Source organism: Saccostrea cucullata, unplaced genomic scaffold (assembly GCF_032062105.1).
Source record: "Saccostrea cucullata isolate Sc308-1 unplaced genomic scaffold, CSIRO_AGI_Scuc_v1 ctg9625, whole genome shotgun sequence".
Taxonomy (NCBI): domain Eukaryota; kingdom Metazoa; phylum Mollusca; class Bivalvia; order Ostreida; family Ostreidae; genus Saccostrea; species Saccostrea cuccullata.
In genome coordinates, this window is record NW_026939596.1 from 73 (window position 1) to 72,161 (window position 72,089).

Sequence of the window (72,089 nt, forward strand, 5' to 3'; positions counted from 1 at the left end):
AACCGTCAGTCAGCATTTGACTCAATGATAAAATGTATTTGCTAGAATTCTAGTGTTCAATATCTTAGTGTTTTATTGAACGCTTACTTTGCATTGCGTTTATGAATATACCCAAAACATTCAGAATACGAGCGTTCAATATCAAATGCCCCATTGTAAACAATAAATGTCGTCTAGCCAACATCTCGGAGGCAGATTTATGATAGATAGTGACTTCTGGGAAAAAAGGTTTTTTGTCAAGCAAAAGTAAAATTATCAATTCATAATTTAGTACTTATTAGCCTCAATACCCCAATAAGCAGACCATAACGCTACAAGGTAGTATCATTAAATTTTGCGATGGTGAACACTTGCAGGACAGACATTGATTTAAATATCACTACCTGAAATTTATTTTTCATTTGAGTTATTTAGTTGAAATTATTTATATAAAGCGATGAGAGATGTTTAAGTTATATATATAGTAAATTAAGGATTTATTGAACTTGTATTGGTGAATATTGGCACGAGTTGGCTGTACAAATGCAAGAGCTTGCGAGTTCCCTTTCTACTGAAGAAAATCTTGAAAAGCATGTGTCAAATTTGAAGAATTTAAAAATACAAAATATCTAAAATAAATTTGAACTCCATATCTATATTGGATTTCGAAACTTCATGTTTCATTAATTCATTCATAAACTTTCTTATAAACATAGGTACATAGCGGTTCCAATAAATGCTCAACAAATTCTCTTTGTTTACTCCTCACTAAGATATTATTATCTTAGCAGTAGTCATAGAAACATTTTTTTTTAAAATCAACAGCTAAAAAACTTATGACTTTTCAACTTCATACATCACCATTTGATCAATCCCCACCAAAGATTAATGAGCGGAGTTTTTGATATCATTGGCATCTGTTTTTTCAATAAAAATGAAACTCGTAAACTTTATTAACTTGGTCATTTGCAGAATTATTTTGTTTAAAACATTCTGATTATTTACAGAAATAATCTGAAGTTCACATTCAAAAGTTGCTTGGGTTTCTGATAGACAATACGTAAATAGAAGACGACACTCTCTGCGGACTTCAATTCGACATATAGATATATCGACGACGTTTATTTTTGATAAACAATGGTACCGTCCATTCCTATGTCGATACAAAATATTGACTTCTGATCTTTAAAAAGGTTAGTTATTTCATATTTCTCACATGAAAGAAGACAACACATGCTGTGACGTTCAACTCCGCATTTAGATATATCGACGACCAATTGTCAATTAATAATAGCTACTTCCATGCTTATGTCAATACAAGATATCCTAATGAGCTTGAGATAAAAGATACCATAAAGTCTGATACAATTCTTTTATAGTTGGATATTATTATTGAAAAAGACGTTTATGATAATCTAACAGCCAAGCTCTATGATAAACATGATGACTTTAATTTTACAGTCGTCAATTTCCCTTAATTATGCATCAATATACCTTCATTACCAGCGTATAGAGTTTATATATCTCAGTTGATTCGATACACAAGAGCATGCTCTACGTATGAACAATATCTAAAACGAGGTAAATTATAGACAAGCAAGTTGATGCAAGAAGAATATCAGCAGTCTCGTTAAAGTCATAATTTGGTAACTTTTATGATCGATACAATAACCTTGTCAACATATACAATTTATCATTGAGTCAAATACCATGTGACGTTTTTCATACTTATTGATAGTCCATTATTTTAAACACTAAATTGACGACGGATTTTTCCCATTATTTCCTGATCGTGACAAGGAGCACACGGAGGGTGTGATCGGTCGGCAGGGGATGCTCACTCCTCCATAGCATCTGATCCCACCCATGTTTTGGAGGTCAGTATTTGTTTTACTACTAATTGTATTGTTTATGGAAATCTTGATCTTAAACTGTTCCATATATCCTAATATTAAATTTAATAGATCAAACATATGCTGTTCTCCGAAATGTCGAGTATGTAAACAAAAGTAATGAAAGGTAGGAATGAATTATTATTGAGAACTTAAGATAATTTTTTAAGAAGTTATAGGGGTTGATGTAAGCTCAGAAATACAAGGATTTTTTTTCATGGAGGTGGGGGGGGCATCAAATCTAAAAGATATTAAGTCTCATAATTTCAAAAATAGATAAATAAACAAGTAATAAGAATTTCAAATAAATAATTTAAATAAATTTATTACAAGGGATATGCCATTTTATCGGTATATGGGTATATTGTAATTTTTATTGGGTACATGTAATACGTTATGTGATACGGAGACCTAAATGCTGATATTTAAGTACACATCATAAAGTCCAGAAATTATTCATTTATTTGTTAAACGTATCAAATAAGAATTAAAGAGAGACTAAAAAATTGTAAAAGGTGAAAAGAACGGCTTCTTTCCATCCAAATATGATTAATTTTATTATATAAAAATTTCAAAATAGTGAAATTTTGTTTTTCAAGCATATTTTTAAGAAAAAAATTGTCATCTAGAACCATTGTAAAAATTGCTTGTAAAAATATCATGATATTATCGTGATATTTTTGGAACAAATCGTGATGTTCAATTTTATGCGATACCCATCCCGGCCATCCCTATATAAATAACCCCAAACTTCAAAACCTTTTTTCAGGGGATGGGATGGTTATTTTTATAAGGTATATAACTTCTTGACATTTGAGATTCATGGAAATTGCATACTGGTAGAACCTCTTTACTCTAAAAATCTCAGAGAGAGGGACTCAGCCCGACATATCTTCCTTTATAGTAATGTATACAGCTGTATGCATGGGACATTCATTTGAAATACGTTTTATATATATATAGTTAAGTAAAACCTGAACGACGTCTTCAAAGTCAGATCCCCCATTGCTTTTATTTGAAACGTTAAAGATATAAAATAAAAAAAAAATCATAAAATCCACTGAATATGCCATGGAATCCCGAAAAATACATAAATTATTATCTTGAAAATTACGCCAAAATAAAATCATCGCCGCTAGCCAAGGGTTTCCGATCCAAAATCTACTCTCTTATAAAATCAAATAAATGCTTAGATTATCGTCCCATTTCCTCCTCTAAAAATGTCTCTTACGTTTTGTTTATTTTTTTCTTATCCTTATACTATAAGCATAAAATCAATCTTGGATTTTTCTTAATTATCCGCTGTCTCTACGTAAACATAAATAAAACCATAAATGAAAAATACATGTATATATACTGAACGCATAAATATTTATAGCCGGGACGATATTTTGCGATAATTGATTCATAACAAGTAATCTTAGACTTGAGTGTCTTGCTGAATTTTGTAAATAAAAATGAAAACTAAAAAAAAAAAAACGTGAAAAACATGTGGGGTGGGGACGGTTAGTCCTCTAGATTTTCTTCATACCTTCGATTTTTCAGACAAACTTAACACAAATCTGCGTTTTCAACGGGGAAGCGTCTGCATTTCCGAGAGGGGGGACAAGGTCACTTTTATTCTGCAAATTCAGGGGAGAATCCGTGCATAAAGAACAAAAAAAGAAAAGAAACTGTAAGAAATCAACACATGAAGAAAATATAAAGAAAGAAAATAAAGGACTGATTGTTAGTTTAAAATTCTCTTGCGAGAATTTTCACTAATTTAAACGTAAAGAGGAACATGTCTATCAACTGTTTTATGGGTATTGAATTATTATGATGCTGGTCATTTGAAAGCAGGTAGACATGAGTTTTCTTTTTTAAAATATGTCTAATTTTGTTGTCTCTGATCTGTATACCGGATCGATATTAACGACGTCATGTACCGTGACGTTGGGATATTTTATGACTTCGTTCTAAAAATACTACATTTTTCAATATACATGTAAATGCAATTGTCTACAATTAAATTACGAGAAATAGAACCCAAAAGGTTTGAATTTTTTCACAAAGGTTTTTTTTAAATGAATTATATTTTAAAATACCAAAGGAGAAACAAATTCGTCTGCACGATTTAAAAGTTTATGATATTTTTAAAAATCAAAACCTTGTCTCTAACCGAGCCTAAAAAAACTACGTTTTCTCGATGTAATTCAATACGATGATATCGAAAATGTTACTACAGCAATGACATCTTTTGACTTCAATTACAAAAAAAAAAAACGGTGCAGATGATTTTATAAAATTTTCAGAGAATGGAAATCAGGGGTAGAGAAATCATATAATTAATTTTCTTAGTATGTTTTCGGACACTTTTAAAAGACCTGCAAACCTGCGACCTATGTTAACTATAAAGAAAGTTATATTAATGGTTACCTAAAAGAGGTCTATGATAAACGTGATGACCTTTTTCAATTGTCAACTTCCCTTACTTATGCAGCAACATACCTTTGTCATCTGCATATGGTGTTTATGTCTCTCAGTTGATTCCATATGCAAGAACATGCTCTACTTATCAACAATTTCTTAAACGAGGTAGATCATTGATCAATAAGTTAATGAAACAAAAACATCAACAATCTCGTTTAAAGTCCTGTTTTCGGAAGTTCTATAGTCAACACAATGACCTTGTCAGCAAATATTGTTCGCAAATATAATCATAAAGTCAAATGTTGATTGACTTTTTTATACTGATTGTCAGTTTTTTTTTTACACGCAGGGTTGTCAAAGGAACACACAGTAGGTGTGACTGGTGCGCGGAAATGTTCACTCCATCATGGCATTTAATCCAATATCTGATGTACGAGGGCCATTCAAAAAATACGTGGACTATGTTCCTTATTGTCAAATTACTATTAGAAAGTGATAGATGAACACATTATCGTAAATAAAAACATTTATTTTGTCGAAGTGTGATGTTTTATTCCATTTGATTAAATAGAACTCAAGGTAGCCAATTTTTAAAACAGCATCTTTTGTTACCATGGAGCATGGTAAATCAACGTTGTAACCTCAAAAACAACACCGGGAATCTTTTTCAAAATTACTCTGCTTTTTAATTTCATACACGTTTTGTAGCGTCTTCTCTATCTCTAAAAACGTATCTATAACACTAAATGGTAATTTCCATTCCTATGTCGATACGATATATCCTGGTGAGCTTGAGATAAAAGATACCACAGAGTCTGTCACTTCTGTTTAATACTGGATATTTTACTTGAAAAAGACGCTTATGGTAATTTAACAACCAAACTATATGGTAAACGTGATGACTTTTTCTATCTTCAACTTCCCTTACTTATGCAGCAATATACCTTCATCACCTGCATATGGAGTATATATATCTCAGTTGATTCGATACGCAAGAGCATGCTCTACGTATGAACAATATCTAAAACGAGGTTAATTATTGACAAGCAATTTGATGAACCAAGAATAACAGTAGTCTCGTTTAAAGTCATCATTTCGTAAGTTCTATGGTTGATACAATGACCTTGTAAGCAAATACAATTTATCATTGATTGTATCTTATCAAATGCTGACTGACGTTTTTCATACCAATTGTTAGTCCATTATTTATACACTGAAAAGATTTTTTCCGTTATTTCATAATCATGACAACGAGCACAATGTGATTTTTAGTGATTACAGGATTTTATATAAGTTTAATGTCACGTTTTTTAAAATTTTTAAGCAGGTCCATATAGTTTAGAAACTGATATCTTTTAAACAGGGCGATATATTACATTATCTGATAGCATCTTAAGTAAAACAGCAAGACATAATTTAAACATGTAATTTAAATTTCAATTCAGCGCCATTTATAAGAAGTATGGCTTTAGATACTATAAAGTGAAAATTAGTAAAATCTCCAATTTTTACAATACTCCGTGACCCCATTTTTGCTCTTTTAAATTTTCGATAACTTTTATTAATATGAAGATATATTCCCATTTTTTACTCAAATTATTCGAATTTGTAGTTAAAATATATGTTCCAAGTTTGGATGTAATATGACGTTAAATAAAAAAAAATAGGGCAAAAGTCTACGAATTTTTTGAATGAACCTCGTATTTGGGATTTCTTGTTCGCCTATTTTATAATGTTTAAGGAACTTTTGAGCCCGAATTATGTTTCTTACCTTTGCATATTTCATAGTATACTTAATCATAAGGTAGGAAACAATGAAAAAAAAAAACTAATGCTATTCCTACTTGCTTCTTCGACTGATATTAGAGAGAGAGAGGCATTTTATTTCAAGAGAGAGAGATTAGTTCACAATTTAAATGTCTTGGGAAATACACTTTTAAACAAAATTTTCAAAAGTACAGATATTTAAAAGTAATGTGTGATGAGTTTCAGTGAAATTTATAATTGAGTGAAAAACGTAAACTTCAAAAGATTAATTTTATAACCAGACAATTTCTTTTTAGTGATAAATTTTTTATAAGTTTACATGTACTTTTAAAAATTTCAAAGGTAAATTAAGCTTCTCGAAGGGAAATGTTTATTTGAAGTATAAAAAGCACAGCGACAGTTACAGAGGACAAAGAATAAAAGAATATTCAACGTGCTATTGTCCGAGTTGAATATAAGAAGGACGCTAAACATTTTTAAAGAGAAGAAGAAAAAAAAGATACATGGTATCTGACATCTGAGACAATGCCTTCGATTAGTCCTGAAGTTGAAGCTGATAAAGAAGGTAAGGTGATTATTATTAATTTAACGAGTACACAAACGCACACGCAAGAGAGAGAGAGAGAGAGAGAGAGAGAGAGAGAGTTTTGTTATAATACTGTATACGATTTTTGTTTCATGAGTGGAGTATGATTTATTTTATCTAAAAAGGTCATAAAATACATTATACATGTAGAGTATTATAAGCTGGTTGAGAGTGGTTTCAGTTTGTTGCAAACCTCAACTTATTTTAGCTGTTAGGTTGTAGTCCTATAAAATATCAATTATAAATAAATGTCTTAATAACAGGGCTTGCATTCATATTCTGTAAGAGGACCCTGTCCTTATTAGAAATTTACTATATCCCCCCCTCCCCCCGAATATAGGTAAAAGTTTCCAAACGACAATAAGATTTAATTTTCCAATGAATTACGCTTAAAAAGATAAAAAAAAATTGAATTAAAAGACTCATACAGATGTGAATAGACAGTATTGAAATTTAAAAGTCTATTCAAACGATAAAAATACAATTCAGGAGCAGGGCCAACACGGACCTCAAAAACTCAAAAACGTCATCATAGGTAGGATCAAAATTTCTCCAAAATATAGTTGAAATCAATGATAACCATTTTCAGTCATAATCGCTTAGTTATGCCGTTTTAAAATAGCGCCTATTATTATGCGCCCGGATCGATAGATAGGCGTATATTGTTTTTGTCCTGTCTGAGGACCCTGTCCTTGTTTGTTTGTTTGTATATTTGTCCCCAAATTTAACCTTTGTCAAAAGTTTTGAACCATGAAAGGTAGAAACTTCATATTTTTGCATACTTTACTAATTAGGTGCTTTCAAAAAAATATCAATGACCTTGTGACCTTGAATGTGACCGATTTGCTAAAAATACCTTTTCTGTCTGCAAACTTAAACCTTTGCCATAACATTTGAACCTTGAAACATAGAGACTTCATATTTAGTATGCACACTACACAAACTTTGATATGAAAACAATTCATGACCTGGTGACCAACCTATATGCTAAAAATAGCTTTTTTACCTTTCAATAACTTTTGAACCATAAAAGAAGAGACTTCATATTTGGTGTGCAAACTCCACTAAAAGGTCTTTCAAATGACAAAGGTCAATGACCTTGTGACCTTGAAACCTATTTAGTATGCTAGAAATAAAAATCACAAAACATTTTGTTTTTAGTTATAAACGTCCCATTTTAAGATATGATTTTTTTTAAAGACTAAAATCTTGTGCATAAGACACGCTGAATTTCATTTCATTTATCAGGTATATGATATACGCTCTTATTTTTTCTTAACATATTTTCTAAATTAGGAGTGATGGATAACAAAAGTGGAATGAGAAAACAAAAGATTTTGTCAGTGGTTCTTGGAGTGCTGTTGTCGGCAACTCTTATTACGTTGATAGCGATTCTTGTCATACATCTGAAAGGTAAGATGTTTATAGGTATATTAAGATAACACTTAAAGACAGTATGTAAAAATAATTATAAAAATGAAGTACATGTACATCCAAACCAAAGTACTAAACCTTGGATATGACGAATTTCAGTACAAAGGAATTTCTGTACTAGTGTTCAACATTCCGAAGAATACTTAGAATTATAACAGTTTTTTGTGCTTATTATCTCTGATATTGTAGTAAAATTTAATATACTTATTTATATATAAGCAACATGCACCATACATAACACAGCTGGTTTATGGACGCCCTAATTTTATATAAATATAGATCTAGGCTCAGCTGGACTTTTTTTTAAAGAACTTACGTCGGTCATTTGTTTTGTGTAGGATTCAGCTATATTCATAATTATGAATAACCGAAAACACGCACTAGGGATTCAATTAATAGAACGAAACTCTATGAACCTTTGCATCAATCCTCGTATGTAGGTAGTTTGTTAAATACCCAGAAGCAGAGAATATTTTATATTTTTTAATGCATTTTCATTATGAAATAATAGAGCCCCATCCTCACATTAGACCCCCCACCTTTTGGACAAGAGTTTCATAATTTTTAAAGAGGGACCCTTCTTCCTCATACCTATGTTTATTCTTTTAGTTCTTGGCTATTTCTTCTCCACGCTAGTGATTTCCATTCTTTTAGTTCTTGGCTATTTCTTCACCACGCAAGTGATTTCCATTCTTTTAATTTTTGAATATCTCTTCTCTACGCTAACGATTTCCATTCTTTTAGCTCTTGGCTATTTCTTCTCCACGCTAGTGATTTCCATTTCTATAGTTCTTGGCTATTTCTTCTCCACGCTAGTGATTTCGTTTCTTTTCTGTTTTTGGCTATCTCTTCTCCACACTAGTGATTTGCAGCACATATAAGGTTACATAAAAGGGGCGTAGCCTAATAATTTAGGGAAAACTTAACTATGACTTCATACAAAACCAACAATCCTTAAACATACCGCACAATTAGGCGATTCGCTATATTAATCCGTAGGTAACCTTCAAACTATATTAAAACTTACTTCAGAATGCTGTTTTGTGTTTGTGAATCCCACTCAACAGGTTATCAACAAGTCACTGATCGCTATCCACTTGTCGATATGATGTCATTTCGTAAATCTTGACGCAGGTATGCAGTGAGAGGCATATAAAGTGGTATTTTCTCAAATAAAATTGTATTCTATAATTAAGGATGTACAACACACCTATCCCAGATATTGCTATCGTTTAATTTTCGTTATTTTTGTATAATTAGTACATGAGTATATCTACTGCATGTATGCACTTTTTGGACAAAATCGTTAGAGTTGTTTTTGGACCGGAAATTCCAAAAGTTACCCCCTTTTAGTTGTTTACAAAGAGAGAAAATTTTTAATCAATGAACTACTTAAACCTTAAATTTTCAAAAAAGCCAGGTTAGATATAACTGTCAAATTTCATTGACTTATTCATTTAACCATTTTAAACAAAAACATAGTCATCTTTTTGATAAACATATAAAAAAAAATTGAAAGAACATAAACTGAAAAACTATGAATTATCTAAGCCTTGAAAATTGTGTATTTTATCAAATTAAAAATTTTTTTTGTAAAAAAAAACCCTGTCCGTTAGGTAGTGTTAGTAAAAATAATCTTCAAAATTTTTTGTATAATTTTTGTACGACCAGTTTTGATTTTGTGGAAAATTACCAATCCACCTTTCTCAATAAATCACGTTCCCGCACGTCTTTTAGACATGGTCGATCACTTTGCTATGAATCTAAAAATACACTTTTAAAAACAATTAAATTTGAATATTTCTTTTCCTAAAAAATACACTTACTTGCATATTTGAAAGTTCCCATATGTAAAGCGTATTTAAGGGAGCCGACTATAGTTTTTTGTGTGAAAACTACAATCGGGAAATTCTTTATTTGTATACCATATATAAATTACATTAACTTCAATATACACTCAAAGTTTAGGGGAAATCTATGGTTCAGGTATTTTTTAAGGGACCGTCTCAAAATACATGTAAATTTACTTTAGGATTATATAGTAAAATGCCAATGTTTAGCACATTAAAGCAAATTATACAAATACTACAATAGACATTTTGTTCAAACTATAATATTTGATGAGTAATATTATTTTATACAATATTTGTAAGAGACACAAAATTCTACCACAGGGGGCATCTCAAAATGCAAAAAATTAGCAAATTCTCCTATTTTCATATGACATGAAACCTGGATACGAATTCAAGTTATGTTGAATATGTTGAAATTTAATTTTATTTCTTTAATTTTATTTATCAAAAAAAATGGTGTATGTTCAACTTTCCTGTGATATAAATGGAATAATTATAATTTCTTTCATATCATTATTTCAAACGAGACCGTATGTGGCCGTGGGGATACATCGACATTTTCATACATGTACATCCCTCAGGATATTGTACGCATTCTGTTAATGTCTCTGCTTCTGAAGTTAAAATGAAATTTTCGTATTCGTCAGCATTAACTTCAAAATATAAAACATTTAACTCTCCATCTATTTTAATTTATATCAAATCACACGTTGATATTTTTAAAAATCTTACAGGCTACGTTTTGTTTTGATTCGATGAAATGCGAGCCTACATTGTTGATAGTGACAGAAAGTAAAACGACTTGCTGCAATAGGATATTCATAAATTCAGATAATTTCAGTACTAGTAAACAATTCTTTTCAATTCTATACTTACACTGTGTGTATGAGGTCTATAGTATTCAATTCTCAGATTTATCAGGTCTTGCTGTAAATGTATCTGATTCCGTGTGTGCGGAAAACCGTGAATAAAGGGAGGAAAACAAACATCTCCTACATTTTCAGAGTTGTTCCTCTTTGATCAGTAAGGGTCTGAGAACAACATCGATTTTACATTGTAAAAAGTTCTTTGTTTGTTTATTGTAGTTTTATTTAATTAAAGAAGAAAAAACAATATTTATATATATCGTAAATGCACAAATTATAATAAAGACCATTATAGACAAGTACATAATGAAAATTTCAGCAATGTAAAATAAAATTTTCAGAACAAAAGAAAAATGCTGCGCTTTGATCAAGAATACAATTTATAGTATATGAAATGAAATAAACATTATGGGATTATGATATTTTATGTCTTGCTTTTTACAGAGTTGAATCGGGTTACAATGTTATTTTAAAAAAACTTATGGATTGAGTATGGTATTCATAATCACAGCCAAGCCTCATATCCTATTTTTCTTTTATGATTAATATACATAGGAATCGTTTTAATCGTCATTTTGACGCTTTATTTTTGACGTTAAATTTTACGTCACATCAAACGTTCAATTGAAATCGCAAGAGTTATCTCCCCAAGTGTGTTGTGCGTCTTTAAATAAAGTATTATTTGTAGATATTTTTAGCAACATTGATTCAAATGTCTTCTTCACGATTTTATCAATCTCCTATTTAATTGATACTGTCGAATATTTGTATGTACATGTAAGTACATCACAGGGTAATGTGAGGGTCTTAATAAACACAATGCATCATATTAAGCTTTTACAAGTCAACTCTAGAGGTATTAATGTATCTGATAAGTGCTGCAATCCTGAGGAAATCTTGAAAATAATTTGATTATATCAATATTTCATGCCACTGACCCGCAAAAATACACATTTGATCATACAAATATGATTTTATAAATGAAATTGTAGAATCTTGAGAGGATTGCAGAATTTTTCGAAACTACAATGCGCGTTGAAAATATTTATAAACTAAATTTAGAATTTTAACTTGGTTATGACTTTGCACTCATAAAATTATAGATGACCTCAGTACTGCAAATAAATGTGCTAAAATCACGTGACTGCCGTATCACGTGACAAATTTAAATGTAAAATATTATCGTCCTCCATATGTCATTATTAACCTTAACTTCAATTATCTGATATAAATAATGAACTAAAAATCATTGCCATCCTGATGAAAACATATATTACAAAAATGTCGATATTTCCATTGTGCACCTTAGCTGTATTGCATTTCAATTCTTTTCTGTTCTTCACACTAGAGATTACCATTCTTCTCTGTTTTTGACTTTCGTGTTGCTTTTGACAAGCTTTACTTTATTTTTCCTTATATATAGATATAATAAACATTTACCACATTAAGGGTTACCTTTCAAATCATATGATCAATGATCTTTAACAGTAACTTAATTAAGCTAAAATCCGTATGCATGTTGACTGAATGAGATATTTAGATATCAAACAGTAAGGAATCGCAGCAGAACATAGTAGATGTCAAATTGAGGATTTGTGCCTGTTAACGTTAGGATCAATTACACATTTTAAACAAACCACATCTTCGAAACTAGAGTGTTCCAAGAAATGCATTTGCCGCTGTTTTTAGCTTCTTTAAAGGTGCCTATACACAGTTTCAACCAAAAGGTTTCATACCATTATTTATTTTTAAATATACTCAACTAATGTATTTCTAATGATCAGCATTTTTTTTTATATTTCAGTTTTCGAGTTACAAGACAGACTTAGAGCTCCAAACATTTGTTATGTAAACAAGGCCCGCGCCGTGTTTTTGGTTACATAGGTTAAACATACTCTTGTGTGTTCGTCAATGCAGATTTATTTTAATAATGAAGTTAATTTTAAATACAATAAGATATTTTCAAACGATTTGCCGAATCTCGTTTTGTTATAAATATAATACATGTATTATCTTAATGTAAACAAAAACAAGGTACAAGCCTTGTTTTCAAAATTCTCAGTCCTGTAGCTCTTTGAAAATCAACAAATGATGTTCAAATATGCCCCTTTTAAGATGTAACTAAATTTACGAGTGGTCAGCTATTTTTAAGCTACTGTAATATCCAGTAGTTCTTGCACAAAAAAATCCAACATGATAGTTCCTTTATGCATAAATAAATGCAGGATACACGCACGATAGGATAAACGCAAAACACGATAAACGCAAAACATGATACACGCAAAACACGATAAACGTAAAACACGATAGACCTGATAAACGATCTTCACGATAGGATAAACGCAAAACCTGATAGGATTGTTTCAAAATGCGGAACGTTTTCTGACAAGACGAATTTTTTTTAATTACTGCAATAATTTGATTTTAATACTTGCAAAGCTTCAAATCTAAATTATAAAGTACATTTAATCAGTATAATAAAAAGAATTGAGATCAATGGTGAATGTACAAAAGTTTTTTATTTATGTATATTTTTGACAATGCTTTAATGGATTATTATGCAATGGAGGCTGTATTTTTTTTAAATTTCTACTCAATGGTGTGGATTTACGATTACATGTGTAAATGTTGAAATTCTCATCTTAAGGTTGAACTATGACTCCTTTCATTTTCGATATTTTAACAAACATGTAATTTTTGCACAAAATCCCTTATTATATTCCGTTTCTTACGGATATTATTATAAATTTATGAAACTCTATCAATAGAATTATTATTTTAACAAAAAATATACATTTGTATATAATAAATTTATCTACAAGTACGAGATTATTTCACGGAAGAAATTTACGCAATAATTTAATTTTTTTGTATTTAATGTCTAAAGCTTGCAATCTGCGGTGTATCCGAAGATCGCAATTAATTATTAGAATCTTAGAGAAAATAATACATGTAGAAGACCGGCCGAAAGAAAGTTCCAAAGAAACGGGCTTTAAAGAACTATATAGTTCAAGAAATTTAATTTCCTGAGAAGAAATCTAAATGATTGTTAATATAATGGCGCTCTGCATTAATACATGTAAACTGTGTCAACAGAATATGAATCTGCTACAACTGCACGTTTACGCTAAGCTCTCACTTATGTACAGTACATGTAAACATTTATATGTCAGATACTTAAAAGCTCGTATTAATTAACGAATATTGAATGATAAAATACTTTTTTCTTCATAATACAAAACACAAAATGTTATTAACAAATATTAAACGGGTGAAATGCGACTTTTCCGACTAATTTATTATAAATCATTGCTGTTAAACTTAATGTTTCTAATGCAAATAAATTATTAAACCCTGAAAATTATTTAGGACTTACCCGGAAATCTCATATACGGCATATTCGAAGGGCGGGATGTTGAAAGTCCGTTACCAATTTAAAATTATATAAACATGATCAAACTAAATAGCTAAAAATAATAATGACTTCTTAAATAAAGTTATATACAGTCTGTATAGGTATGGAATAAAATCGATTAATACTATAAATTGATTGGGTGCAATACATTTACTAGTACTCGTCTTGCATGGTCACGGCGGAATCAGACTTCTTCTTTTATTATTATAGTAAAATACCCTAGAAAAAAATCATGCTAGCAAATTTTCAGAGTTTAGAATGTATCTAGGATCAAAGAAATTGTTTCCTAGAATTAATTCTGTCTGTAACCCGATGAAAACCCGGTGATCCGAAAGGAAGCCCAGTGATCCGAAAGTCGAAGTACCGTATGTGCAGTATTTTTTTTAAGTTCATTTAAAGATATTATTGACATAAACATTAATTATGGAAACATCGTACAAATAAAATAAATCAGCGGATTGAGTTAAGAAACTTTGTTTTATTAAATTGATTTATATGATTTTTTTTATTTAGATTCAAGCAATTTTTTTTTTAATCCATAAATTGTACAATTATTTAATTGATTTAGAAAAATCGTTTATGAGAGAACATGTAAATCACACAAGGTAAGATTAGAATCCCGAAAATAGATACTGTTTGACACAAGGTGAGAGAGCAGTTCAGATATGTTGAAGGTGATCACACACGGGCCGAGCTGTCATTTAGGGGGGTGAAAAACAAAATATCATGCTCACCATAAACTACGCCACGAGATTCAATGAAAGGTGCTATGGATTCAGAAACTTAAGATCGACGATCCTCAGTCGGATCAAAACGACGCGTGATTGAATGATATGAACTTTTTAATTGAGTAATAAATAGTTGGGAGTTTAGTTATTCAAGTGCTTTTTTTTTTGTACCTATGTGCTGTTATTAGTATACATGTATAAATCTAGCTGACAATTTGAAGTACCTATAAGTCAACAAATAAGTTCATTTAAAAACATTTTGTTTCTTCAGTCGATCCATGTGAAAAACATGATTGTCAGATGGGTAGCTGTGTGATTGAGGCGTCCATTGCAAGAGGGTACATGTGCAGTTGTTCCAATGGTTTTACAGGGGAAGATTGCGATGGTAAAGTCTTTATTTTCAAATAATTCAGCTTATTCTAAAAGGAAAATAACCAGAAAATCCATTTACTCTCATCAATAATAATAAAACGTTAAATAGTTTAAAGATACATTGAGCACTTCACTACAACGTCGTCAGGTGACGTCTGTACATCTGTATATAAAAAGGGAAATATATCGAGATAGCAATAACTATTCAAGCTCCAAAGTCCGTAAACAATACACATTTGGAGCTGAACAAAAACAGACCTTAGTGAAATCAGGTGCAATGGAGGAGTGAGTCTCCTCTGCCGACCGGTCAAATCCTTGTCATGATAGAAAACTGCCCTTACAATTTTATGAAAAACAGTCAGTCTGCATTTGACTTAACAATGAATTTTATTTGCTGACAAGTTCATTAGACCATAGAGCCTAAAAAATGACAGCTTTAATCGAGACTGTTGAAGTTCTTGTTTCAGAAACTCGTATGATTTGACAGCGTATACATGCAACTTCGCCACATATGATCTACACATGATACACAGATGTGAATCATATGAAAATCTCTTCATATGATTTGCAAAAAGCATTTTCCCAAGCGTCAAGTGCTTTAGCTTCTGCAACAATTGTTTAAATAATAAAATTGTCATTGCCGTGTGTCATTACAGGGTTGTACATGGTTAATATTTCCACAATTATAAGTAGCTCTACGGTGATCCCCAAATGAAATCCACACGTACATAGGTTCATCTGAGAAAGATATTTGCAAATGTAAATATTCATACATAAAAACAGAAATAAATCCTGGGAATATCAATAAATCAAAGATGTTAAAATAGAAAAATGATTGAAAACTATTGTACTGTGAAATCACAAATTTTCGTTGTTTTCGAGGTATGACGAGACCCACGAATTTATGTCCACCATGAAACATAAAATATTACATACATAAAGAGCTCATTAATTTTAATCCACGAAATCAAATCCCCACAAACAAAGAGACTTTCCTCAAACAAAGAAAATTTCACCCCACGAACATAAATGATTTTACAGTAATAGGCCTACCAAAGACAAAATTGTATGTGAAGCGGACGAGTGCATATTAATCTTGAGAGATACCAGATTTTGTATAAAATTAAGAATTTTAATAACAGAAAAATGCATGTCAAATTAGAGAGAAATTAATGAGTTTAGTGTGAGCAACTAAATGGTAGAGTGTCCCTTATCAAGCAGCTGTTATCTATATCCTTTGATACTGTGGCAAATGGGTCATCTTGTTGGATTAAAAATAGCTCTTGTTGGTTAGTTTTAAAATGAATTTGATGAAAAGTAATTAAAACTTTTTTGATATTGCATAACAAACAAATCTGGTATTGTATGATAATATTAATCTAAAAACTAATTTTATGTGGGTGAGGGTGGAATCAACATGTCTTTTTGTCCAAATGAATTTGATATTAAATTTTTTTTTTATATTATATCTAAAAAAATCATGGAGTATTTTTTTATGTTTTCAAAATGATTGATGGTAAATTGTATAGATCCATTCATCTCTTGGTTGTGATGAGTAAACAAGCAGCCTGTCAAAATTAATTAATGAGTTTAATGTAGAAAGGCTAGCTGTCTCAATCATTTCTTTATCTAGCATTTCTGATTAGGCAGTCTAATGTGAATCCTTTGGGAAATAGACAAAAGAAAGTTTGGTCAATTTATAGCATATGTCATTTGATGGCCAGACTTATATATATATATATATATATATATATATATATATATATATATATATATATATATATATATATATATATATATATATATATATATATATATATATATATATATATATATATATATATATATATATCATTTGCAAATGTTTTCCTTTATATAACACTACTGAAAGCAGTGCGTATCTATAACTGTATAAATACAGGTACGGGGTCAAGAGGTCATAAATGTGCGTAAAGATAAACGTTCGACGTAATTTCTCTGTGACGTCATAAAGGGTCGACGCACGTTCAGTGGATTACATACATGACGTTGGGTTTGAAAAATAACGCATTTCACACTTTCAAAGTCACAATCAGGCAAATATAAAGTATGAATAAGTCACAAATGTAAATATAAGTAATAAGGCATCATTTTAAAACATCTATCGGGCTATAAATACGGGTCGGTACGAGATTAAATTCATCATAAAGCCCTTCGGGCTTTATGGAATTTAATCTCGTGACCGACCCGTATTTATATCCCGATAGATGTTTAAAAATGATACCTTATTTCTTATATATATATATATATATATATATATATATATATATATATATATATATATATATATATATATATATTATACATACACCACTGTAAAAAAAATATGAATAAATTAATAAAGAAAAATGGCGGCTATGAAACGTTTTGCATACGTAGTTCCGTGGTTAAGTTAAATTACTTGTAACGATATTTTATGTTGATTGTTATTGAATTAAAACTTGATATTTTCATTATATGTATATATTCTCTTCAGATCAAGTTACTGTTATTATGATAAATTTAATATATACCCCCTTCATGCCCTTATAACTAGCTAAATATAGCAGAATAAATTTTTAGAGCTCAATTGTATAATATTTATCCATAAAACAAAGCATAATAATAAGAGACTTTTTAACGCGCAAGAAAAATAACGTCATGTTTTTGCGTACTACGTCATCAGTTTCAGAGAGTGGTGATACGGATTCAGAAAACCACAGTGTGGTGATTCGGAAAATCGGATCAAACTCTGTAAACTTAACAGTAACAAAACAAGGAAATTGATGGGTATATAATAAATATATATTATTATAACAGTAACTTGATCCGAAGGGTCGTATCACGTCGAGTTGACAGGCGCGGATCATCAGATCTAACGAGACGCGAAGCGTCGAGTTTGATCTGATGATCCGCGCCTGTCAACGAGACGTGATACGGCTCTTCGGATCAAGTTACTGTTCTAATGATAAATTTATTATATACCCCCTCATAACTAGCAAAATATAGCAAAAGAAAACTTTAGAGATCAATTGCATAACATTTATCCATAAAACAAATCATAAAAACAAGGGACCTTTTAACGCGCAAGAAAAATAACGTCATATTTTTGCGTACTACGTCATCAGTTTCAGAGAGTGGTGATATGGATTCAGAAAACAGCACGTTGGTGATCCGGAAAATCGGATCACGACGTCACGTGATAGCGTAAATTCAACAGTAAAATTGGGTGATATACATTAGGTATATAATAAAATTATATACAAATTCGTTGCAATATGTCTTTTACAGAAGCAGGAACTCTCTCTCTTATAACTTTAAAATCTCCATTTTGGAGCTTGTCACGAACATTGGGGTTTCCTAAAAACTTACTACGAATATTTCTTTTCTTAAAAAAATGGGCGTGTCTTTATGTTATAATTGACGTTCAAAACATGACTCAGAACGTTTCTTCCAAACGGAAAATTTTACCACTTCAATGCGCTTCATTGTAGCTCTGTTTTTTTTACTGTATACCCACGAGAAATTTACATCATAATTATGTTGGCGAATAAATATTCAAACTAGATCGAAAATCAAATATATCTATAACCAAAAAAAAAAAATATTCTACTTTATTTAGAAAATATACTGCATTTCACTTTGATTAGTTGCTGAATTATAATTTCACTTGTGACTGTATTATATCAGAATTTTAGGATCCAATCTCTAAATTACCATATATTTTCCAAAACTTTAATTTCATTATCTTTGTATGTTTTCTCCATTTGATGTAGGTCTGATCCACAAGAATTGCTATGAAAAACTGAAAAATAATCCCAGTCTGGAAGGGAAAAATGGTGTCTATGATATTTTCGTCGACTCTAAAATAACTTCAGTTTATTGTGACATGACTACAGACGGGGGCGGTTGGACGGTGAGTATTATTTGCCATCTGATATCAAAGAAGCAAATTTAAATGACTTCCTTAATCATCACTGAATTACATATTCATATTATTTTGAAAATATGGAAAGGAACCTTTATACGATATAATTGCACAATGTAAAGTGTTCACTTTAATCAACTGAGTGGCGCAATGTTTAGAGCGTTCGCTCGTTGTCCGTGTGGCGCAGTAATTAGAGCGTCTGTTCTAGAGTTGCGGAGAAAGGAGTCGATCCTTACGTCGCGGATTAAATCCAACTGTGGGACGTGGAGACCGGTCTCACGGCTGAGACCGTATAAACTGAGGTCCCGTGTATATGTTAGTAATTTTTCCCGAGTACCTTGAATGGTGAGGGAAAAGTTTAACAACATACTTAGTACATGCTTCACGCGAGAAATTAATCCCTTTGTGTCTCTGTCTATTTAATTACAAATCTTTGTGTGTTTCTTATTATTTAATCATGCAAGATAACGATAGTTTGACCCTGACTGGTGCCATTTTATACAGGCCGAGATGTGAAAATTATATCCATGGGGTAATATCTACCTGTCAGTGACTGTCTGCAATGAGTAGTTTTCAAACACAATACAGATTCATTTCTATGGATTCAAAATTCTCTGTATGATAATAATCGTGTTATTTTAATGGATTTAAGACAGGAACAATTTTTAGTTTTTATACTTGTACACTACTTGAGCAATATGGGACGGTTCCTGCGTATTTGAACTTCTTAAAAAAAAAGTCATATTTAGACTTTTTGCTGTGTCCCAATTAGTCCAAATCTGTTTCGAAGAATAAATTGAATAGTGAGTAAAATTTTATTCTTCTAAGTTCTCGATGCGACAATTCTGATTAAAGTAACAATGTAAATGATAAATCCTTAATATTCAATCAATAGACATTTCTTAAATTTCTCTTTAACTATTTTTTCCATGTTTTAATTTTGGCTAAAATTGAATAATTCAGAAGGAAGGACAAGGGAAGAGAAAGAGATCTTTCTGCCTGTGCTAAGAGGGTGTTGCAGTTGTTTTGTTATTTTCCCTAAATGTGTAGCAGATTAAAAGAAGAATTTTGATGTTGCAGAAACTCATATTATTTTTTTTCAAATGCATCAATACATAAAGCACAACGAGAAACAGAATTTGAACGCTGCGTATTGACTTCCAATTTGCCGTTAAATGATGTGAAAATAAGTATTACGTCAAAATATATCAGATTTTCCTTTTTTTGAATAGGGAATCCCCATTGTTCTGAAAAAGTGCCTCCTTGAAACAAAATAATTTTGATATATACACAAAGAGGCAGGAATTTTCTTCAAAACTGTCATTTCCGATTTTTGTTTCAGAGAGGCACATTTTTGAAAAACGCAAAAATTGAATAAGAAATATTCTACAAACGAAATGCGAAGTGTGTACGTTAAATAATATTTTTGATTTGTTTTGAACATATTTTATTGTATAATTTATACAATGGGATTGGCTACAAGTTCTTGCAACTTAAAAAAACCTCTCCCTGTAATATATACAATAATTTAAATTAGTGATTGCCAAAATAACAATTTAAGGTGTAAAGTTATACATATACATGGTAAATACAAAATATTTCAAGTTAATACAAAATATTTCAAGTTAAGACACTTACTAAAGATTCAGAGTTCTTACAATATGTAGATATGTAGATGTAAATATGTAGATGTAAATAATATTGAAAAACCATCGTCTCAAAAATGGTCTAGTAGATATGCTGGTTGGTTACCAACTTGTACATTTTCCAGAGCATGGGTTCGAGTCCTAAAATGGATCATTTTTGCATATATATTTTTCTTCTAATTTTTTTTCTATATGTAACGGTAGTGCGATGAAATTATATATTTTTTTAAAAAAGAGAATGTCAAGAAGTTAATTAAGTAATATTTCCATTTCTATTTTTTTTCTATGATAACTGTTTGAAAGTTGGGGGAATTTATTTCTTGATAATTCTGCCGGAATGTAAATTAGGCAGGTCGATAGGTCAGCAGCTAAGGAGACCTTGTACGCATGCAAATCTCGTGCGCATCTGTCATAGTGTGTGACGCTAAGGAGGCCAAATATGCATGTAAATCTCGTGCGGCTGCCTTTGTGTTTGACATCAATGTGCGAGGACTATTGAAATTGGCATGGAAGTCTTCGTGTAAGTTAAATCTATTAGTTTACATTTTCAATGTCTAAGTCTACAATTTTATTTCACATTGACATGGAAATATAAAGAATCACTGTCTAGTTTTGAGAGTATGCCAGGGACATTAACAATAGTAGGAACCATGGAATAATTTTAGCATAACGGGCTTCACCCGTTATGCAAATTATCCCATATTCCCCACTTTTGTTGATGCCCTGGCATATTCTCAAAACTAGACAGTGATTCCTTAAATAACTATGTGCAGGATAAAATTGTTTTCCTTGATATGCTGTGACTTAAACTTTATTTAGTTTTATCAAGGGAAATAAAGTTACTATAATGTTTAAATGATTTATTTTTTTACACAGTGTATACATGTACTTATTGCAATTTTGAATTATTATGATCTCTTAGTTAGTAGCCAAGATTTGATTTGAAACAAATGAAATGTCTTGGATGTACCACCATAGTGTGATTATGTGACGCAGTTTTATTTCTAGAAAAATATTTTCGCACGATGTCTACTGTATATCTTTCAAAATGCTGCTTTATTCATTGTGCTTTTTGTTGTTCCAAACTCTTTCATGCAAAATAACGAACTTAGTGTTTTGCTTTATCAAGCAGGAAATACCCGCCGTAAACATAGTCTTCTACGTAGCTGTATCTATTTAAAGACATAACGAGGGTATTTAAATGCCCTTCTCGATATATAGGGAATAATCGCGAGTTTCTGCAACACCCTCTTTATATATCTTATTTTGTAGATTTTTTTGTCTATGTAACACATGAAGTCCATATTCATTGTCTGGTAACCTTGCCTTGTGTCCATGATTGTAATTACCTATCATTGGTAATGATTTGCTCAATAATTATACACACTGGCAGAGTCACCCAACCATGAAGCTTGGGCTTGGGGTGTACCAAGTGATTTTGTAGCAGCAAAAACCCTTTGTTCGAGGTGTAAAACATGTACTAAGTCTTAGTAGGCGCTGGCACGAAAAAGATCCCTAACTGCTTAAGGGTCATAGGTGCCGAGTATTGGTCAAAATTTGACGCCCTCCGCAAGTGGTTGTGCCTCCATATTTTTGAATTCTATCTAAGGAATTGTCGATTTTGTTAAAAAAGAATTTAATTGGTTAAAACAAATTTTCAAGAATTCGTTATAACGAATGAAATTTATTTTAACAGATATCTTAAATCCCTTATGAGGAATTCCAGAAATAAAAAATAAAAATTAATTTCGTTTGAACGGATTCTAAAATTTTTTTATAACCAACTAAATACGTTATTACAATTACAGATTTGTTGAATTGGTTATAACAAATTCATAAATACTTTTCTGTAGCCCCCAATATTCGAATTTGATGAAACGATTTTAATTCCTTATGAAAAATATTATAATTTGTTTTAACGAATTTAAATCGTTATTACAAATTTTAGAATTCGTTTTAACAAATTTAATCTATGATTTCCTTTATTCAAATCGTTATAACGAATTCAACAAATTTGTTATAATAAAATAAACGATATAACGAATTTAAAAAAAAATGTTATGACGAATTCAATTCGTTCTAAAAATTTCTACAATTCGTTATATTGAATTCAAAATTATTATTTAAAGGTCCTAAACAGGCTGGTGTATGCAAATCGAGTAACGCGCGTTATGAAAATTTGTTTGAACACACCGTCGCAGTTATTAGACTAAATCTTTCAAAAATTGATGACGCATTGCTTATATTTACATTTTTTTAACTCTCAACTTTCAAAAAAAAAAATCTAAAGAACTTTTGGACAACTTGAAATCAAAAGATTTTATACACAACAATTCCCCACTACAAATAAAAATCCAGGCTTTTTGATGCCATTGACAGCTGCTTCTTCAATAAAAATGGAACTCGTAAATTAACTTACCTCGTCATTGGTCATTTGCAAAATTATTTTGTTAAAAAAGATTCTGATTGCACACATAAGTACTCTGAAGTTGACATCAAGAAGATGTTTGAGTTTCTGATTAACAATATCTATGTGGTTTTTGGAGACCAGGTATTCCAACAATCTATTGGAATTCCCATGGGTACAAATTGCGCTCCGTTATAAGCAGACTTATTTTTATATTCATATCAAGCAGAATTTATGCAAAATCTTATGCGTGAAAAGAAGAAAACACTTGCTGTGGACTTCAACTCGACATTTAGACGACGTATCGTCAATTAATAATGATAATTTCCATTCCTACGTCGATGCGGTATATCCCAGTGAGCTTGAGATAAAAGATACCACAGAGTCCGACACTTCTGCTTCATATTTGGATATTTTACTTGAAAAAGACACTAATGATAATCTAACAACCAAGCTATATGATAAACGTGATGACTTTAACTTTTCTATCGTCAACTTCCCTTACTTATGCAGCATATATACCTTCATAACCTGCATACGGAGTATATATATCTCAGTTGATTCGATACGCAAGAGCATGCTCTACGTATGAACAATTTCTTAAACGAGGTAAATTATTGACAAGCAAGTTGATGAAACAAGAATATCAGCAGTCTCGTTTAAAGTCATCATTTCGTAAGTTCTATGGTCGATACAATGACCTTGTCAGCAAATACAATTTATCATTGAGTCAAATGCTGACTGACGTTTTTCATACCAATTGTTAGTCCATTATTTATACACTGAATTGACGACAGATTTTTTCCGTTATTTCCTGATCATGACAACGAGCACATGGCGGGTGTGACCGGTCGGCAGGGGATGCTCACTCCTCCATGGTACCTGATCCCACCTCTCATGTTTCGGAGGTCCGTGTTTGCTCTGCTTTGATTTTGTATATTGTTTAATGGACTTTGAGATTGAATACTGATCGTTATCTCCATATCCTTCTTTCACTGCAAATGAGATGTATAATTTAAACAACTATGTATTATTCTTCGTGTATACTTCAGTTAATGAAAGAGCCAAGTTGAACGTAACAACTTCTTTTCAATGTGAGCGTGATTTATTTTGATTTTTTTTTTTCGCTTATTACGTTGCACGTCCTCGGCGTTTAGCGATTGTGATGTCAACTAAAACGCATTCCTGTCCGTGTTGTGCTGTTTTCAATGCAATAAATTACCATTCATTTTATATGCAGAAAACACTATATCTTTAAAAAATAACAAATTATTGCTTATACAGTGAAACCTGTTTAATCTGACGTGCACTGGGAGACAAATTTTGTGTCGGAATAGACAGGGTGTCGGATTAAACAGTGTTAAATACAAGGTAAATACTAAAATGGAATTAGAAGTTTAACGTCGGAATTCACAGTGTGTCGGATTATTAAGGTGTCGGATTAGACAGTTTCTACTGTATTAATTTTTTTTTATCTTTCTACGTAACTGCAAATGAAACCTTTGTATTATTCTTATTCGCGTAAGCTACAGGTAATATGGATCATCCAACGTAAGAGCTTCTGGACAATTTGAGCGTGATTTTTTTTATTTTTGCTTATGACGTTGGACTTCCTCGGCGTTCAACGACTGTGACGTCAAAATAAAACGCATGCTTTAACCTTTTTACCCCCTGTCCGTGTTATGGTGTTTTGAATTCAATAAATTTCCAATCACTTTCTATGCAAAAAAATATGTAATGTGAATATTGTCGAGTATGTTAACATCAATTCATTCTTCTCCATGTCTCTTTTATCTGTAAAGAAAAGAAAATATTAAATGAATGGAATAAGGGAAAACACATAAATTTTTTCCTGAACATTATTATCATTCACATATTAATCCTGGTTGATTCCCTATAGAACTTAAATAAAAATGCTAAATAACTTGAATCCTTTCAAGTAGACATAATCCCGATCTTTTAAACTTTTAAATTTTTCACTATAAGAAGGATGTGGAGATAACCAACAGAATTCAACATCGAAGTCCATAAACAATACAAAATAGGAACAGTTTAGTGCTTTGTTTAGCGAGGGAATGTATATAATTAATTTTACCGTGTTAATTTGAACAGGTAAGGCATGTTTAACATGCATCGAGATGGCATGTTAAATCACCTTTTCGAAAGGGCATACACTAAATAGATACAGTAGAAAATGTCTAATCCGACACCTAAATAATCCGACACACTGTGAATTCCGAAGTTAAACTTCTAATTCCATTTTAGTATTTACCTTGTATTTAACACTGTTTAATCCGACACCCTGTCTATTCCGACACAAAAATTGTCTCCCAGTGCACGTCAGATTAAACAGGTTTCACTGTATTAGCCATTTTTTTTTTACTATAAATAAAAGATGGTCTGCTTAACTTAAAAAGTACTGCTGCTTTCTTTAAATTGAGAGTGTGACTTAATGAGGACATAATATAATAGGTAAAGGTCAGACATATTTCGACATGGGCATACTAACTTTAAATTTTAAAAATCAAATTCTTTTTAAAGCAGCTGCATTTTCCAGAAAGTACAAAATATGCAGAAATTAATGGTGACGTAATTTTTTTTAATTTTAATTTTAAATGTGGGTATGCCCTTTGCAATATTGAAATTTGTTTATGACCTCCATTCAGTACAAATACTATGCATTTATCACGTGATTGCCCAATGATGGGACCAAACTTAATTCAGTACAGAGTGGGGTATACTATGTCATTTCAGTAAATGTTTAAGTAATGTAATAATCTAAGGCTCATGGGCCACATCGCTCATATGAGTAACTTTGGTGATGCTGTTATTTACCATATTTCTTCCCCTTTAATGTCTATTGTGACCTTCCGAACTCCCCCTCCTCACACAACATCACATTTTAATAATTTAGAATCTACACTACCCCAGGATGCTTCCACATACATGTAAGTTTCAGCTTTTCTGGCACAGAGGTTCTTGAGAAGAAGATTTTTAAAGTTTTTCCTACATGTATATATTTCTATGTAAAACTTTGATTCCCTTCTGTTGCCTCGCTCAAGTCCCGGGGGTCATGATTTTAACAATTTAACTCTACTTTACCCAAGGATGCTTCCACATACGTTTCAGCTTTTCTGGCACAGCGGTTCTTGAGAAGATGACTTTTAAACGTTTTTTCCCTATATATTTCTATGTAAAAAATTGATTCCCTAATGTGGCAACGCCCAACCCTCGGCGTCATGATTTTAACAAATTTAATCTACTCTACCCAAGGTTGCTTCCAGATACGTTTCAGCTTTTCTGGCACAGTGGTTTTAAGAAGAGGATGTTTAAAGTTTTTTTCCTACATATTTCTATGTAAAAAAATAATTTTCTATGTAAATTTGATACCCTATTGTGGCCCCGCTCAACCCCCGGGGTCATGATTTTAACAATTTATAATATACTCTACCCAGGGATGTTTCCACATAAGTTTCAGCTTTTCTGACCCAGTGGTTCTTGAGAAGATGACTTTTAAACGTTTTTTCCTATATATTTCTATGTAAAAAATTGATTCCCTAATGTGGCAACGCCCAACCCCCGGGGTCATGATTTTAATAATTTTTAATCTGCTCTAGCCAAGGTTGCTTCCAGATACGTTTCAGCTTTTCTGGCACAGAGGTTCTTGAGAAGAAGATTTTTAAAACTTAATTTTCCTATATATTTCTATGTAGAACTTTGATTTCCTATTGTGACCACACCCAACCCCGTGGGTCATGATTTTAATAATTTAAAATCTACACTACGTAAGAATGCTTCTACATAAGTTTCAGCTTTTAAGGCACAATGGTTCTTGAGAAAAAGATTTTTTAATGACCCAAGCCTATTTTTGTCTTTCTTGATTATTCCCCATTGTGAGAGGTCTTGGCATCTTTTTTCACAATATAAACTTCCCTTCACCTATAAATGCTTTGTACGAAATTCAGTTAAAATTGACCCTGTGGTTCTTGAGAAGAAGGCAAAAATGTGAAAATTAAACAGACGAACGGACAGACAGACGGACATACAGACAGACGGACAAAATGTGATCAGAAAAGCTCACTTGAGCCTTCGACTCAGGTGAGCTAATAAAACGGCCTTATAAAAATCAATTAAGTTGTAAAAAGTCCAGTTTTTTTGCACGTCTATATTCAATTGATTTCTTTATAGTAGGCCTTTAGAGTCCTGCGTAATACTATCCGCTCAAAAGTTATGACCAAAGTAAAAGTTTTTTAACAGTGGGTCAAACTAGAAGTTCAAGATCAAATATTTTGATTTATACCCATTGAAAGGTCTTGTCACAGTAAATACACAAGTGAATTGTGAAAGCCCTAGCACTAACTGTTCAAAAGTTATGGCCAAAATTCAAGTTTTGAAAGTTTATTGAAAGTGGCTCATACTTCAAGTTCAAGTCAAAGGGCTAAATTTGGTGTACCAGTAGAAGGGTTTCGTTACAATGTATACCCAGGTCTATGAAATATGAAAACCATACTTCACCCATTAAAATGACATTGCAAGTGTGAAGTTTTTGAAGACAGACACACGGGGTAAAAACTTTATATATGTATGACATACCCCCAGACTCTGATTTACAGGGTCATAAAACTTATTCCTCATTGTCATGAACTTAGTCATTTTGCTTTCAACATAGGAGCATTATATAGAGTTTCAATGAATCAATGCATTTTCAGTATATGATCAATTAAGCTGTGCCTTTACATCTGGCTTCGGGGCCACCAACCTATAAAAATCTCAGCTCAAAACTCAGCCCCAAATCTCAGAATTCTGCCTCACCTGAGATTTTCAAAAAACGCCGTGCCACCAACATTTCGGAGATTGGTCTCACGTAAGCTGAGATTTGAGAAAAATCTTAGATATATTTCCGTTGTCATATGCGGCCTTTTTCGAAAAATGCAAGGATTTGTTGAATCGATGATTGAATTTACCTTTTATACAGTTGTTCATCCATTATTTAGGTGTAGATCGCAGAAAAAACACATCCCCCACTTCCTTTTTTGCTGTTTTGCGTGATTTAACAGAGAGGATTCCAATACGACATGTGCGACAATAAATGTTTATCTAACCCTTATAAATATATTTCTACACAGGTTAAACATAAAAAAATATCAAAACTTTGTAGTCTTGGCTCGTCTGTCGACATAAACACACAAAAACATACCCGAGGCGTCACTTCCGCCATCGTGACGTTACGTGAAGCAGGTAGGCGGATCAAGGCTATATTTCCCTAAGCTATTGATAATAAAACAGTGTTGTTTTCTTGTTTTGTTTTTTGTAAGCTATTTAATTCCTCATATAAAAAAAATTGTTTAAACTATAGGGACTTCATGTATTTGGAATAAAAGTGAGTGATATTTTTCTAGCAGATCGAAAATAAATAAATGATTTTTTTTTATAAATAAATTATTTAAAATATTTTAAAAAACCCTCGAAATATAGCTTAATTTCCCTCAGACTGTAATAAATTTTGGGAGTGTTCCAAGGTTGTGAATTAGTGCGATAAGATGAACAGCGACAGGGTAAGAAGTGCATGCTCAAGGTTTTAAAGTTTTTTTAAAGATATTTTTTAACGTAGGGCCTAGGCCTATTGTAGGGGAATATTCAGTTTCTGGCCCTCTCCCCTTGCAGGTTGAAAAAAGGAAGTCGGCTAAATTTTGAATTAAGCGCATGTTAATGGTAGAAGCAAACTAACACATCCCATTAATTTTTCTATGATCCTCCATGACAATTTAAATGATCTCCGAAAGAATTTTTATTATTTTTTTATAAAAAAAAAAATAATGATAAACAACGAATATTGCCAACTTCACCAATAATCATTGTTACATTGAAAACCCAACTCAATCTGGCGTAATTGAGTGGCCTAATGATCATAGGAAACTGATTAATCTTGTATACGTGTACAAGTTTCAGTGAATTTTCAAAATTTTTTTTAAAAACACGCGAACGATAATTTTTTTATTTAAAAAACTTTCCATCTGTGCAGTTCATTGTGATTTATACATGTATCTCAGAATGGTCACAAATCAAGTTTATTCTTATAAATAAAATAAACGCGAACAATCAAGGATTGCTCATGTCAGGCACGTAGCAACTGGGGGGGGGGGGCGCTTTTTTCAGACATAACTTTTACTATTGAACATTATTCATTCAAAGGCCAGCCTCCCCCACTTTTAGCAACAGAAAAGTGAAATAAGGGTAATGTAGTATTGTATTTAGAAAAATTGGTATCGGAAAAGTTGACCCCCGCAAAAAAAGACCCCCCCCCCCCCAAATGAAATATGATTTTCGTGTTAAGGCTATTTCCTTTTTTTTTTTTTTTTTTTTTTTTTGCTTGTCAAGTTTTTTCAGGTAGGTTAAATTTCTTTTCTGTGGCTGCCCCCCCCCCCTCCCGATTTCAAAAATGATGCTACATGTATGTCACTGCATGTTGTTGTTATAAAGTCGATCTACATGTAAATATAATAGATTTATTTAAGAAGCAAATTAGTCAACGATATCATTCATGGAGGTGATTTACATATTTATCTCAAAGGAATATAAATATTTGTAAAATATAAATCTAATAAGATTTCATTTTATATTTCATAATTTATATTTAGGCTAATAAATACATGTCGTAAAATACACTGTATAACTATATACCGCAGAAAAACAAAAGATGTGGCCGCATAGGCTTGAAATCTTATCTAGTCATATTTCCTCTCCTTTAGTTTACATGAACATTGTGAATTACATCTAATTTTGCCCTATGTCACAAATAGCACGTTAAATATGAATTTGATAAATTAATTCTTGTATATAAATAAAGATATACTTGTTTTATAGTGTGTCACTATAGAATACCATTAATCACTTTCTTTTTTTAATTTCATGATATCATGTGTGGCGATATTAACATGACCCCCCCCCCCCCCCCTTACAAAATGGAAATTAACTATCTTTTTGAACTTGTACGTTAATTTCGTGTATTTGTGGATTTAATTGTGCACTGTCCTAACATTTGCGATCATTTTACCTTAAAAGAATTCTTTGAGATTTTATTTGAGACTGGTATCCATCAATCTCAAAATTTTCTGAGAAATCTCAGATTTTTTTCTCACATGAGTTGGGAAAAACGTTGGTGGCACACCTCTTTGAGAAAAATCTCATACTTGAGAAAAAATCTCAGATTTGGGAAAAAAGTCAAAAGATAAGACTGAGTTTGAGAAAATATATGTTTGGTGGCACAGTTCGGTAAGAAAAACTCAGGTTTTCTGAGAAATCTCAGATTTGGGAAAATCTCAGGGTTGGTGGCCCCGAAGCCTGGATCCACCTACCCTGGGGCTATATGAATTTTATAATTTTAGTAGGACTCGATGCTCGTTACAATCTTGCAAATTCAACAATTTGCTATTTAAAGAAAACGAGTTTGAATAATTTGGGTCCCCCCCCTTAAGCTTGGGGGGGAGGGGGGGGCTGTAAATGTTCAAACGTTACCAGACAGCACACAGTGTACGTCGATGGACAAAAACTGGCTATGAAGACCATAGCAAGTTTATCGTCATCCAAGACATCAAACTATTTCCCAAGATGCAGTCGAGGGAAATAGTTTGCTGTCGAGGGAGATCATGAACAAGCTATTGTCCGAATAGTCAGTAAATAGGTGTATTATTTATTATACTGAAGCTGACTTTACTAATATGTTACGTCTGATCTGGATAAAACAAGAAGAGCTCCGAAATGAAAAATTGAACTTACCCTCTGCATAAATCTTTCAGTATTCACTCAGTACGTGTATTACTTTTATACAAAGATATACAACAACATTCTATTTATTACAGCCAGCCGTGCATGCTCTGGACACAGTATTTTATTGTCCCGTCACTACTGAACAATACATCAATATACACTAGACAAAAATGCTAATGCACCACCAAATGAAAGTAATACTTTACTTTTCAAAACTTTTTTTATGATGCATTTTATATATTACTATGCTACTTTATCAAAAAATAAATCATGAAAATAATTGATAAATAACTACAATGTTAATTGAAGTGTGACCATTTCATAGAAAACATGAAAATGTTAACCATACTGGTTGGAGGGATAATTCTCTATTTTTTTTTTTGTTCTTTATGTTTGTACTAGTTAGAAAACCTGAAAAACTATATTGTATGCAACATTTGATCTTAGAAGGGCGTGAAAAAACAGACAGTATGGTGTCTGTAGGGGGCTCTGTGGGAAAGATTTGAAAAAAAAAGCAATAAAATTTTATAAGGATGAAAAAAGGCAGACTTCTGAAAATAAACTGCTACACCGTTTTTGTCCTCAAAGATAGTTATTTCCTTTACATGTGGGGTCCTCGAAAACATGAATATTGGGCGAGGCATAAGCCGATTTCAATATGTTTTTTTTCCGAGGACCCCACATATTTCCGTATTACCTCTCTAAGCGTCTACATAATGAATTTTTCCTGTCGAAGATTTCTTAACCCTCTTACTGCTAGAACTGTGTTTTGTGCCTTGATACGCCAGAACTTTTGCTTACAAGAATCAGAATATGACTTTAATGATGAGCAAAAATATAAAGATAAATTTTGATTGTAATTCTTTTACAAAATATTATTTATCTCAGATAAGTGCATATAAAAAAACATCAAGTATGTATTAAATAAATTTTATTGTGGCGAAAATTGGACACTGCTGTTTATCCAGAGACACAAATTATGAAAAGCTATTGGTGTCTCTGGCAACACAACAAAGCAAATATTACATATTAAATATTCAAACTCAGATTCAAAGTTCAAAGGTCAAAGTTCACAAACACCATATCAGAAAGATCGAGGTAAAAGCCTTGAGGTGCAGAGGTCAAGCACTTATTTATGTATATCTAAATCCAAAGTTTACTTTTCAACTTTCATGAGTTACATGACTGCATATAAGGATAGTTACTTAGTGCCGCTCGTTTACGCACATCTCACAGCTGGAAAGAAACGGACAGCCATACCAGATTCTATAAACTCCTTTATTGTTTAATGTTTGCGATTAGAGGAAAATTATTGGCTCCTGTAAATGATGCATGACTTGCTCTTGGAATGAATCACTTCCATATAAATGGCTGTTCCTCACATCACTTTCGCATGAAATATCTTGAAAGTCCAGATAGTTATGAGTCCATCGAGATACTAGTGGTTCAATCCCCTTGGCAATGGCTGTTCCCTAAGATCTTGGTTTCATCCCGTAAGTCCTGTCATGTTGAGCTTGATAATCACTGTAAGTCTGAAAGCATTAAAAACCAGAAAAGCAGTATCTATTCTAAATGGGTGAGGTGGGTGGGTGTTTCAAATTAATAATACACAATAACAAGCTGGAAAATTTTTACCGTACCAAGATGATGCTGGAATAAAAAAAAGAAGAAATTGCATCCAAAGCGCCCTCAGGTGTTTTTATTAAAAGGGGGGATAATCAACTAAAATATTTGACAAGAACAATAATCACTAGGAATAAGTACTGAGATTTAGGTAACGCACTTAAATATGCACTTCCTTCGATAAAAGCAGCTAATTCAGAGTGAATTAGGTTTGAATAATAGCGAACACAGGGACATTTCAATTCTCTAAGCTCCTTTGCTAGTATTACGTCATAGTCATAAAAAAATCGCATAATATAGCTAATTTTAGTGAAAATTTCATGAAGTAATAATTCCAATCTCATAAGCATATTCGATAATCAAGTGGTTATAAGCCACAGGCACAAATTTCTACATTTCGATAAAAATAGAAAGCCTGAACTAATATCTAATGTAAACAATATGGCCGACAATATATGTTGTCGTATGTTGTCTTATGTTGTCGTATGAAAATATATGTTGTCGTAATTTGTTGGTGAAAATGCTTTGTTGGTAATAAAGGCTTTTTTTCATTAAAACAATTTTATTCGCACTTTTATTTGGTTTGTGAGTAAAATGTCAAGCGTTTACACATCGAAAAAATTCTCAAAAAGAACGTTCAGTCCTATAAAAGAGTATTAAAAATAGGAACGTTTTTTAAAATGAGAAATTGTTTGGGTTGTTGTTGTTTTTTACTTTTACGCTGTTTAAAACTACTCATAAATGCTGTTTCTACTTATAAATATCACATTCGGAGGAGAGAAAGAGTAGTTAAAAAAAAGTATTTTTAAATTATAAATTCAACACAATGCAAATCAGCCCAAGTATGTGCTCAAAAAATTGAAATAGGTTTTTAATAAATGCATGGTTTTTTTTTTACGTTCTGGGATATAAACTTTATTTCTAAGGTAACTCTTAGGTTTTTTGCCATTCCTTTTTTTAAATTTTTAAATTAATAAGATTTAAGTCCAAATATTAATTCAAAAAAGAAATAATAATAATAATAAAAAACAATACAAAAATCTCTAGCAAACAACATCAAACTCATCAAGTTATTTGCATTCTCGTTTTTTATGAGATACGAATTCAAGACATTAGATCTAGGACATTTTTCACGCATGTGTCGCCTGCTTTTAACTTAATTTCAGATGTACTAAATCTGGCCAGCTTAGTGTATTTAATTCTACTAGCATATAGTTTAGGCAAAAAAAAAAATCCACGGATAGTAGGACTGCATTAGAATCTGATAATCAGAAAACAAATCCACAACCCCCCAAAGCTGAAATTGATATTAATGAAATTTGTGACCGGTCAGCAGGGGATGTTCACTTTTCCATGGCACCTGATCCCATCTATGATATTTCGGAGGTCCGGTTTGCTCTGCTCCTATTTTTTTTTTTTTGTTTAATGGACTTTCAGATTGAATACTGCTCGTTATCTCCATATCTTTCTTTCTTAGTATTAAATAAATTTACTAAATACATGTAATTAGTTATGATAAGCAAGAGTGTCTCTTCCAAAATTGTGAATTTTTTGGCCCCAGGGTTGGGGGGTTCTGGTGTTAGAGCGGGGCTACATTGATTATATAGTGAAATGCATTAATTCTTTGGAAATCTTCTTCACTGCTTCTGGGTATTAAATAAACTACGTGTACATGTAACTAAGTACATAGTTATGCTGTGCAAGAGTGCCTCTTTCAGAAATTGTGATTTTTTTTCGCCCCAGTGTCAGTGGTTCTGGTGTAAGGGCTGGGCTACATTGATTATATAGTGAAAATGCATTAGTTCTTTGGAAATCATCTTCCTGATTCTGGGTATTAAAAAATCTTCTCTGCTCCTAGGTAGTATGCAGATGAACTACCTATATAGTTATGATGGGCAAGGGCCCTTCTTCCAGAACTCCAAGGCCCCTGGGTCAGGGGTACTATAGAGGGGGGATCTACTTACATTCTGGAAATGATTTGTTTGAAAACTTTTTTGATAAGCAAGGGTGCCTTTTCAAAAATTGTGCAATGTGTGGACCTTGGGTCAGGGGTTCATATGTGGTAGGTGCACAATTTTTTTATTGTTGAATATTACTGATTAGTTGAAATGAAGTTTTTGTCCCCCTACCCTTCCTATATATGGATATTAAGTAACCAAACTAAGCAATTGCTAATTGTACGCACTTTTTAAACTCACATAATTTTTCGCACAAATTATGGTCACATTGTTATAATACAAAATTGGGTAACGTGAAGATAAAATATATTTTAAAAGTGATTTTAAACTTAATTTTGGTCTTATTCCATTACTTTTAACTTTTAACATAATTCACACCTAATAATTGGTTGGATTCTTATATGCTCTCGGATTATAGACCATTGCAGTTCCTAATTGTTTTTTTAAAATGATTTCTCGTCAAATGCAACCGTCTTTGTGTCCGCTTAATTAAAAAAACATACCTTTGCCTTGCCTTAATACAGAAACAATGCAGTTCATGTAACTTCTGTGTCTTTGTCCATTAATATGACACTAAAGTGCAAGATAATAGAAGTATTTCTTATCTGTTTGACTGCTTTCCATGTTAAAAAGAGGGATATTTTCTAGGCAACTTTCTGAAATCTAACATCATGAAAGATACCTTCCAACACAAAATTTCAAGTTTTCGACCAAAAATATAAAAGAACTTTCTTTTCAAATGCAACAATTTACTGTGTGGAAATAAACAATGCTTTGATGTGATTTCTTTATGCAGTTTTGTCTTTTTTCGCCGCTGCATTTCGACAAAACCAAGACAAGTATGGAAAATGTGCAAAGTACTGAAAAACTCTTATTTGTAAAAAGTCAATTTAAACAGTTCAACTAAAAAGCATCAAGGAAAGCTCGATTAATTAATTGTAAATACCTATTAATATACTATAGCAGAATCATACACATGTAACATCATACAGTTTATAAACAAATTCCCATTTAAAATATCAAGTTTTAGAATTAAAATAATGATTTTAGAGAATGTACACCTTTAACATGAAATATTTGATAATGTAACGTTAATGTATCGAACTGAAACTTGATTATTTTTAGTTTTATTGCAAGAAAAATGTGACCTTAATTTGTGCGAAAAACCATGTAAGCTTAAAAAGTGCGTTGAGCATTTTACAGAATAAATATTGTTTAAATCAAAGTGCGTTGAGCTGTATAATTATGATTAGCAATGGGGCCTCCTTCAAAAAATTGTGAATGCCATATCATCTAGCTTAAAACATGAACCGAATTCAGTCATTTCAAAGTTGTTGTATGATGCTGAGGTGACCTATAAGGCATATGGACCTCTTATTTTGTAATGTAGAAGAATTGAAATGCATTCATTTCTTCACCCTATATTTATAGTCCTGCTGGACACGTTATTACAGGTGACATAAATATAATTAATAATGAGGACCTTAGATCACTTATTTTAAAAGGTCCTAAATATAGGGAACCCAAACTTTCAACTGGCGTCGGATTAACATAAATATCATGGATTTTTTTGAAAATTACGCCAGACGAAGGGCCAGATATGAAAAAGACGTTGACATCTTGTCAGAATGGATTAAATGTATCAGATCCATGTTAAAGTCACGTTTCAAAATAATTGGATAGATTACATGATCAGAACGTACTGCTTCCTGCCGAAAAAGCAGCTAACAATATTGTCTTCGTTTGTAAGGCTCATTATATAAAGATATGATATTATCTAGAAGAACTTGGATTAAATTCTACAAGTGGTAATCCTACTTATACTCATACTTCCCTTTCCAAGGAAGAAATTCTTCAAAATAATGTGTCAATTTTGAATAGAGCCAAAATGAATTAAACTACCTTATATATATATATATATATATTGGAGTCTGAAACTTCATAAGAATCCTTACAAAGTTACATTGCGGGTTCCAGTATATGTTCACCCAAACCTCTTTCTTTACTCCTCACTAAGATATTGACAGTAGTGAGGGAAAACTTCAAGAGTAATGTGCAACTATATATTTCAGAAGTGGTGTGAATCAGATGTGAATACTAAAAAATTCTTAAGAACTTTTGGACAATTTGAAATCACATTTTTACAAAAATCAACAGCTTAAAAACTTACGACTTTTCAACTTTATACACAACAATTCCCCATGACAAATTAAAATCCAGGCTTTTTGATATCATTGACAGCTGCTTCTTCAATAAAAGTAAAATAAAATAAAAATGAAACTCGTTAATTTACTTACCTGGTCACTGGTCATTTGCAAAATTATTTTGTTAAGACAGATTCTGTTTGCAAAAACAAGTACTCTGAAGTTGACATCAAGAAGATGCTTGAGTTTCTGATTAACAATACCTATGTGGTCTTTGGTGACCAGGTCTTCATACAATCTATTGGAATTCCCATGGGTACCAATTGCGCTCCGTTATTAACAGACCTATTTTTGTATTCATATGAAGAAAATGTATGCAAAATCTTATGATTGAAAAGAAGAAAACATTTGAAGCTTTGAACTTCAACACGACTTTCAGAGATATCAACGACGTTTTGTCAAATAACAATGGTAATTTCCATTCCTAGGTCGATACAATATATCCAGGAGAGCTTAAGATTAAAGACACGACAGAGTCTTACACATCTGTTTCATACTTGGATATTTTACTTGAAAAAGACATTAATGGTAATCTAACAACCAAGCTATATGATAAACTTGATGACTTTAACTTTTCTATCGTCAACTTTCCTTACTTATGCACAATATACCTTCATTACCTAAATATACGGAGTGTATATATCTCAGTTGATTCTTTACGCAAGAGCAAATTATTGACAAGAAAGTTGATGAAATAAGAATACCAACAGTCTCGTTTAAAGTCATCATTTCGTAAGTTCTACGGTCGATACAATGACCATGTCAGCAAATACAATTTATCATTGAGTGGAATAATGACTGGCGTTTTTCATACCATAATTGTTAATCCATTATTTATACACTGAATTGACAACGAATTTTTCCGTTATTTCCTGATCATGACAAGGAGCACCCGGCGGATTTGACCGGTCAGCAGGGGCTGCTCACCCCTCAAAGGCACCTAATCCCACCTCTGATGTTTCGGAGGTCGGCGTTTGCTCTGCTCTTATTTTCTATTGTTTTATGGACTTCAAGATTGAATACTGTCCGTTATCTCCATATCTTTCTTCGTTGCATTTTTATGATAGATATTACCGAAAATTTTCTATAAAAATTAAAAAATGCTTAACACACCTTAGCACACTTTAACAAATTTAAACATTTCCGTAGGTTTTACAGAAAAGAATAGACGGATCAACTTATTTCTATCGAACCTGGGAAGATTACAAAAAAGGTTTCGGGGATCCACACAGTAACTACTGGATTGGTAAGAATACATACTTTGAAATAAAAATTAGTTGTTATAATCTCTACTACATGCTCCTAGTTGAGGGTAGCATTAATTAAAAAGATAAGCCCTAATAAACCCATTGCCAATCAAAAACGACCCGCGGTTAACAATGGTTTTCGAGGGATGAAAATGTACTGTTACACTTAGCTTCTTGCAGTATTTATCATATAACACACATTTAAAAAAAATAAATGTTAAGCACTGGAGTATATTTCTTTTCTGCTAATTATTCAGAGAGATAAAAGCATATTCTGATCAATAGTCATAAACATCAATTTCAATGATTTTCTTTTTTTATTATTACAAACTAAAAGGGAATGACGCAATCCATGCATTAACTAAAGATCAGGACCAGGAACTGCGAGTAGATCTCCAGAGATTTAATGGGGACACAGCGTATGCTAAATATTCCACGTTTTATATCGGAAACGAGGATGAAAAATACCAACTCACAGTATCCGAGTACAGAGGAACTGCAGGTTAAAGTATTCATTTACAAATAAATGTTGTAAAACAGCTGTTTAACAGAGGGTCTAACATTAACATTTGGCAGTGCAGTGTCATGATTTGATGTCAAACAGTATTAATAATGTTTATTGAGAAATTACTGTAGAGAAAAGGCATTGGATAAATATAATTCAGAACTATTCTGAACGCATTTACCTTTTTCAAAAAACATCAATTTTCAACGCAGGGGGAATAGCATACAAAATATCCTACCTTGACTAAATCAGTGCTTACATTATGACGTCATAGTAGGCGAGATGACGTCAATTTTAAAACACAATGTTTCGTAATATTGGTATTTAGAAATGTAATTTAACTCTAGAAAATGAATAGAAACATGTAAATATTAACAAAAATGAAATGTTCTTATTTTGTTATGCTGTATTCTGCCATTTTGATTAAAATCTACCACTGATGACGTCATATGTGTACATTAAGTAAAGCTGAACACAACTCGTAAATAGGCATTCGCCATTTTCGATAGCATTATCTACGATACATCAATACTAGGGTATACTCGTCGCATTCGTTATACCTGACTGCTTTATTGTCACAGGTATCGGCGTGGAATGGCGACCCGTGTTCGTGCTGGTTATCTTGCATTACCTTTGTTTATATTTTATTGCAGTTACGTTTATCTGTGATGTTTGTATCCTGTACTGACTTATACAACTATAATTGTAAACTTATTTGGTATTTTATTTTTCTGCATTAGACGATGAATTACGATATTTTTCTCGCAACCGCGTTCTGTATAACATACGTCCGTCTTCACCGGTGTCGACTGATTACACTGAAAAGTGACCCAATTCTGCCCTATTTATAGGGGTCTGCAGAGTAGCGAGACTCGGGAACAAAAATGGCGGACATATTCCTTTTAAGAATCGTGTTCAGCTTTAAGTAACTTCGGAATTTATCAAGTCGTGTGAAGAGAATTTGACTAAGACGGCTTGTACAAATATACGTAAAATTGAGTTTAAAAGCATATATATATATATATATATATATATATATATATATATATATATATATATATATATATATATATATATATAGGGATGTCAAAATTGTCAATAATTGATATTCGAATACTCGATAGTAGTATTCGAATATATTCGAATATTCGATAAAATAAATATATCTTGCATTATAATATGCATATGTCTTCACTCTTTTGTCAAGCAATATATACGTTTTATGTCATTATTTTGGAAAAAAATAATGTAGAGTTTTGTTAATGCACTTTAATTATATTCTTAAAGTGTTTTACAGAATATATGAAGTGTTTATATCCAAAATGTAATTAAAAAAAATTCAAAAGATTCTTTTAATAAGTTCCAGATTAATTAATAATCTTACCAAAGTGAACACTGATAACCCTACAGATTTATATCACACAGAACAATTATCTAATGGAGAAACATTAAACGCAATTACTTTTAGCTAATTAATTTCCTGATAATGATTTTAAACGATGTATACATAAACAAAAATGTGTCCTTTCAACAATACAAACTAAGTACTGGACACTGTTTAACCTCTAATTGAATAGAATGAATAATTTATATTATTTTAATAGACACACTCTTCACACCTTTAAGATAATCCAAGAGGAGTGCCTTTTAATTTTGTTTTGAATAAAATTTTATTATTGGTCAACGATGAAAATTTGATTCAATTTCTGATAAAACTTCAGTTTTTGTCAGATTTTTTTTTTCTTTTGATGTTTGTTTACTTAGAATCCGAATATTCGAATCATGAATTTATATTCGAATATCAACTCATCGAATGAATATTCGAATATTCGAATATTCGTTGACATCCCTAATATATATATATATATATATATATATATATATATATATATATATATATATATATATATATATATATATATATATATATATATATATATATATATATATATATATAAATTGTATTTTCTTTTTAAATTCATGTGGAGTTCAGTTAATATAACAGGTATGTTAATTTATTTTCATCGATTATATTCTCTTTCGAAGACAGTCAGCTATAAACGTATCCCGGTCGGCCTTGTCTCTGTTATTTTTGACAAAAATAATGCTACACAGAACAACAATCATTATGAGCTAGATATTTCAAGATATAAGATTTGTACAGTTGAAAAGTTTTCCTCCTGACAAACTTCAAAAATGCTGCTAGAATCCTGAGTTAAGCATGGTTTTTACAAAAAATGTACTGTTCAACTCGTGACCCAGTGGTTATTTTGCTTAAGATTTGCAGAGTAAGAAGTTGGTCTCGCGGGTTGGAATCCGATTACAAGACTTTGAGACCCGTCTTTCAGACGAAACCATATAAATATGGGTCCTGTGTCGCAATAAGTGCTTTCAGGAAAAAATCTCTCACTGCTCAGTGGTCCTGAGCGCCAGGGTAAGGCATAAATTTGCAGTCCTCTCTCAGCATGTGAAGGCTTCTCAATATGAGTGAAAAATATTTTTTAAAATCAAAAATGGAGACACATTCTGTCCGTGTGATATAATTTGAATCAGTTCCTTATCCATAATTTCAATTTACCATTGAATATTGTGTATTGCGCAGGAAATAGCTACGATCTTGAACATTTAACTAAATATTACTTCCATTTATACTTTTTTGAGTTATTATCAATGGTGATAAAAAAAATGTATATATATATATATACAAATTGTATTTTCTTTTTAAATTCATGTGGAGTTCAGTTAATATAACAGGTATGTTAATTTATTTTCATCGATTATATTCTCTTTCGAAGACAGTCAGCTATAAACGTATCCCGGTCGGCCTTGTCTCTGTTATTTTTGACAAAAATAATGCTACACAGAACAACAATCATTATGAGCTAGATATTTCAAGATATAAGATTTGTACAGTTGAAAAGTTTTCCTCCTGACAAACTTCAAAAATGCTGCTAGAATCCTGAGTTAAGCATGGTTTTTACAAAAAATGTACTGTTCAACTCGTGACCCAGTGGTTATTTTGCTTAAGATTTGCAGAGTAAGAAGTTGGTCTCGCGGGTTGGAATCCGATTACAAGACTTTGAGACCCGTCTTTCAGACGAAACCATATAAATATGGGTCCTGTGTCGCAATAAGTGCTTTCAGGAAAAAATCTCTCACTGCTCAGTGGTCCTGAGCGCCAGGGTAAGGCATAAATTTGCAGTCCTCTCTCAGCATGTGAAGGCTTCTCAATATGAGTGAAAAATATTTTTTAAAATCAAAAATGGAGACACATTCTGTCCGTGTGATATAATTTGAATCAGTTCCTTATCCATAATTTCAATTTACCATTGAATATTGTGTATTGCGCAGGAAATAGCTACGATCTTGAACATTGAACTAAAGATTACATCCATTTATTCTTTTTGGAGTTTTTATCACTGGTGATTTAAAAAAAACATGTTTGTTTAAAGAAGGGATGCTATTCATCTGTTTATCTATGATCTAATTAAGATATTTCCTAGATTTACAATGCATTTTGTTGATTTGTTATTGATGTAAAGTTTGATTATACTTTATACATTTATTTTGTATTTGTATGATTAAATAACTGATAAATATTTGAGAAGGGAGTTTTGACAAACTGAAATTTTATCATGTACACAACATTGTTTTTCGCCTTTGCGTATCTGAAAAACAGATTTAACATACCATAGAACCCTGAAAATAAGACGGGTTTAATATTAAGCCGATTTTGAAAATAAGCCACCTATTTCTTGCATCTTAAATTCTCTATTCCAACTTTTTCTTGGAGTGGGAGTTCCTCTATCAGGCATCATTGCTATAAGCGCACTGTTTTGAAAAGGGAATTAGACACTGGAGCACTTAACTCTTATAGGAGTCAACCTGGATATCCTGTTTTTAGAAACAGTGGAACAAGTAATTCTCAATATATCAATTACAATTTATTGTATTGATAATAAGCTGTGATAATTATAATGCTGTTGTCATTTACAAGTTTTTTGTACTGATAATAATCCAAGATTTGAAAATAAGACGGTTTTGAAAATAAGCCCCCACTTTCTTACCAAAACTTAAAATAAACTGCGGCTTATTTTCAAGGTTCTAGGAGTAGTTACATAATTATATATCTGTTGAAGAACACTAGTTAGAATACAGACTATAAACACACAGACGATATCTTATTTTGACACAATCATGCATGTTTTTGAATTCTCAAGATCTAGAGTTAAAACAAGTATTAAAATCCTGTTAATTATGTTCCCCAAACGGAGTTTGGGAACATATCGTTTTTACTCTGTTTCTTATTATGTTCCCCAAGCGAAGTTGGGGAACATATTATTTTTACTCTGTTTCTTTTTATTAAGGTCTTCCGTCTCCAACGGAAGACCTTGTTATTCTTCGGTTTCTTTTTCCCTATTATTAGGGTCTTCCGTCTTCAGCGGAAGACCCTTCTATTATTCTTATGTTTCTTTTTCACTTTTCTTATATTAGGGTCTTCCGTCTTCAGTGGAAGACCCTTCTATTATTCTTATGTTTTTTTTTTCAATTTTCTTATTATTAAGGTCTTCTGTTTCCAACGGAAGACCTTATTGTTTTCGTTCGGTTTCCTTTTCCCTATTATTATTCTTTTTTTTCTAACCAATTTTGTGCAAGCGAGTTCTCGGAAATGGCTCGACCGATTTTCACTAAACTTTCAGATCTGATAAACATTCATCAAAACCTTGTCGGAAATTTTAGTCGTCGATAACGTCACTTCCGGTCGCGAGATATGGACGATTTTCTGATTTTTAAAGGGTCGGCTTGTCCTGGAAACTCCTCCGAAACGACTTAAGAAATTGATTCAAGATTTTCGGTGAAAGTAAGGGAAGGTTTGCTGAGTTGCAGGCAGGCGTCCAAATCTTAAAAGTGCAAAAGGCGCCGAAGCTGAGTAGAGCCCAAAAGATGTCTTGGAAACATCTCACAAAATTTGACATCATTTGTTTTATATCTTCGTTTCTATTCGTAATTTGTTAAAACATATAGAAGAAAAGTTGTACAGATTTATGGGACCCTTCATATGAAATAAAGAAAAAGGGGCTGACCCTTCAAATCAGGGGCTCAGAAGGGCCAAAACTCTTTCATTTATATCTCTTTATTGATCAATATTTTTTTGTTATACATTACAGAAGCAAAGATATTCATCGGAATGATTTGCAACAATATATTATAAAATTTTGATCATATGTTACGTAATTAGGGGTCACAAGGGGCCAGAATGTCACATCTTTGACCTTTATATCACAAAAAGCGGGAATATTTTGATAAGCAATATTGAAAAAAAGATGATCAGAATAATGATCTAAACAATATGCATACTTTGAATTTTTGTAAAACGGTCCCATTAGGGACTTGGAGCGATGGCCCCTAAATATTTCCATTCAGCATATATCCACCACGAAAAGAAATCTCTGAATAAGTGTTGAACATAAAATCTTTAAATGACGAGACCTTTCATTTGATATCAAGAAAAGGGGGCCGACCCCTAAAATTAAGGGCTCAGAGGGCCCAAAAGTCTTTCATCTATAACTCTATAATGATCAATGTTTTGTGATACATTACTAAAGCAAAGATATTCATCTTAACGATTTGCAACAATATATTATAAAATTGAGATAATATGTTACGTCATTAGGGGTCACAAGGGGCCAGAATGTCAAATCTTTGACGCTTTAGATCTCAAAAAGGGGGAATATTTTGATAAGTAATATTGAACAAAATATGGTCAGAATAATGATCTAAACAATATGCATACTGTGAATTTTTTTAAATGGCCCCATTTAGGACGTGTAGGGGTAGCCCCATAATATTTCCATTCAACATATCTCCACAACGGAAAGAAATCTTTGAATAAGCGTTGAACAAAAAGTCTTTGAATTTAAAAGCCCTTTCATTTCATATCAAGAAAAAGGGGATGACTCTTCAAAATAGGGGCTCAGAGGGCCCAAAAGTCTTTCATCTATAACTCTTTAATGATCTATATTTTGTAATACATTACTGATTAAAAAGTCTTCATCTTAGCGAATTGCAACAACATCGTATAAAATTTTAATCATATATTACGAAACTAGGGGTCACAAGGGACCAGAATATGAAGTATTTGTCGGTTGATATCTCGAATAGGAGAAATATTCTGATATAAGCAATGTTGAACAAAGGATGGTCAAATAATGTTCCAAACAATATGCACCGTTTTAATTATTGTAAAATGGCCCCATTAAGGACTTGTATTGGTTGCCCCTAAATATGTCCATGCAAGATATCTCTTTAACGAAAAGAGTTTTTTGAATATGTCTTGAACAAAAAGTGTTCAAAATCATGAGACATTTCATTTGAAATCAAGAAAAGTGTCTCGCCCCTCAATTTAGGGGCAAAATCATTATTATCTATAAGTAGTTGAAATTGTTGAATAAATCAAAAGAATTTAATCAAGTGAGAGAAGTCTTTATATTTTTATTTTGTAACAAAGGTCATAGTCAAAATCATATCTCATCTTATCGAAACATCGGACGGAAGACCTACTCGTTGCTCGCAACGAGATCTCATCTAGTTATTATTCTTTTTCTCTGCACAAATTTTGTGCAGAAGATTTCTCAGAGATGGCTCGATGGATTTGCTTCAAATTTTCAGGGTTGTTGCAGGATAATCTGAAGTTTATACAATTTGAAGGATTTTCTGAAAATCACTTCCGGTCTAGAGCTATCGCCCTTTTATTAAAATTTAGCAGACCTTCTTGTCCGTCATTGATCTCAGAAACGTCTTGAGCTAGAGCGCTGAAATTTTCAGTGATGATAGAGGACATGTCCCCATGTTACTGGGAGTTTGGATAGTTTCCGGAAGTACCTAGTATGGAAGCTTGGCAGGTGTCAAAATTTAAGATACAAATTATGAGAGATTTTTTGAGACATTATTAATGATATCTTTTAAAAAAAAATTATTTTGTTAAAACATACTGAACAATATTTGTGCAGAATAAGAAGATCTTTAATATGATACCATAAAAAAAGTGCTGACTCATCACATTAAGGGCCAAAAGGGACTAAAAGTCTTTTTTTTTTGATAACTCTTTTACAGTCAATATTTTGTTATACATTACTGAAGCAAAAATGTTTATCTCAACAATCTACAATTGCATATTATGATTTTAATATCGTATGGTACATAATTAGGGGCCAAAAGGGGCCAGAATGCTAAATCTTTGAGTCTTTATATCTCGAAAGTGAGAAATATTTTGACAAGTAATATTGAACAAAAGATGTTCAAAATTTCAGAAAATCATGTTCTGAACAATATGCAACCTTTCATTTTTCGCTAAACGTCCCCATTAGGGAGTTGAAGGGTTGGCCCCTAAATATTTCTTTTGCAAATTACTCGAAAACGAAAAAGAATCTCTAAATAATTGTTGAAAAAAAAGTGTTTAAAATCCTAAGAGCTTCAAAAGAAAATCTAGCAATTATCATGAAAACACGTGCATGCACGTGCGCTGCAATCTGATTAGCTTAAACTTTAAATAGCTATAACTCCCTTGATTTTCAACCAAACAGGATGGGAATTGGAACATAGATAGATATAATGGACTACTACAAGAACATATGGTCACCATGCACATGCATACACGTGCGTGTACATGCGCTGCAATCTGATTGGCTGAAACTTTAAACAGCTATAACTCCCTTGGTTTTCAACCAAACAGGATGGGATTTAGAACATAGATAGATGTAATGGACATCTACAAGTAAGTATGGTCACCATGCTCATGTATGCACGTGCGTGCACGTGAAATGAGCAAAATCAAATATACACTTGAATGAGCTAATTTTTTAAATACCTTTGGATTAAATACTTTAATATTTAGTATATCGAAATATATAGATTGTGTAGACAAGATGATATGGTCATTACGCACATCCATTCACATGCTCACGCGTGCACTGCTAAAATTTGAATAAACTTGGTACACTTCTGGATAAACGTTGTTAAAGTTTCAAATGCATAGAGTTTGTCTTATTTAATGAAACTTACAGGGAATATGGCACCAAAAGGGAGTTGGGGAGCGTTTGGGGAACATCTGTAACGGTCCCCGTTACAATTAGCACTAGTTAAGGTCTTCCGTCTTCAGCGGAAGACCTTACTGTTATTCTTAGGTTTCTTTTCCACTATTTTTAAGGTCTTCCGTTTTCAGCGGAAGACCTTATTGTTTTTCTTAGGTTTCTTTTCCACTATTTTTATTATTGTTTTTTTTCTTACCGATTTTGTGCGCGTGATTTCTCGAGAACGGCTCGATCGATTTTCATGAATCTTTCAGGTCTGATAGAACATCAAAAAATCTAGACATCTATTTTTTTTATTTTGATGACGTCACTTCCGGTTCGGAGATTTCTGCAATTTGGTGATTTTTAGAGGGTCACTTTGTCCGGCAGTTTACTTAAAAAGTACTCAACACAGAAGCATGAAATTTTCAGTGATGCTAAAGCAACCTTTGGAGAAGTGTACTAAGTATATCACAACTACCGGAAGTACGAAGCGCCGACGCTCGCTATGGCCCGAAAATAGTCTTATCAAGAATTTCAAAATTTTTAGCACCTTTTCTACGATTACTTTTTACCTAGAAATATTTTGTTAAAGCATGTAGAACAAAAAAGGTGTAGAATTTCAAGATCTTTCAAATGACATCTAGAAAAAAAGGTTTGCCCCTTAAATTAGGCGCCTGGAGGGGCCAAAAGTTTTTCCTTTATATCTGAAAAAGTATTGAGAATTTGTGATACGTGAAAGAAGCAAAGTTGTTCAAAATGTCAAGCTGAATCTATTGTAGTCATCAAAATACGCCCGGTGTCGTCACTTCCGGCCAAACCGGAAGTAATCGGAAAACGCGTATTTTTGCCATTCTTGACAGTTTTTTTGGTAACATATGTCTCTAGAAGCATTAAAATTAATTTTCCGTCCGTCGTCATCACTTCCGGTCAAACCGGAAGTAGCAGAAAATGGCTTATTTTGCATTTATTAATATGGATTTAGAGGATTCAAACCATTTTTGGGCATTATTTCACATACTTATTAAATGAAAGCTACTTGCGGTCAAACAGGACGGAAGACCTACTCGTTGCTTTGCAACGAGCTTTGCTCTAGTTATTAAGGTCTTCCGTCTTCAGCGGAAGACCTTCTTGTTTTTCTTAGGTTTCTTTTCCACTATTTTCAAGGTCTTCCGGTTTCAGCGGAAGACCTTTTAGTGATTCTTAGGTTTCTTTTTCACTTTTTAAGGTCTTCCGTCATCAGCGGAAGACCTTACTTTTATTCTTAGGTTTCTTTTCAACTATTTTTATTAGGGTCTTCCGAGCTTCCTTCGGAAGACCCTACTGTTATTCTACTGTTTCTTATTATCATTTGCTTTTTTTTCCCGCCGGATTTTTGACAGGCGATTTCTCAAAGACCTTTCGACTGATTTTTATGAAACTTTCAGGTTAGATACCTTGTATTAACACCTATTTACATCTGCTTTCAATTTTTTGATACATGCCTTACTTTGTGAGTAATTGCCCTTTAATTGAAAATTTTGATGTCTCGTGTCCACTAATAAACTCAAAAACGACATATGATTATTACATGAAAGTGTGAGAACTTGTAACCAATACATTGTAGATGTGCATGGCGATAAAATTATAAGCCGATTTCCTAAAGATCAGAAGCTATGGGACGGCAATTTTTAGTATTTTTTTTTCCATGAAATTTTGCTTCTTTTTGTGTAATAACTTTTGAACCGAGAATAATTAGGTAAGAAATATAAAACAAAAGTTGTGCATAATTACGAGAGCTTTCATATAAGATCAAGGAAAAGGGGCTGGCCCCTATAATTAGGGGTTAATAAGCTCATACAAGTTTTTTTCTGATAGCTAAAAATATTGGTATATTATGAAAAAATTTGACTGAAATAGTTTCGAACTGATTAAATCTTGTCGTTTGATATAAAGAGAAATAAGTTTCAAGCTATATTTAATAGATTTTTTATAAAACAAATATGTGAGAAACGTTACAGGAACAAGTTGTCTACTATAAGCCAAGCCTTGACTGGGCCTCTAGCATAGTTTTTGTTGATGCATCTGAAAGATATTGTTTTGATTCGGTGTTTCTCTGTTTTCTTTTTATTCAAATAATTAATATAATGTGATGATGTACACAGCAATAAGTAAAATCAAAATATTTCTGCATTAGTTAAGAGGAAGTCTTTTCGGGGCCTCTTGTTTGTAAACAACGCGCGGCATTGTGGGAAATGGGAAGGTACAGTACTGTACTAAAGACCTGATATACTAAAAACCTTATTTGACCTGATTCAAAATCGTCAGTAAATATTCCAAACAAACGAATTTTTGTATAGCATTATGCATCATAGTCATAAAGTGTTTAAATAAGTCATTTGAAGTACTCAATAATGTCATTTAATCTAAAATAAAAACATCAGGTAAATATCAGGTCTTTCGTATATCCGGTTATTAGTGTGTCCCAAAAGTCGGACACATGTTTACAAACTGAAAGTTGGAAATCATGTGAAGTTGAGCATTTCTTACCACACAAGCCACAGGCCGTATGTAGACATGCACGCACATTTAATATGCAGCTACGAAGTACTTTATCAATCCTCTGGAGCATTATTTTCAGCAGAATTATCCGATTTATAAATTTTTGTGTGAATTGTTTACGAGGAAATTCCGACTGTTACATTAACAAGCTGAGCACTCTTGACTCTGGTTCGTGGTTCCCAGTGATAAATGTATCGAGTGATGAAAGAGTCGACGGTGACATTTTAAAGTTTGATTGGCGTGGACTATCGGAATGAAGGTTAGAAATTTATTTTACCTAAACATTTAAATTACTATGGCAGCTTAGAGCATTGGTATTTTTAGAAATACACAGACACACCGATACCAGACTGAGAGACATATCTCTGCCGATACATTATCTGTTTTAAGGCTCAGACGCTTTCTGTTAGCCTTTTAAAATCCCAACACTGCTTTTTATTTTTTATTTAAATATATGTGAGCATTTAATTTCAACAAGACTCACGTTCAAAACAAAAAATTCAACACTCCACTATCCATCATTGTGATACTTTTATAGACCGTTTCACGGTAACTGCGGTACTGCTCTTTTGCAGGGCAAAATGATATAGTTTGATGAAATATGACATATAAGTAATTGTTAAATATACGTCATTTAATTATCTCTCAACAAAAACTTTACCACACGTTATTATTTTGCCCTGCAAAAGAGCAATACCGCAGTAACCATGGAGTGGTAATTCACACTACACTTATTATTTGTTGAATATACACCGGAACAATATGTTGACGGTGTGACTGTTAGGGTGAGGGCAGATACTTATTCAGTTTTAATTTAGATCGGGCTTGTCAAACCGCACTTGATATTTGGTGCATCGATGCTCTGTTCACACGGTGAGTTTAATTCATATTAGTTTTATTAATTCGAATTAATAAATTTACTGCGAATTAAATTACTTTGCATTAGCTCCATGTGAACACAAAGGGAAGCTTCCCAAATGAAAAAGAAATCTAACAAAATACTTTTAAAATATCTTCAAAACCCTACCAAAACATACTTTTATATTTTGTTTGTACGTTTTGAAAGTTTGCATTTAGAAACATCAATGCAACACTTTATTGGGGATGGCATGGTATTTTGTTAATGTTTCATTACAATGTTGGTGTTTTATTAATGTTTCTTTACACTCTGCAGAATGACATTGCAAAATTTCGTTACACTTGTGTGCATAGTAATATTTTTTAGCATTTCATTTGATTAACAGACATGTTTAAGGTGGAATTATAAAAGTAAAAGCTTCCAAGAACAACTTATCTAATTATCCTGTGTTCAGTTTTTAATTTTCAAACCACCAGCACTATACAGAGAGAAACAAAGAGATTGGTGAAGGGACATGCAAAGTTTTAGATATTATTGATCCCTGATTGGAAAAAGCAAAATCAGGATGAATCTGCATGGATATAAAGGAGGTATTTATTACTGCATGTCATAAAGTTCTTTTTTACTGGACTACAGTATAACCTTCAATCTGTGAATGTGGATGTGTAATAATGGCCTGTTTTTATTGGGTTTTGGTTTATTTTAAGATTGATCCATAAACTAGCTAGCTTAGATAAGATTAATCCATAAACTAGCTAGCTTAGATAAGTTTTAAGCTTTGGATTAAGTGATATGAATTAATTATATACTTGAAATTCTGTGAAAATGTTTGTGATTGGAGAAGTCAATCCTTGAATTCCAAATACTGTGAAACAAGAAGTGTTTATAATGTATCAAAATGAGATTGTGTTTAGATTGTGTTTAGATGTTTTCAAAGACTTGTGGATTATAATTTTAAAATTCAAATTTAGTGGTTTATTGATGATTTGTTACTTATGATTTGTTAGTAGTTTGTCAGAGTTTTTTTGTTAGCCTCATTTGCATGTGATTTGCTATACTGAAATACTTTCAAAACACAGTGTTTTGTAAGTAGTTTGTTAAGTGTTTCATAAGTAGTTTGTTAATATGTTTTCAAAGTAATTTGTTAAGTGTTTTGTTAGCTCATTTGCATGTGATTTGCTATACGAATACTTTCAAAACACAGTGTTTTGTAAGTAGTTTGTTATAGTATTTTGTTTCCCCCTTTTTTTCATTTGGGTTATTTGAATTAAATTTTGAGGCATGTGTTATGGCAAAATTAATTCAAATGCTACATGTTGGTGGTCAGCTTTAAGTACTTAATTGTGCTATTTTTGAGTGGATAGCCTTACTGACACTTGACTGTAGAAGTAAAATTTTAATTCGCATTTGTTTAATTCGCATTAGCTGTCATGTTAACACAGTTTGATTCCCATTAGTTTGATTCGCATTAGTTTACTTTGCAATCATTTACTGCGAATTAAACTCTCCATGTGAACAGGGCACTAGACTTTGAAGTCACACGATGTCGTGGTGTAAGTTAGGCCTACATTACCAGTCTAAATCTTGAATAGTGCTGACTTTAATGAAGAATTTTTTCCCCCACTATTTATCTGCAATTTATCCATTAAATCAAGGTGAATTTATTTTTTGGAAACTTTTGATCAATTCTTGCAAGAATGTAGCTTAAAGAATCAAAGCACTGTGGGTCCAAAGTTACTGCGGAAAAGAAATTGTGTGGATCGATAAGCAAGTGATAATTTTCTCTTCGCCAAGGCGTTGTCATGAGAGCTTGCACTATGAGCAGCGCTTCGTGCTGCTGTCTGTAATTGCTATAAATAGCTGTTCAAACAAAGTCTTTAGTATCAAAATTTATTGACAAAAAATTTCACAATTGTTGCTCAGTTAAATCTCAAAAGAAATTTGTAAAAACAATTGTAATAATAGAAAGTTTGCTTATTTTTAGATGACTGCAGGAATGGTTTGTTTGATTATTGGCCTATCAAACATTTTCCAGTCATTTGATGATGCCACCACTTGGGATAGTATTAAAGCTGCAAATATAGACTTGTACTCAGCACTTATTGCCTTTGAGAAGTAAGGGATCCTTTTGACACTGAATCTCGGTGTATGCGGTCTCATTGGAGTAACCCGTCTGAAGCATTTAGCAATGGGATTGGAACCTGTGATGTAAGAATCAGCTTCTTATTGGTACTTTGATTGGTAATGTTATTTGAGAATTTTCACTCATTTAGAGGTGTTAATATATACCGGTGAATAGTTTTTAGCTCACCTGAGCCAAAGGCTCAAGTGAGCTTTTCTGATAAAAATTTGTCTGTTGTCTGTCGTCGTTGATGTCGTCGTTGTCGTCGTTGTAAACTTTTCACATTTTCATATTCTTCTCAAGAACCACTGGGCCAATTTCAACCAAACTTGCTACAAAGTATCCTGGGGTAAAGTGGATTCAAGTTTGTTCAAATGAAGGGCCACGTCCTTTTGCAAGGGGAGATAATTATGAATTAGAGAAAAATTAATGGCATTTTTAAAAATTCTTCTTCTCAAGAACCACTGGGCCAGAAAAGATGAAACTCATGTGGAATCATTCTCAGGTAATGTAGATTCAAGTTTGTTTAAACCCGGGGGCTAGGGTGGGGCCAAAATGGCCGATCAAAGTTTTACATAGGAATATAGAGGAAAAATCTTTAAAAATCTTCTTCTCAAGAACCACTGGGCTTGGAAAGATGAAACTCATGTGGAATAATCCTCAGGTTGTGTAGATTCAAGTTTGTTCAAATCATAACCCCTGGGGATAGGGTGGGGCCAAAATGGCTGATCAAAGTTTTACATAGGAATATATAAGAAAAATCTTTAAAATTTTCTTCTCAAGAACCATTGAGACGGGAAGGATTAAATTCATGTGAAATTTACCTCAGGTAGTGTAGATTCAAGTTTGTCCAAATCATGACCCGGGGGGTAGGGTGGGGCCAAAATGGCCGATCAAAGTTTAACATAGGCATATATAGCGAAACCTTTTAAAATCCTCTTTTCAAGTACTTCAAATCCATGCTTAGTGATATTTATATAAAATCATTCTCAGGTAGTGTAGATTCTAAATTGTTCAAACTATGACCCCCTTGGAGGTTAAAAAGTCCCCCCCCCCCCCCCCCCCAACTCAGTAAACTTTCAGTTCTGATCTGATATGTGTTTTTTCCTAGCAAATTCCTCAGGTGAGCGATGTGGCCCCTGGGCCTTTTGTTATTTAGACCTTTATTTGGAACTCAGTGACATTGTCCTAACATGTACTATGAGGTTTTTAAGGTCTCATTCACTTCAAATGCTGGGTGCATGGTTAAGTAACATTACTGCATCATGTTTTTGTCTTAGGTTTGATGCAGTGAATAATCAAAGTACTCAGAAGTACTGAAAGCTGGGCTCATTTACAGGGTAATGAACAAAGACCGTGATGAGAGTTTAAAAACAAATTCAGATATTGAAAGGATATGTTATCCACAAAAATATCTCTATGGCATATATATAGTATTAAAAAGTTTTAAAATTAAATAAAATTATTATAGAATTTAACAGCATAAAATATTCATCACATGTATCGTTTGAGGCGGTTTCGGGGATTTATATACCAAAAGAAGTAAATAAACACTAATGCAGCAAGATTAATTGAGGTCAAACGATTATGCACTGATGTGTCCTCAGCTCAGAATTTGCATCAAAGCGTACATCAAGTAATTAATGATGTTTACCGCATTTGTGTTAGACTGACAATACAACCTTTATTTATAGAATATGGCGCACACATCGATACCTGATGAAAACCTTTTGCATATTTTAAACAAATAATTAATCGAAGAAGACTGTAGAAAGTACATTATTATAATTATTTTTTGACAATTTCAGATAACTTTGAAAATTTTAATTTTGTAATCAGTGTTTGTATTGCCTCAATTTTGATTGCAATATGAAATGTACTATGTTTTAACGTGTAAATTTGATTAAGCATCAGTGATGAAGCAGCATTTCCTGTTGAATTTCGTAGCAATGAGCCCGGATAGATATCAAGCTAAACTTCAAGATTATATAGAATGCCCTATCACTAGGCTACCATAAAGACAAAGATGTATTTTGGTTATATAGGAAAAATGCTTTGGCAAACACTTATGATGAATAGAAGCTTATAGAAAATTGAATTTTATTCCTTGTCTTTTTAAAACATATGGAAATCTAAATGAAAAAAATGATTTACATGTACCCTGGTACATGTACTTTTACAAAGAAAAATGGCTAGTTGGTTATGAAAATTATGGTGTCCAGATAAGGCTAATTGTAAAATTGCTTCAGCATGTTTAGGAACAATGTGCTAACACAGTGTTCACAACACTGTCAGGCTAAGGCAACTTAAAATAACATGCAGTTGTGCTGACACAAAATATGCTGCCATGCCAACACAGCTTTACACAATCTATTACATGTAATCTTGACTGTGTGGTGTAAAAGCCTGCTCCAACATTGTTACAATGCACAAGTACATTGTCATTGTGTTGTCATAAACACACTAGACCATTGTCATAAGTGTTATAGCACATTTTTACTTCATGCTACCTTGTAAGTGTCTTAAAATGGCCAGAATGTTGTCATAAACTTACTAGCATGGTGTTATAAATGAGCTAGAGCCACATTGTTACTTTGCGCTAGCTCTTTGTTCCTTATGCAATAGCGTTTTGTCACTTCATTAGCGCATTGTTCTTAATTGCTGTAACACCTTTACGAATGGTCTTATCCTGAAACATAAAAAAAACATAACTGGATACCATCTTTTTGGCTAATTAGTCGGTTAACAACTGTTAACCATTACCATTCCTAATAAATTTTGATATGAACAAGTAATGTACATTTTCTTTATTTGAAATCATGAAAAACTAATATGTTATTTTATAACATCCTCAAATGACTGCCTGTAAACCTATATTTTTAAATAATTATAGACTACTGGAAAATGTGACAGTATTTTTGAACTCAGTTTGATGGTTTATCTTATCTTATAACAGTGTATAAGTTGCACTTTATAAAAAAAATTCAATAAAAAATTTCAATTTCTTTTTGATAGGTGTGACTGTCATCAGAGTACTGAAATTTGATTCCAAGCACAATCATGATTTGCCAGAAGAGCATCTGTTGGGGGATGACAAGGAATAAACAGCATAATGAAATTGAAACATTCATGTGAAACAGTCTTAGTTTATGATATTGACTTTAAATATTCATATTTAAATTTTGATTTGAGAAACAGACATAAATCCACAAATATGAACAAATCAATTGCTTTCAGTTTTTCAAGAGAAATAGATTTTGTTACAGAGTCTATCTTTAGTTTGGAATAAATATTCTTTTTAAGTATGTGTCAGATCTTGCATGTTAACTTCTGTATTGAGGTCTTCCGTTTCCAAGAGAAGACATACCAGTTCTAATAGTTAAGGTTATAAATGTGTGTAAATATCTGTATTTTTACCGTATAATTGATTGATTGATTGTTTACTGTTTAACGTCCCTCTCCAGAATATTTCACTTATATGGAGAAGTCACCATTGCCGGTGAAGGGCTGCAAATTTAGGCCTATGCTTGGCACTTATGGCCTTTGAGCAGGGAGGGATCTTTATTGTGCAACACCTGCTGTGACACGGGGCCTCGGTTTATACAGAACCGCCCCATTTAGTCGCCTTTTACGACAAGCAAGAGGGTACTGAGGACCTATTCTAACCCGGAAAGGTTTTTGCTATTTGAGTCAAAGAAATAAAGAATGGTAGCAAAGTTGACAATTGAAACATTTCACTTTCTGCTTATTGCTAAGAAGGAAGACCCACTCGTTGCTTTGCAACGAGCTTTGCTCTAGTTATTATTAAATTATTGTTTTTTTTCTTACCGATTTTGTGCACGCGAGTTCTCGAAAACGGCTCGCTCGAATTTCATGAAACTTTCAGGACTGATAGAGCATGAGAAAAACTAGATATATATTTTTTTGTTTTGATGACGTCACTTCCGGTTTTGAGATTTCCGCGTTTTAGTGATTTTCAGAGGGTCACTTTGTCCGGCAGTTTTCTGAATAACCACTCAACACAGAATCATGAAATTTTCAGTGATGCTAGAGCAATCTTTGGAGAAGTGAATTTCGTTATCACAACCACCGGAAGTACGAAGTGCCGACGCTCGCTATGGCCCGAAAATAGTCCTATCAAGAATTTCAAATTTTTTAACACCTTTCCTACGAAAATTTTTTACCTAGAAATATTTTGTTAAAACATGTAGAACAAAAAAAATATAGAATTCCAAGATCTTTCAAATGATACCTCGAAAAAAGGGCTGGCCCCTTAAATCAGGGGCCGAGAGGGGCCAAATGTTTTTTCTTTATATCTCAAAAAGTATTTAGAATTTGTAATACGTCAAAGAAGCAAAGTTGTTCAAAATGTCAAGCTTTATTTAAAAAATACGTCCATCGTCGTCACTTCCGACCAAACCGGAAGTCGTCGGAAAACGAATTTTTTTGCCGTTCTTGACAAGTTTTTGGGTTACATATGTCTCTGGGAGCATAAAAAGTAATTTTTCCGTCCGTCGTCATCACTTCCGGTCAAACCGGAAGTAGCGAAAAATGGCTTATTTTGAAGGTTTTGATGCAAAATTGAAATTATAAACACACTGGAGAATACTAAGCTCATTGCTTTCTTTTGTTCTGTCACTTCCAGCACTTCCGGTCAAAACCGGACGGAAGACCTACTCGTTGCTTTGCAACGAGCATTGCTCTAGTCTTATTATTATTATTGTTTTTTTTTTCTTACCGATTTTGTGCACACGAATTCTCAAAAACGGCTCGATGGATTTCTATGAAACTTTTAGGACTAATGAGGCATTAAAAAACTCGATATATATTTTTTTTAATTTTGATGACGTCACTTCCGGTTCGGAGATTTCCGCGTTTTAGTGATTTTCAGAGGGTCACGTTGTCCGGCAGTTTTCTCAAAAAGCGCTTAACACAGAAGGATGAAATTTTCAGTGATGCTAGAGCAACCTTTGGAGAAGTGAATTTGGTATATCCAAACTACCGGAAGTAAAAAGCGCCGACGCTCGCTATGGCGCGAAAATAGTCCTATCAATAATTTCAAAATTTTTAACACCTTTTCTACGATAACCTTTTACCTAGAAATATTTTGTTAAAACATGTAGAACAAAAGAAGTGTAGAATTTCAAGACCTTTCAAGCCATATCTTTGAAAAAGGGCTGGCCCCTAATATTAAGGGTAAAGAGGGGCCGAAAGTTTTTTCTTTATATCTCGAAATGTATTGAGAATTTGTAATACGTCAAAGAAGCAAAGTTGATCAAAATGTCACGATTAATCTTTTTGAGCAATAAAAATACGTCCCGCGTCGTCACTTCCGGCCAAACCGGAAGTAGTCGGAAAACGCGTATTTTTGGCGTTCTTGACAGGTTTTCTTATAACATATGTCTCTGAAAGCATAAAAATTAATTTTCCGTCCGTCGGCGTCACTTCCGGTCAAACCGGAAGTCGCCAAAAATAGCTTATTTTGAAGGTTTTTGATGTTAAATTGAAATTATTTTTAATTTTCGATTCATTTTTTTTAATTTTGATGACGTCACTTCCGGTTCGGAGTTTTCTGTGATTTTGTGATTTTTAGTTAGGGTTATTTTTTTTCTCAAAAAGTCCTGGAACAGCCGCGTGAAATTTTCTGTGTTGCTAGAGCAACCTTTGAAGAAGGGTATTAGGTATATCATAACTACCGGAAGTATGAAGCGCCGACGCTCGCTATGGTCCAAAAATAGTGCAACCGCGAATTTCAAAATTTTTAGCACATTTTTACGATATTTTACCTGGAAATATTTTGTTAAAACATATAGAACAAAAGAATGTAGAATTTCAAGATCTCTCAAATGATATCTTGCAAAATTGAAATTATAAAGTCACTGGAGACAACTTAGCTAGTTGCTTTCTTTTGTACAGTCACTTCCGGTTTTGGTCAAATGCCGAAACTCATAATATAATGATTGCTTTGCAACGAGCTTTGCTCTAGTTATTATTATTTTTATTCTTCCTAGGCACTTTTTTAATCCGCTGAATGATCTCGTTAACATTTTTGATGAAATGCTTTGAAACTCATAATATTAGGATATATTAGTAACACAGACAATATGACATGGTCAAAATAGCAAGATCTCACGCGCATGCACGTGCGCTTTGCTCTGATTGGCTGAAACTTTTAATATCTTTCTTGTTTTTAGACAAAATCCTTTGAAATTTTGAACTTTGCCATGCATATAATAGATTCTACAAAGATATATAGCAATTTTCATGCAAAACACGTGCAGTGCACGTGCGCTGCAATCTGATTGGCTCAAACTTTAAATAGCTATAACTCCCTTGGTTATCAACCAAACAGGATGGAATTAGGATCAAAGATAGATATAATGGACTTCTACAACATGGTAAGGTCACCATGCACATGCATACACGTGTGTGAAAGTGTGCTGCAATCTGATTGGCTTAAACTTTAACAAGCTATAACTCCCTTGGTTTTCAACAAAACGGGGTGGGATTTAGAACAAAAATAGATGTAATGGACTTCAAAAAGAAGGTATAGTCACCATGTTCATGTATGCACTTGCGTGCACGTGAAATGAGTAAAACCAAAAATACACTTGAATGAGCGTATTTTTAAAATACTTTTGGATTAAATACTTTAATATTTAGTATATTAAAGTATATAGATTGTGTAGACAAGATGATATGGTCATTACGCACATGCATTCACATGCACACACGTACAATGCTAAAATTTGAATGAACTTGGTACCCTTCTGGGTAAACGTTGTTAAAGTCTCAAATGCATAAAATTTGTATTATTTAATGAAGCTAACAGGGAATATGGCACCAAAAGGGAGATGGGGAGCGTTTGGGGAACATCTGTAACGGTCCCCGTTACAATTAGCACTACAGTTATTATTATTCTTTTTTCTTCTTATTTCTTCTCCGGACTTTTTTGTCCGCGAGTGTTCTCAGAAACTGTTCACCCAACTGAGCTAAAACCATTTTAGGGTTAATAGGTGTGTAGTGTAGGTGTGCGGAACAAAGGTCATTTTGCGCGCATACGCATGCACGTGCGTGCGCGTGATCTGAGTGAAATGACTGATATACTTAATATAGCTATAACTTTTACATTTTTTACTGAAATGATTTGAAACTCATTATATAAAGATATATTAATAGTGTAGATAAGGTGACACTGTCAAATAAGCAAGAACTCACGCGCATGCACGTGCGCTTTGCTCTGATTGGCTGAAACAAAAATCTCAATATCTTCTCTGTTTTTTGACGAAATGCTTTGAAATTTAAAACTTAGGCATGCTTTAGGATATCCTACAATATGGTATATAAGAATTTTCAACAAATCACGCGCATGCACGTGCGCTGCAATCTGATTGGCTTAAACTTTAAATGGCTATAACTCCCTTGTTTTTCAACCAAACAGCATGGGATTTAGAACATAGACAAACATAATGGACTCCTAGAAGAAGGTATGGTCATCATGAACATGCTTGCACGTGCATGAACGTGCGCTTCGCTCTGATTGGCTGAAAGAAAAATCTCAATATTTTTTTTGTTTTTTGACGAAATGCTTTGAAATTTAAAACATAGGCATGCTTTAGGATATCCTACAATGTCATATATATTAATTTTCATCAAATCACGCGCATGCACGTGCGCTGCAATCTGATTGGCTGAAACTTTAAATGGCTATAACTCCCTTGTTTTTCAACAAAACAGGATGGGATTCAGAACATAGATAGATATTATAGACTCCTACAACAGGGAATGGTCATCATGCACAGGCATGCACGTGCGTGCACGTGAAATGTGTAAAATTCTAAATACACTAGATTAAAGATATTTTTGGATTAAATGCTGTAATATTTAGTATATTAAAATATATCAATAGTGTAGACAAGATGATATGGTCATTACGCACATGCATTCAAATGCGCATGCGTGCAATGCTGAAATTGAATACTTCTGGTAAAACTTTGCTAAAGTCTTAAATGTATCGCGTTTGTCTTATTTAATGAAGCTTACAAGGAATAAGGCACCAAAAGGAAGTTGGGGAGCGTTTGGGGAACATCTGTAACGGTTCCCGTTACAATTAGCCCTAGTTATTATTATTATGTCGCCCCGAACGAAGTCGGGGACGACATATTGATATTGTACGCATGTTTTTTTTATCCAGGCTGTTTCTCGGAGATGGCTGGGACAATCTTCCTGAAACTTTCCTCAAAGGACGATCACTGGTTGTAGTTGTGCAGTGAGGTCGTTCAGTTCCAATATGTCTACCGTTGCCATGGAAACCTGTAAAAAGCGACGAATTTTGTCCGAGAGTGTTCTCTCTGGTCCCTTAAATGTTCGTCATGGAACTTTTCTTATTTTAATGATTAGTATCTGTATTTGTGCGCCTCGCATTTAAAATTTTCAAATAATCAATTATTGCCATGGAAACCAGGTGAAAGTTAAAATTCTTTAATATCGATTTTCTCAATAACTACTCAGGCAATCGTTTTGAAACTTTCAACGTTTATTCCTTGCAATGTGTCAAAGTGATTTCTACTTTCAAAATAATTGTAATGAGTCGCTCACAGTTGCCATAGAAACGAAACATAAAAAAGATTCAGATGTACACATGTGTTCTCCAAGGTCTAGGTCAAAGGGTCAAAGTTCGTCGTATCCAATAAAAGTTCTTTTCACAAGGATTACATATTTGAAATATGAAAGCCCTAGTACTTACCGTTCAAACGTTATGGCTATTTACTATGTTCAAGACGACCCCCCCCCCCTTTTTGAAGCACACAGCCAAGTAGAATACACAGATATAACATATACAACTTACAAGTAATTTTTTAAAATCTTCATTCATAAAATTCAATTCCCGTCATGTGATAATTTGCCATCATTCATTCTCCTTCTGTTTTGTCTCTTGAATTTATAAATATATTATTTTATCTTTATAAAAAAAAATAACGATTGTCAGCTGCATTTATTATCATTTCGCGTTTTCTTGTATATCTATCACTTGTATATTATTCATTTCATTAGATAGTGCAAGTATAATTTAAAAAATTGGTACATCATTTCCATAGTTTTAATTTATTCATAAATCCTTTGATCCGCTCCTGAAGGTTCGCGAAGCCTTGATCACCACTGTATACAAAACATTCATATCGCCAAAAATGTTCATGATTCCGCTAAACTGAGAAAGTTTACACATGATTTATCTTCTCATAACAACATCAGCTCTCTGCAATGCAGAAATGCTCGAACTGATGGTGGCATGTCAGATTCGTTTTTCGGTAGAACCTCTAAAATGAAAGTGAAAGAGGGAAATTTCAGAGTTCTCACTGGCGTTACAATACACAAAATAATTCGGCTGATCTTCTTCATAAATTACATTTCCCAAGCTTTTATGATGGGAAAGATACTGCCAATTAACAAGTATGAGGCTCAGTTCAGTACATCTGCCAGATTTCTTTTATGCAAGTCTGCAAATTTAGGAACTTGTAATTTTCCTGCACTACTTTCTTCTCCTACCGATTCTAAAAATAATAAGTGGGATGTACCCAATTAAGGTCTTCCGTTTCCAATGGAAAGGACTGATACAACTCGATGGTTGTTCAAACGTACCTAATGGACTTTTGTTTTAGTGATGATTAAAATGAAAGTCTTGTCCAGTACGGGGCGACATATGCTATTGCTTGCAATAGCAGACTTTCTAGTTATTATGTTCCCCAAACGAAGTTTGGGAACATATTGTTTTTACTTTTTCTGAATGTTTTCTTTGTTCTCCGGTACTTTTTTGTCCGCGAGTGTTCTCGTAAACTACTCATCCGATCTAGGTGAAACCTTTTTAGGGTCACTAGGTATGTTATGTAGATGTGCGGAACGAAGGTCATTTTGCGCGCACGTGCGTGCAGGTGCGCGCACGTGTAACACGTGAAATGACCAATATAATAGATTTAGCCGTAACTTTTTAAATATTGGATGAAATGCTTTGAAACTCATAATATAAGGATATAATAGTAGTATAGACATGATGACATGGTCAAAATAGCAAGATCTCACGCGCATGCAGGTGCCCTTCGCTGCGATTGGCTGAAACTTAAAGTCTAAATATCTATTTTGTTTTCTGACAAAATCCTTTGAAATTTTGAACATAGTCTTACATTATGAAGATCTACAGCATGATATATAAGAATAATCATGAACGCACGCACATGCACGTGTGCTGCAATCTGATTGGCTAAAACTTTAAATGCCTACAACTTTCTTGGTTCTCAATAATACAGGGTGAAATTTCAAATATGAATAGATATAATGATTGCCTACATTATACTACTATCAAAAGTAAATACATGGACGTGCATGCACATGCGACCGCACACAATGTATTAAAAGACAGTATACTTGAGTGTTTGATGTTCATGCAGAATTAAGAACTTCTAAATGTCAAGACATGTAACATACTGAAGCATGCAGATCTTTTTACCCTTGACCTTGAAACTTAGGTCAAGGTCACTGGTAACCTGAATAAAATGTTGATATTAACTATTTACCAAAATCACCTTGACTTATGAACTTGAAATCGACCTTAACCTTTGTCCTTGACCCAAGGGTAAAAAGAAACATGAAGTACATTTACATGTATCTAGAAACACCTTTCAGAGTTTATTTCGGTTGACAGGTTAGAAGTTAAAGAGGTGGTGGTTTTTTATGACCTTGACCTTTCATCCAAATGTCACAATCAATCTTAAGTTCTTGGAATAAGATACAAGATTCAACTCCAACGTTAAATAGGTTAAGAATAAAAATAACCCCCCCCCCCACACACACACACACACAAACAAATCAAATTAATGGCAACGTAGAGAATCACTGTTAAACTCAAATAACACCTCGGACCCATATAAAATTTCAGGAAAACTGCAGAAAAGAGCTCGAGGAAAGTGTATTAAAATATTTCATTTGAGTTTCCAAAGTAGATAGAAATTATTAATTTATACAGAAAAAATTACAAATCCTGTCGTGTTTAAAATTAAAGTGCAGATGACCAAAGTTGGCATATAAGCCTTTTATAGCCTATTTATTCAGATGTCGTTAATAGCATTCGATTCTACTGATTTGAAATAATATTTTAATACCAAGCATCCTTTGTTTAATTTACCTTTGAAATTTATTTGAATTTTTTTTTAGAATTACGCAATCCCCAGAAATAGCGATTTTCGGTATATTAAAAAATCAATATACATGTACGCTCCTTCGTAAAATAATCAGATATTTGCATTCATGAAAAAAATATTGATAAGAAGGTGTTAAACAATATAGGTCACATTAGCGGACACGAATGTCTTTTTAAACATCTCTTGTAAAACCCAGAGAGTAGCCCCCCTATGCATTGGAAAAAATGAATAGTTCCGGTCAAAAAAACTTTATATATTTATTTACAAAGTATATAAAATTTACCAGGCACAGGTATCAGAGTTGTCAAAATGGCCTGAGAGGAAATATTAAAAAAAATTCTGAACAGAAAGGAAAATCCCTTTTCCATGTACGGAACTACTATTGAATAAGTTCATTTTGATTGGTTAGGTATTGGCGAGATACCCTTAGTCGACTTTAACCTGCATTGTCGTCGGAATAAAACCAACTTTGAGCCCGAGGTTAAAATAAGTAGAGAAATAAAATGTGAATCGATATATTGAAAATATGACATATGCTTGAAAAATGGTAAATTTATATATGTATTTTTTTCATTGATTCGCGGGATAGAAAGATATGTTAATCGCTTTATCAACATGCCATAATCATCTTGCATATGCATGTACCTGTACGTGTGCGCGCATGCAAAACGTTAAACAATATATCGTTGATAGTTGATATCATTGTAACTTTTATATTCTTAAATGAAATATTGGGATACTTAGCATATTTATAAAAGGTCTTAGAGGAATAAGGCACGATAAGGACATGGGGAGCGTTTGGGGAACATCTGTAACGGTCCCCGTTACAATTAGCACTAGTTATAATTTTTTTTCTTATTTGTTCTCCGGTACTTTTTTGTCCGCGAGTGTTCTCAGAAACTGTTCACCCAACTGAGCTCAAACCTTTTTAGGGTTAATAGGTGTGTAGTGTAGGTGTGCGGAACGAAGGTCATTTTGCGCGCAGACGCCTGCACGTGCGTGCGCGTGAAATGAGTGAATTGACTGATATACTTAATATAGCTATAACTTTTACATTTTTTGATGAAATGATTTGAAACTCATTATATAAGGATAGATTAGTAGTGTAGATAATGTGATACTGTCAAATTCGCACGAACTCACGCGCATGCACGTGCGCTTTGCTCTGATTGGCTGAAACAAAAATCTCAATATCTTCTCTGTTTTTTGACGAAATGCTTTGAAATTTAAAACATAGGCATGCTTTAGGATATTCTACAATATGGTATATAAGAATTTTCATCAAATCACGCGCATGCACGTGCGCTGCAATCTGATTGGCTCAAACTTTAAATGGCTATAACTCCCGTGTTTTTCAACCAAACAGCATGGGATTTAGAACGTAGACAAACATAATGGACTCCTAGAAGAAGGTATAGTCATCATGAACATACTTGCACGTGCATGAACGTGCGCTTCGCTCTGATTGGCTGAAACAAAAATCTAAATATCTTTTTTGTTTTTTGACGAAATGCTTTGAAATTTAAAACAAAGGCATGATTTAGGATATCCTACAATATGATATATAGTAATTTTAATCAAGTCACGCGCATGCACGTGCGCTGCAATCTGATTGGCTGAAACTTTAAATGGCTATAACTCCCTTGATTTTCAACCAAACAGGATAGGATTCAGAACATAGATAGATATTATAGACTCCTACAGCAGGGAATGGTCATCATGCACATGCATGCACGTGCGTGCACGTGAAATGAGTAAAATTCCAAATACACTAGATTCAACATATTTGATTAAATGCTGTAATATTTAGTATATTAAAATATATCAATAGTGTAGACAAGATGATATGGTCATTACGCACATGCATTCAAATGCGCATGCGTGCAATGCTTAAATTGAATACTTCTGGTAAAACTTTGTTAAAGTCTTAAATGTATCGCATTTGTCTTATTTAATCAAGCTTACAGGGAATAAGGCAACAAAAGGGAAATGGGGAGCGTTTGGGGAACATCTGTAACGGTTCCCGTTACAATTAGCACTAGTTATTATGTTCCCCAAACGAAGTTGGGGAACATATTGTTTTTACTCTGTTTCTTATTATTATTTTTCTTCTTCCTGGGTACTTATTTGTCCGCGAATGATCTTGTAAACTGTTCATCTGATGTAGGTAAAACCTTTTTAGGGTAAGTAGACATGTTATGTAGATTTGCGGAATCAAGGTCATTTTGCGCGCACGTGCTTGCAAGAGCGCGCACGTGCAACATGTAAAATGACCAATATAATTGATATAGCCGTAACTTTTCTATTTTCTGATGAAATGTGTTGAAACTCAGAATATAAGAATAAATTAGTATTATAGACAAGAGGACATGGTCAAATTATCAAGAACTCACGCGCATGCACGTGCGCTTCGCTCTGATTGGCTGAAACAAAAATCTCAATATCTTATTCGTTTTTCGACGAAATACTTTGAAATTTAAAACATAGTCATGCATTAAGATATCCTACTATATGATATAAAATAATTTTCCTGAAATCACGCGCATGCACGTGCGCTGCAATCTGATTGGCTTAAACTTTAAATGGCTGTAACTCCCTTGGTTTTCAGCCAAACAGGATGGGATTTAAAACATAGATAGTCTTAATAGACCCCTACAAGAGAGTATGGTCATCATGCATATGCATGCACGTGCGTGCACGTGCAATACGTATAATTACAAACGCACTTGATTTAGCGTATTTTCGAATACTTTTTATTAAATGCCTTGATATTAAGTACATTTAAATGAATTAATAGTCTAGATACAATAATATGGTCATTCCGCATATGCATGCAAGTGTGCGCACGTACAATGCAAAAATTTGCTAATTATATACTTGGTATATTTTAGAAAAAAACGTTGTTTAAGTTTAAGATGCATAGAGTTTAGTTTATTTGATGAAGCTTAGAGGGAATGATGCACCAAAATGAAGTTGGGGAGCGTTTGGGGAACATCTGTAACGGTTCCGTTACAATTAGCACTAGTTATTTTTCTTCTTCCTGGGAAAATTTTGTCCACGAGTGATCTTGTAAACTACACATCCGACTTAGGTGAAACCTTTTTAGGGTTAGTAGGCATGTTATGTAGAGTTGCCAAACAAAGGTCATTTTGCGCGCACGTGCTTGCAAGAGCGCGCACGTGCAATAGGTGAAATTACCAATATAATGGATATTGCCGTAACTTTTCTATTTTTTGATGAAATTTTTTAAAACTCACAATGTAAGGATACATTAGTAGTATAGACAAGATAGCATGGTCAAAATAGCAAGATCTCACGCGCATGCACGTGCGCTTCGCTCTGATTGGCTGAAACTAAAGTCTCAATAACTTTCTTGTTTCTTGTCATAATCCTTTGAAATTTTGAACAAAGTCCTACATTATGAAGATATACCGCATGATATATAAGAATTTTCATGAAAGCATGCGCATGTGCGCGTGCTGCAAGCTGATTGGCTGAAACTTTAAATGGCAATATCTCCTTTGTTTTTTGACGAAATTCTTTGAAATTTAAAATATAGTCATGCATTAGGATATTCTTCAAAATGATATAGAAAAAAATCATGAAATCACGCGCATGCACGTGTGCTGCAATCTGATTGGCTGAAACTTTAAATGGCTATTTCTCCTTTGTTTTTTGACGAAATTCTTTGAAATTTAAAATATAGTCATGCATTAGGATATTCTTCAAAATGATATAGAAAAAAATCATGAAATCACGCGCATGCACGTGTGCTGCAATCTGATTGGCTGAAACTTTAAATGGCTATTTCTCCTTTGTTTTTTGACGAAATTCTTTGAAATTTAAAATATAGTCATGCATTAGGATATCCTAAGAAATGATATAGAAAAAAATCATGAAATCACGCGCATGCATGTGTGCTGCAATCTGATTGGCTTAAACTTTAAATTGCTATTTCTCCTTTGTTTTTTTGACGAAATTCTTTGAAATGTAAAATAAAGTCATGCATTAGGATATCCTACAAAATAATATTTTTTGAAAATCATGAAATTACGCGCATGCACGTGTGCTGCAATCTGATTGGCTGAAACTTTAAATGGCTATAACTGCCTTGTTTTTCAACCAAACAGGATGGGATTTAGAACATAGATAGATGTAAGGGACTCCTACAAGAAGGTATGATCATCATGCACGTGCATGCATGTGCGTGCATTTGAAACGAGTATATTTAAAAATACTCTTGAATGAGTGATTTTTATTACTTTTGGACTGAATGCTTTAATATATAGCATATTAAAATATATAAATAGTGTAGACAAGATGATATGGTCATAACGCACATGCATTCACATGCACTTGGGTGCAATGCTAAAAATTGAATATAATTGGTATCCTTCTGGGAAAATGTTGTGAAAGTCAAAAATGCACAGAGTTTGTCTTATTTAATGAAGCTTACAGGGAATATGGCACCGAAAGGGAGTTGGGGAGCGTTTGGGGAACATCTGTAACGGTTCCCGTTACAATTAGCACTAGTTCACTATATATCTGAGAACTGATCAATTATAATAAGGCGTGTCCAGATAGGGCCACTTGCTAAAGCTCAATAGCACTTTCATAAAAGCGTGCCATCTTACCGACACAAAAGACGCCATTGGGCTATCACACAGCTCGCCATCACAACACTGAAAAACACTTTCGCACTAACACAAGTTCGCACCACACGCTGTCACACTAACACACTGTCACGCTAATACAATTTCACACAACAAAATATCAGGCTAACACGAGTTAACACAACACACTATCATGCTAACACAAATTCACAAACACGCTGTCTCGCTAACACAAGTTCACACAACACGCTGTCTTGCTAACACAAGTTTTACACAACACGCAGTCTCGCTAATACGAGTTCATACAATACACTGTCTAGCTAACACAAGTACACGCAACACACTGTCACGCTTAGATGAATTCACACAACACACTGTCACGCTAACATGAGTTTACACAACACGCAGTCTCACTAACACGAATTTACACAATACTCTGTCACGCTAACACGAGTTTACACAATACACTGTCATGCTAACACAAAGTCACAAAACAGGCTGTCTCACTATTCACTAACACAAGTTCGCACCAAATGCTGTTGCGATAACACACTGTCATCCTAATACCATTTCACACAACACACTGTCATTCTAATACCATTTCACACAACACACTGTCAGGCTAACACGAGTTCACACAACACACTGTCACGCTAACACGAATTCACAAAACAGGCTGTCTCACTATTCACTAATACAAGTTCGCACCAAACGCTGTTGCGATAACACACTGTCATCCTAATACCATTTCACACAACACACTGTCATCCTAATACCATTTCACACAACACACTGTCAGGCTAACATGAGTTCACACAACACACTGTCACGCTAACACAAATTCAAAAAACATATGCATGCAATATCCCTAACACGAGTTCACATAACACGCAGTCTGGCTAACACGAGTTCACACAATATGCAATCTCGCTAATACGAGTTCACACAACACACTATCTCTCTAACACCAGTTCACACGACAAATTTTCAGGATAACAAGTTCACACAACACACTGTCACGCTAACACGAATTCACACAACATGCTGTCTCGTTAATAAGAGTTCACACAACACGCTGTCTCGCTAACATGAGTTTACACAACACGCAGTCTCGCTAACACGAGTTTACACAACACGCAGTCTCACTAACACGAGTTTACACAACACGAAGTCTCGCTAATACGAGTTCAATCAACACTCTGTCTAGCTAACACGAGTTTACACAACACACTGTCACACTTGCACTTTATACACGATTTCAGACAACACGCTGTCCCGCTAACATGAGTTTACACAACACGCAGTCTCGCTAACACGAGTTTACACAACACGCAGTCTCACTAACACGAGTTTACACAACACGAAGTCTCGCTAATACGAGTTCAATCAACACTCTGTCTAGCTAACACGAGTTTACACAACACACTGTCACACTTACACTTTATACACGATTTCAGACAACACGCTGTCCCGCTAACACGAGTTTACACAACACATCGTCAAGCTAACAAGAATTCACACAACCCACTGTCAGGCTAACACAATTAAGTTCACAAAACACACTGCCTTGCTAACACAAATTCATACAACACACTGTCTGGCTAACACAAGTTCACACAACACACTCACATTGCTGAGTTTAAAGTAAAGGTCTACCCTAATTTGAAGAGGTTTAACACTAACATATCTCTATATTCGTAAAGAGCTTCAAATTTAAGACAAAAACATTTATGCAGTAATGTTCCTTAACATGCATCTGGCATATAAAATGAATGAGACCTTAAAAACCTCACAGTACATGTTTACTTAGCTAAGTAAAGGTCTAAATTGATGCTATTCAACAATATATATCAACATCTCTAAGTATGTGAATGAGTGAAATTCTCAAATAAATATTATCAATCAAAGTATCGATAGGAAGCTGAACCTTACGTCGCAGGTTCCAATCCCATTGCTAAATGCTTTAGACAGGTTACTCCTATGAGACTGCATAAACCAAGATTCTGTGTCACGGTAGGTGTTAGCACAAAATGGATCTCATACTTCTTAAAGGCAATAAGTGCTGAGTACACGTCTATATTTGCAGCTAATACCATCCCAAGTGGTGGCACCATGAAATGACTGAAAAATGTATGATTAAGGCAAATAAACAAACATTAAACCATTACATGTATAGCATTACATGTATAGCATTACATGTATAGCAGTCTTATCAAACAAAAAAGCAAACTTTCTATCATTACAATTTTTTTAAACAAATTTCTTTTGCAATTTAACTGAGCAATATTTGTCCTTTTTTGTCAGTAAAGTATGATATTAAATAATTAAGACTTTTTGAGAACATCTATTCATAGCGAGTCCAGACAGCAGCACAAATCCCTGCCCATAAGACTTTTCCAGCTAAGAGCGCCACGTGCTCGGACTCGTACTCTGTACTTCGATACATAAGGGGCCGTATAAAGATTTTTTATAAAGGGTTATAAAGGTATATAGGTATGACATATCTGAACTAAAAAAAAATAAAACTCGAGATTAAACAAAGATTAATATAATATTTGCTATCTAAATTTAAAATAAAATTACCAATTTTGAACCAAAATATCATCCCCATATCTCTATACATGTAAGTTAAATTGACTTTAAACTGTTTTTGAAATGGTATTTTTATCCGAGTCAGAAAAAATTGACTATTGTTTTAAACCTCGGATTTCTATTTAACGCGATTGATTTAAATTGTGTTATTTACAGAAGAGTTCTATCTTTAAATAAAGTAACAAAACATTTAGAGAAAGATCATTTTAATTTTAGTTAGTCTAAACTCATGAAAAATATACGTCCCTTGTATGACTTTAAATGCTACATAATACGTTGCTTCATCTAGGAAACTGTTTTGTAAATAAATCAAATTTTGACACGCCCCCTAAAAATTTTGAAACAACTGCTAGAGTCAGTGTGCGAGTACGGTCTCGAGATCGCCAAATCTGGAAATGCATGTCTAATGTGAGCTCTTATGATAAGACCTTGGCAAAAGAAGATTGTGACTTGCACATTGCTCCACACAATTTTTCCGCAGTATACTTTGGACCCACAGTGCTTAGCTTCTTTAACATGTTTAAGCTATATTCAAAATTCATTTCTATTTAATTTGAACTAGCTATCCTTACTCATGTTCACATGGAGCTAATGGGAAGTAATTTAACGAGCAGTGAATTCATTCGAATTAAACATTTGAATAATTTTCTCAGTGTGAACACTGAGCATGGATGCACCAAATGTCAAATGAGGCTTGACAAGCACAATCAGAATCTAAATTAAAACTAAATAAGTATCTGCCCTCAGTGACCCTTACAGTCATACTGTCAATATATAATTAGTTGAATATATTCTGTAACATTAAGTGCAGTTTGAATTATAGAGTATGATCACTATGATAGATAGTAGGACTGTTGAAATTACATCCTAAAATTTAAAGAAAAATAAAATATAAAGCTGTGGGGATTTACAAGGTTACAAACAGAGAGCGTCTGAACTGTAAAACAGATAATATATCGGTGTGTCTGTGTATTTCCAATAACATCAATGTATGTCACTGTCATGTAATCAGTAGTGTAAATTTTAAGTAATAAAAATATTCTAACCTTCATTCCAATGGTCCAAGCAAATCATACATTAAGATGTCGCCGTCAGCTCTTTCATCACTCGATACAATTATCACTGGGGAATCCGAAGCAGAGTCAAGAGTGTTCATCCTTGTTAATGTGACAGTCAGAATTTCCTCGTAAACAATTCACACAAGATTCTTAGAATATATGAATCGGAATAATTCTGCTTAGAATAATGTTTCAGAGAAGTGACAAAGTACTTCGTAGCTGCAGATTAAATGAGTGTACATGTCTACAAACGGATTCTTTGTGAGAAAATGTTCAAACTTCACAAATCATTCTATTTTCAGTTTGTAAACCATGGCAAACATGTGTCCGACGTCGACTCGAAGGGTCACACTAAAAACGGGATATACTACAGACCTGATATTTACCTGACGTTTTAATTTTTAATTAAATGGCAATATTGAGTATTTTAAATTAC

At 33.0% G+C, this 72,089-nt stretch overlaps 1 protein-coding gene and 1 long non-coding RNA gene across 2 annotated transcripts; both read left to right on the top strand.

Moving 5' to 3' along the window:
• The first annotated feature begins 6,575 nt into the window (after positions 1–6,575).
• LOC134253428 (ryncolin-1-like) lies at positions 6,576–38,609 on the top strand. The gene is made up of 6 exons (XM_062735950.1): positions 6,576–6,615; positions 7,933–8,049; positions 15,204–15,317; positions 19,099–19,238; positions 38,005–38,101; positions 38,440–38,609. Exons 1-6 carry the CDS (start codon positions 6,576–6,578, stop codon positions 38,607–38,609), a joined length of 678 nt encoding a protein of 225 aa, XP_062591934.1.
• A 10,367-nt stretch (positions 38,610–48,976) lies between these two features.
• LOC134253427 (uncharacterized) lies at positions 48,977–55,997 on the top strand. Its single transcript, XR_009989129.1, has 3 exons — positions 48,977–49,476; positions 52,061–52,284; positions 55,214–55,997. It is a non-coding gene; the product is annotated as an uncharacterized LOC134253427 (long non-coding RNA).
• Positions 55,998–72,089: the final 16,092 nt, after the last annotated feature.

What these genes read in the sequence shown, in the direction of transcription:
- LOC134253428 (XM_062735950.1), top strand. Translation starts at nt 6,576, where the DNA reads ATGCCTTCGATTAGTCCTGAAGTTGAAGCTGATAAAGAAG. An exon ending in TCTTGTCATACATCTGAAAG is followed by an intron (nt 8,050 to 15,203) that starts GTAAGATGTTTA and finishes TTGTTTCTTCAG; the next exon opens with TCGATCCATGTGAAAAACAT. An exon ending in TACAGGGGAAGATTGCGATG is followed by an intron (nt 15,318 to 19,098) that starts GTAAAGTCTTTA and finishes CATTTGATGTAG; the next exon opens with GTCTGATCCACAAGAATTGC.